The sequence below is a fragment of the Triticum urartu genome, chromosome 7A (genome assembly GCF_056163025.1).
Source record: "Triticum urartu cultivar PI428250 chromosome 7A, HENAU_Tu73, whole genome shotgun sequence".
NCBI lineage: Eukaryota > Viridiplantae > Streptophyta > Magnoliopsida > Poales > Poaceae > Triticum > Triticum urartu.
In genome coordinates, this window is record NC_141879.1 from 500,930,124 (window position 1) to 501,002,212 (window position 72,089).

Here is a 72,089-nt window from a genome sequence, read left to right on the forward strand (position 1 = left end):
TTCACATATAGTTATCAGAAATGCTGTAGTGCTCCCACTCACTTTCTTGTAAATATAGGCTTCACCGCAAGTCTGTATAAAACTATATGCTTTGATCAACTTATCAAAGCGTATATTCCAACTCCGAGATGCTTGCACCAGTCCATAGATGGATCGCTGGAGCTTGCATATTTTGTTAGCACCTTTAGGATTGACAAAACTTTCTTACTGCATCATATACAACTCTTCTTTAATAAATCCATTAAGGAATGTAGTTTTGTTTATCCATTTGCCATATTTCATAAAATTTGGCAATTGCTAACATGATTCAGACAGACTTAAGCATAGATACGAGTGAGAAACTCTCATCGTAGTCAACACCTTGAACTTGTCGAAAACCTTTTGTGACAATTCTAGCTTTGTAGATAGTAACACCACTATCAGCATTCGTCTTCCTCTTGAAGATCCATTTAATCTCAATGGCTCGCCGATCAATGGGCAAGTCAATCAAAGTCCATACTTTGTTCTCATACATGGATCTCATCTCAAATTTCATGGCCTCAAGCCATTTCGCGGAATCTGGGCTCATCATCGCTTCCTCATAGTTCGTAGGTTCGTCATGGTCAAGTAACATGACCTCCAGAACAGGATTACCGTACCACTCTGGTGTGGATCTCACTCTGGTTTACCTACGAGGTTTCGGTAGTAACTTGATCTGAAGTTACATGATCTTCATCATTAGCTTCCTCACTAATTGGTGTAGTAGTCACAGGAACAGATTTCTGTGATGAACTACTTTCCAATAAGGGAGCAGGTACAATTACCTCATTAAGTTCGACTTTCCTCCCACTCACTTCTTTCGAGAGAAACTCCTTCTCTGGAAAGACTCCGAATTTAGCAACAAAAGTCTTGCCTTCGGATCTGTGATAGAAGATGTACCCAACAGTCTCCTTTGGGTATCCTATGAAGACACATTTCTCCGATTTGGGTTTGAGCTTATCAGGATGAAACTTTTTCATATAAGCATCGCAGCCCCAAACTTTAAGAGACGACAGCTTAGGTTTCTTGCCAAACCATAGTCCATACGGTGTCATCTCAACGGATTTAGATGGTGCCCTATTTAACGTGAATGCCGTTGTCTCTAATGCATAACCCCGAAACGATAGTGGTAGATCGGTAAGAGACATCATAGATCGCACCATATCTAATAAAGTACAGTTATGACGTTCGGACACACCATTACACTGTGGTGTTCCAGGTGGCGTGAGTAGTGAAACTATTTCACATTGTTTTAACTGAAGGCCAAACTCGTAACTCAAATATTTTACTTCTGCGATCATATCGTAGAAACTTTTATTTTTGTTACGATGATTCTCCACTTTACTCTGAAATTCTTTGAACTTTTCAAATGTGTCAGACTTGTGTTTCATCGAGTAGATATACTCATATCTGCTCAAATCATCTGTGAAGATCAGAAAATAATGATACCTGCCGTGAGTCTCAATATTCATCGGACCACATACATCAGTATGTATGATTTCCAAAAAATCTTTTGCTCGCTCCATTGTTCCGGAGAACGGAGTCTTAGTCATCTTGCCCATGAGGCATGGTTCGCAAGCATCAATTGATTCATAATCAAGTGATTCCAAAAGTCCATCAGCATGGAGTTTCTTCATGCGCTTTAAACCAATATGACCTAAACGGCAATGCCACAAACAAGTTGCACTATCATTATTAACTTTGCATCTTTTGGCTTCAATTTTATGAATATGTGTATCATTACGATCGAGATCCAACAAACCATTTTCGTTGGTGTGTATGACCATAGAAGGTTTTATTCATGTAAACAGAACAACAATTGTTCTCTAACTTAAATGAATAACCGTATTGCAATAAACATGATCAAATCATATTCATGTTCAACGCAAACACCAAATAACACTTATTTAGGTTCAACACCAATCCCGAAAGTATAGGGAGTGTGCGATGATTATCATATCAATCTTGGAACCACTTCCAACACACATCGTCACTTCACCCTTAACTAGTCTCTGTTCATTCTGCAACTCCTGTTTCGAGTTACTACTCTTAGCAATTGAACTAGTATCAAATACCGAGGGGTTGCTACGAACACTAGTAAAATACACATCAATAATCTGTATATCAAATATACTTTTGTTCACTTTGCCATCCTTCTTATCCGCCAAATACTTGGGGCAGTTCCGCTTGCAATGACCAGTCCCTTTGCAGTAGAAGCACTTAGTCTCAGGCTTAGGACCAGACTTGGGCTTCTTCACTTGAGCAGCAACTTGCTTGCCGTTCTTCTTGAAGTTCCCTTTCTTTCCCTTTGCCCTTTTCTTGAAACTAGTGGTCTTGTTAATCATCAACACTTGATGTTCTTTCTTGATTTCTACCTTCATCGATTTCATCATCATGAAAAGCTCAGGAATCGTTTTCATCATCCCTTGCATACTATAGCTCATCACAAAGTTCTACTAACTTGGTGATGGTGACTAGAGAATTCTGTCAATCACTATTTTATCTGGAAGATTAACTCCCACTTGATTCAAGCGACTGTAGTACCCAGACAATCTGAACACATGCTCACTGCTTGAGCTATTCTCCTCCATCTTTTAGCTATAGAACTTGTTGGAGACTTCATATCTCTCAACTCAGGTATTTGCTTGAAATATTAACTTCAACTCCTAGAACATCCATATGATCCATGACGTTCAAAACGTCTTTGAAGTCCTGATTCTAAGCTGTTAAGCATGGTGCACTAAACTATCAAGTAGTCATCATATTGAGCTAGCCAAACGTTCATGACGTCTGCATCTGCTCCTGCAATAGGTCTGTCACTTTAGCGGTGCATTAAGGACATAATTCTTCTGTGCAGCAATGAGGATAAACCTCAGATCACGGATCCAATCCGCATCATTGCTACTAACATCTTTCAACTTAGTTTTCTCTAGGAACACATAAAAAAGAAAACAGGGGAGCTAAACGCTAGCTATTGATCTACAACATAGATATGCTAATGCTACTAGGACAAAGATCATGATAAACTAAAGTTCAATTAATCATATTACTTAAGAACTCCCACTTAGACAGACATCCCTCTAATCATCTAAGTGATCACGTGATCCAAATCAACTAAACCATAACCGATCATCACGTGAAATGGAATAGCTTTCAATGGTGAACATCATTATGTTGATCATATCTACTATATGATTCACGCTCGACCTTTCGGTCTCAGTGTTCCGAAGCCATATCTGCAAATGCTAGGCTCGTCAAGTTTAACCTGAGTATTCTGCGTGTGCAAAACTGGCTTGCACCCGTTGTATGTGAATGTAGAGCATATCACACCCAATCATCACGTGGTGTCTTGGCACGATGAACTGTAGCAACGGTGCATACTCAGGGAGAACACTTATACCTTGAAATTTAGTGAGAGATCATCTTATAATGCTACCGCCGTACTAAGCAATATAAGATGCATAAAAGATAAACATCACATGCAATCAATATAAGTGATATGATATGGCCATCATCATCTTGTGCCTTCGATCTCCATCTCCAAAGCACCATCATGATCACCATCGTCATCGGCTTGAGACCTTGATCTCCATCGTAGCATCGTTGTCGTCTTGCCAACTATTGCTTCCAGGACTATCGCTACCGCATAGTGATAAAGTAAAGAAATTACATGGCGATTGCATTTCATACAATAAAGCGACAACCATATGGCTCCTGCCAGTTACCGATAACTTTGTTACAAAACATGATCATCTCATACAACAATTTATATAATCATGTCTTGACCATATCACATCATAGCATGCCCTGCAAAAACAAGTTAGACGTCCTCTACTTTTTTGTTGCAAGTTTTACGTGGCTGCTACAGGCTTAGCAAGAACCGTTCTTACCTACGCATCAAAAACCACAACGATTTTTCGTCAAGTGTGTTGTTTTAACCTTCAACAAGGATCGGGCGTAGTCACACTCGATTCAACTAAAGTTGGAGAAACAGACACCCACTAGCCACCTGTGTGCGAAGCACGTCGGTAGAACCAGTCTCATGAATGCGATCATGTAATGTCAATCCGGGCCACTTCATCCAACAATACTGCCGAATCAAAGTATGACATGCTGGTAAGTAGTATGACTATTATGGCCCACAACTCTTTGTGTTCTAATCGTGCATATAACATCTAAGCATAGACCTCGCTCGGATACCAGTGTTGGGGAACGCAGTATTTCAAAAAATTCCAACGATCACACAAGATCTATCTAGGAGATGCATAGCAGCGAGAGGGGGAGAGTGTGTCTACATACCCTCGTAGACCGAAAGCGGAAGCGTTTAGTAATGCGGTTGATGTAGTCGAATGTCTTCGCGATCCAACCGATCAAGTACTGAACGCACTGCATCTCCACGATCTGCACACGTTCAGCTCAGTGACGTCCCTCGTACTCTTGATCCAGCTGAGGCCTAGGGTGAGTTCCGTCGAAGCATCGTTGTCATCTCGCCAACTATTGCCTCTATGACTATCGCTACCGCTTAGTGATAAAGTAAAGCAATTACATGGCGATTGCATTTCATACAATAAAGCGACAACCATATGGCTCCTGCCAGTTGCCGATAACTGTGTTACAAAACATGATCATCTCATACAATAAAATTTAGCATCATGTCTTGACCATATCACATCACAACATGCCCTGCAAAAACAAGTTAGACGTCCTCTACTTTGTTGTTGCAAGTTTTACGTGGCTGCTACGGGCTGAGCAAGAACCGTTCTTACCTACGCATCAAAACCACAATGATAGATTGTCAAGTTGGTGCTGTTTTAACCTTCGCAAGGACCGGGCGTAGCCAGACTCGGTTGAACTAAAGTTGGAGAAACTGACACCCGCCAGCCACCTGTGTGCAAAGCACGTCGGTAGAACCAGTCTCGCGTAAGCGTACGCGTAATGTCGGTCCGGGCCGCTTCATCCAACAATACCGCCGAACCAAAGTGTGACATGCTGGTAAGCATTATGACTTATATCGCCCACAACTCACTTGTGTTCTACTCGTGCACAACATCAACGCATAAAACCTAGGCTCGGATGCCACTGTTGGGGAACGTAGTAATTTCAAAAAAATTCCTACGCACATGCAAGATCATGGTGATGCATAACAACGAGAGGGGAGAGTGTTGTCTACGTACCCTCGTAGACTGTTCGCGGAAGCGTTATATCAATGTGGTTGATGTAGTCGTACGTCTTCACATCCGACCGATCCAAGTATCGAAAGCACGGCACCTCCGAGTTCTGCACACGTTCGGCTCGATGACGTCCTCGCCTTCTCGATCCAGCAAGAGGGGCGAAGTAGTAGATGAGTTCCGGCAGCACGACATCGTGGTGACGGTGTTGGTGAAGAACAATCTCTGCAGGGCTTCGCCTAAGCACTACGAAAACTATGACGGAGGATAAACTAGAGGGGACGGGGTTGCCGGCACATAGCTTGGTGTTTCTTGATGTGTCTTTGGTGCTAGCCCTACCCCTCTATTTATATGTTGAGCCCTGGGGTCGAAACTTGGAGTAAAAGCCTCCTCAAAGTCGGTTTCACCCGAAAGGCAAAGTCCTTCTCGGACTCCAGGGCTAGACGCCAGGGTTCCCGGCGTCTACCCACTAGACGCCAGGGTTCCCGGCGTCTAGCCTCTGGTCTCCGCAAAACTTCCTTTTGCACTTTCCAAAAGCCTCGTGGGCTTTCCCCTTTGGCCCAGATAAAGTGTTCTCGTGCCCAAACATTTCGGGAAACATCCGGAACCCCTTCCGGTGAATTCCGGAACCCTTCCGGAGATCAAACACTACTATCCACATATCAATCTTTACTTCCGGACCATTCCGGAGTTCCTCGTCATATCTGTGATCTCATCCAAAACTCCGAACAACATTCGGTCACCAACATACATAACTCATATAGTACTATATCGTCAACGAACATTAAGCGTGCGGACCCTACAGGTTGGAGAACTATGTAGACATGACCGAGACACCTCTCTGGTCAATAACCAATAGCGGGACCTGGATGCCCATATTGGCTCCTACATATTCTACGAAGATCTTTATTGGTCAGACCGCATAACAACATACGTTGTTCCCTTTGTCATCGGTATGTTACTTGCCCGAAATTCGATCGTCGGTATCTCAATACCTAGTTCAATCTCGTTACCGGCAAGTCTCTTTACTCGTTCCGTAATACATCATCCCGCAACTAACTCATTAGTTGCAATGCTTGCAAGGCTTATAATGATGTGCATTACCGAGTGGGCCCAGAGATACCTCTCCGACAATCGGAGTGACAAATCCTAATCTCGAAATACGCCAACCCAACAAGTACCTTTGGAGACACCTGTAGAGCACCTTTATAATCACCCAGTTACGTTGTGACGTTTGGTGGCACACAAAGTGTTCCTCCGGTAAACGGGAGTTGCATAATCTCATAGTCATAGGAACATGTATAAGTCATGAAGAAAGCAATAGCAACAAAACTAAACGATCAAGTGCTAAGATAATGGAATGGGTCAAGTCAATCACATCATTCTCCTAATGATGTGATCTCGTTAATCAAATGACAACTCATGTCTATGGTTAGGAAACTTAACCATCTTCGATCAACGAGCTAGTCAAGTAGAGGCATACTAGTGACACTCTGTTTGTCTATGTATTCACACATGTATTATGTTTCCGGTTAATACAATTCTAGCATGAATAATAAACATTTATCACGAAATAAGGAAATAAATAATAACTTTATTATTGCCTCTAGGGCATATTTCCTTCAAAAACGAGAGGCAAATGGCAAATAATGTAATGCGGAGGATAAGAGTTGTGATGGGTACTTGGTATGTCTTGACTTGGCGTAGATCTCCCTGGCAACGGTGCCAGAAATCCTTCTTGCTACCTCTTGAGCATTGCGTTGGTTTTCCCTTGAAGAGGAAAGGGTGATGCAGTAAAGCAGCGTAAGTATTTCCCTCAGTTTTTGAGAACCAAGGTATCAATCCAGTAGGAGACCACGCGCGAGTCACCTCGTACCTGCACAAACAAATAAGAAACCCGCAACCAACGCGATAAAGGGATTGTCAATCCCATCACGGCCACTTGCAAGAGTGAGATCTCTAATAAGATAAATATGTTAGGTATTTTTATGATATAGATTGAAAGTAAAGATTGCAAAATAAAATAGATTGGAAACTTGTATAATGGAAAATAGACCCGGGGGCCATATGTTTCACTAGTGTCTTCTCTCAAGATAGCATAAGTATTATGGTGGGTGAACAAATTATTGTCGAGCAATTGATAGAAAAGCGAATAATTATGAGAATATCTAGGCATGATCATTTATATAGGCATCATGTCCGTGACAGGTAGACCGACTCCTGCCTGCATCTACTACTATTACTCCACACATCGACCGCTATCCAGCATGCATCTAGAGTATTAAGTTCATAAGGACAGAGTAATGCCTTAAGAAAGATGACATGATGTAGAGGGATAAACTCATGCAATATGATATAAATCCCATCTTTTTATCCTCGATGGCAACAATACAACACGTGTCGTTTCCCCTACTGTCACTGGGATCGAGCACCGCAAGATTGAACCCAAAGCTAAGCACTTCTCCCATTGCAAGAAAGATCAATCTAGTAGGCCAAACCAAACTGATAATTCAAATAGACTTGCAAAGATTAACCAATCATACATAAAAGAATTCAGAGAAGATTCAAATATTGTTCATAGATAATCTTGATCATAAACCCACAATTCATCGTATCTCGACAAACACACCGCAAAAGAAGATTACATCGAATATATCTCTAAGAGAATCGAGGAGAACTTTGTATTGAGATCCAAAGAGAGATAAGAAGCCATCTAGCTACTAGCTATGGACCCGAAGGTCTGAAGTAAACTACTCACACATCACCGGAGAGGCCATGGAGTTGATGTAGAGGCCCTCCGTGATCAATTCCCCCTCTGGCGGAGCTCCGGAAAAGGCCCCAAGATGGGATCTCTTGGGTACAGAAGGTTGCGGCGGTGGAATTAGGTTTTCGTGGTGCTCCTGGATGTTTGCGGGGTACGTGGACTTATATAGGAGGAATAAGTAGGTCAGTGGAGCAACGAGGGGCCCACGAGGGCGGAGGGCGTGCCCCCTGCCTCGTGGCCTCCTCGATTGTTTCTTGACGCCCACTCCAAGTCTCCTGGATCACGTTTGTTGAGAAAATCACGTTCCCGAAGGTTTCATTCCATTTGGACTTCGTTTGATATTCCTTTTATGCGAAACACTGAAATAGGCAAAAAACAACAATTTGGGATGGGCCTCCGGTTAATAGGTTAGTCCCAAAAATGATATAAAAGTGTAAAATAAAGCCCATTAACATCCAAAATAGATAATATAATAGCATGGAGCAATCAAAAATTATAAATACATTGGAGACGTATCAAAGATCTTCGTAGAATATGTAGGAACCAATATGAGCATCCAGGTTCCGCTGTTGGTTATTGACTGGAGATGTGTCTCGGTCATGTCTACATAGTTCTCGAACCCGTAGGGTCTGCACGCTTAACATTCGATGACGATTTGTATTATGAGTTATATGTTTTGGTGTTTGAAGATTTTTTGGAGTCCCGAATAAGATCACGGACATGACAAGGAGTCTTGAAATGGTCGAGAGGTAAAGATTGATATATTGGACGATAGTATTCGGACACCGGAATGGTTCCGGAATGTTTCAGGTATTTTTCGGAGTACAGGGAGGTTACCGGACCCCCCGGGGAAGTAATGGGCCTACATGGGACATAGGGGGAGAGAGAGGGGAGCCCACAAGGGGTGGCGCGCGCCCCCCATGGGCTGTTCGAATTGGACAAGGGGAAGGGGGCGCGGCCCCCCTTTCCTCCCCCCTCTCCCTCTCCTTCCTCCTTCCCCCCATGGCGCGTCCCCTATGGTCGGACTCCTCCCTCTCCTCCTTTATATACGGGGGCAGGGGGCACCCCAAAGCACATCAATTGTTCTTAGCCGTGTGCGGTGCCCCCCTCCACAGTTTACTCCTCCGGTCATATTGTCGTTGTGCTTAGGCGAATCCCTGCACGGATCACATCACCATCACCGTCACTACGCTGTCGTGCTGATGGAACTCTCCCTCGACACTTTGCTGGATCAAGAGTTTGAGGGACGTCATCGAGCTGAACGTGTGCTGAACTCGGAGGTGTCGTACGTTCGGTACTTGATCGGTTGGATCGCGAAGACGTTCAACTACATCAACCGTGTTAACCTAATGCTTCCGCTTTCGGTCTACGAGGGTACGTGGACACACTCTCCCCCTCTCGTTGCTATGCATCTCCTAGATAGAACTTGCGTGTTCGTAGGAAATTTTTGGAAATTGCATGCTATGTTCCCCAACAGTGGCATCTGAGCCAGGTCCATGCGTAGATGATATGCACGAGTAGAACACAAAGAGTTGTGGGCGATAATAGTCATACTGCTTACCACCAATGTCTTATTTTGATTTGGCAGTATTGCTGGATGAAGTGGCCCGGACCAACCTTACATGACAACGTTCATGAGATCGGTTCCACCGACAGGCATGCAACTTGTTTTGCATAAGGGTGGTTGGCGGGTGTTTGTTTCTCCAACTTTAGTTGAATCAAATTTGACTACGGCCGGTCCTTGTTGAAGGTTAAAACAGCACACTTGATGAAAAACCATTGTGGTTTTGATGCATAGGTAAGAACGGTTCTTACTAGAAGCCCGTAGCAGCCACGTAAAACTTGCAACAACAAATTAGAGGACGTCTAACTTGTTTTTGCAGGGCATGTTGTGATGTGATATGGTCAAGACATGATGTGATATATTTTGATGTATGAGATGATCATGTTTTGTAAAAGTTGTCGGCAACTGGCAGGCGCCTTATGGTTGTCGCTTTATTGTATGAAATGCAATCGCCATGTAATTGCTTTACTTTATCATTATGCGTTAGCGATAGTCGTAGAAGCAATAGTTGGCAAGACGACAACGACACTACGATGGAGATCAAGGTGTCAAGCCGGTGACGATGGAGATCATGACAGTGCTTTGGAGACAGAGATCAAAGGCACAAGATGATGATGGCCATATCATGTCACATATTTTGATTGCATGTGATGTTTATATTTTATGCATCTTATTTTGCTTAGTACGGCGGTAGCATTATAAGATGACCCCTCACTAAATTTCAAGGTATAAGTGTTCTCCCTGAGTATGCACCATTGCGACAGTTCATTGTGCTAAGACACCACGTGATGGTCGGGTGTGATAAGCTCTACGTTCACATACAATGGGTGCAAGACAGTTTTGCACATGCAGAATACTCATGTTAAACTTGATGAGCCTAGCATGTACAGACATGGCCTCGGAACACGAAGACCGAAAGGTCGAACGTTAATCATATAGTAGATATGATCAACATAGAGATGTTCACCATTGAAAACTACTCCATCTCACGTGATGATCAGACATGGTTTAGTTGATATGGATCACGTGATCATTTAGATGACTCAAGGGATGTCTATCTAAGTGGGAGTCCTTTAGAAATATGATTAACTGAACTTAAAATTTATCATGAACTTAGTCCTGATAGTTTTTGCATATCTATGTTGTAGATCAATGGCCCGTGCTACCGTTCCCTTGAATTTTAATGCGTTCCTAGAGACAGCTAAGTTGAAATATGATGGTAGCAACTACACAGACTGGGTCCGTAACTTGAGGATTATCCTCATTGCTGCACAGAAGAATTATGTCCTTGATGCACCGCTAGGTGCAAGGCCTGCTGTAGGAGCAACTTCGGACGTTATGAATGTCTGGCAAGCTAAATCTGATGACTACTCGATAGTTCAGTGTGCCATGCTTTACGGCTTAGAATCGGGACTTCAAAGACGTTTTGAACATCATGGACCATATGAGATGTTCCGGGAGTTGAAGTTAATATTTCAAGCAAATGCTCGAGTTGAGAGATATGAAGTCTCCAACAAGTTCTATAGCTGCAAGATGGAGGAGAACAGTTATGTTAATGAACACATACTCAGAATGTCTGGATACCATAACCACTTGACTTAGCTGGGAGTTAATCTTCCGGATGATAGTGTTATTGACAGAGTTCTTCAATCACTGTCACCAAACTACAAAGTCTTCGTGATGAACTATAATATGCAAGGGATGGAAAATACTATTCCCGAGCTCTTCGCAATGCTTAAAGCTGCGGAGGTAGAAATCAAGAAGGAGCATCAAGTGTTGATGGTTAACAAGTCCACTAGTTTCAAGAAAAATGGCAAAGGAAAGAAGGGGAACTTCAAAAAGAATAGCAAGCAAGTTGCTGCTCCCCGGAAGAAACCCAAGTCTGGACCTAAGCCTGAAACTAAGTGCTTCTACTACAAAGGGACTGGTCACTGGAAGCGGAACTGCCCCAAGTATTTGGCGGATAAGAAGGATGGCAAAGTGAAAGGTATATTTGATATACATGTTACTGATGTGTACCTTACTAATGCTCGTAGTAGTGCCTGGGTATTTGATATTAGTTTTGTTGCTCATATTTGCAACTCGAAACAGGGGTTACAGATTAAACGAAGATTGGCTAAGGACGAGGTGATGATGCGCGTCGGAAATGGTTCCAAGGTCGATGTGATCGCCGTCGGCATGCTACCTCTACATCTACCTTTGGGATTAGTTTTAGACCTGAACAATTGTTATTTGGTGCCAGCGTTGAGTATGAACATTATATCTGGATCTTGTTTAATGCGAGATGGTTATTCATTTAAATTAGAGAATAATGGTTGGTCTATTTATATGAGTAATATCTTTTATGGTCATGCACCCTTGATGAGTGGTCTATTTTTGTTGAATCACGATCGTGGTGATACACATATTCATAATATTGATGCCAAAAGATGCAAAGTTAATAATGATAGTGCAACTTATTTGTGGCACTGCCGTTTAGGTCATATTGGTGTAAAGCGCATGAAGAAAACTCCATGCAGATGGGCTTTTGGAATCACTTGACTATGAAGCACTTGATTCTTGCAAACCATGCCTCATGGGCAAGATGACTAAGACTCCGTTGTCCGGAACAGTGGAGCGAGCCACTGACTTATTGAAAATAATACATACGGATGTATGCGGTCCGATGAGTGTTGAGGCTCGCGACAGGTATCGTTATTTTCCGACCTTCACAGATGATTTGAGCAGATATGGGTATATCTACTTAATGAAACACAAGTCTGAAACATTTGAAAAGTTCAAAGAATTTCAGAGTGAAGTGGAAAATCATCGTAACAAGAAAATAAAGTTTCTACGATCTGATCGCTGAGGCGAATATTTGAGTTACGAGTTTGGTCTTCATTTGAAACAATGTGGAATAGTTTTGCAACTCACGCCACCTGGAACACTACAGCGTAATGGTGTGTCCGAACGTTGTAACCGTACTTCATTAGATATGGTGCAATCTATGATGTCTCTTACCGATTTACCACTATCGTTTTGGGGTTATGCATTAGAGACAGTTGCATTCATGTTAAATAGGGCACCATCTAAATCCGTTGAGACGACACCATATGAATTTTGGTTTGGCAAGAAACCAAAACTATCGTTTCTTAAAATTTAGGGTTGCGATGCTTATGTGAAAAAGCTTTAGCTTGATAAGCTCGAACCCAAATCAGAGAAGTGCATCTTCATAGGATACCAAAATAAACTATTGGGTACACCTCCTATCACAGATCCTAAGGCAAGATATTTGTTGCTAAGAATGGATCCTTTCTAGAGAAGGAGTTTCTCTCGAAAGAAGTGAGTGGGAGGAAAGTAGAACTTGATGAGGTAGTTGTACCTTCTCTCGAATTAGTAAGTAGTTCATCACAAAAATCAGTTCCAGTGATGCCTACACCAATTAGTGAGGAAGCTAATGATGATGTGAAACTTCAGATCAAGTTACTACCGAACCTCTTAGGTCAACCATAGTACGTTCCGCACCAGAGTGGTACGGTAATCCTGTTCTAGAAGTCATGTTACTAGACCATGACGAACCTACGAACTATGAGGAAGCGATGATGAGCCCAGATTCCGCGAAATGGCTTGAGGCCATGAAATCTGAGATGGGATCCATGTATGAGAACAAAGTATGGACTTTGGTTGACTTTCCCGATGATTGACAAGCCATAGAGAATAAATGGATCTTCAAGAAGAAGACTTCCGCTGATGGTAATGTTACTATCTACAAAGCTTGACTTGTTGCGAAAGGTTTTCGACAAGTTCAAGGAGTTGACTACAATGAGACCTTCTCACCCGTAGCGATGCTTAAGTATGTTTGAATCATGTTAGCAATTGCCGCATTTTATGATTATGAAATTTGGCAAATGGATGTCAAAATTGCATTCCTTAATGGATTTCTTAAAGAAGAGTTGTATATGATGCAACCAGAAGGTTTTGTTGATCCTAAAGGTGCTAAAAAAGTGTGAAAGCTCCAGCAATCCATTTATGGACTGGTGCAAGCCTCTCGGAGTTGGAATATATGCTTTGATAGTGTGATCAAAGCATATGGTTTTATACAGACTTTTGTAGAAGCCTGTATTTACAAGAAAGTGAGTGGGAGCTCTATAGCATTTCTAATATTATGTGTGGATGACATATTGTTGATTGGAAATGATATTGAATTTCTGGATAGCATAAAAGTATACTTGAATAAGAATTTTTCAATGAAAGACCTCGGTGAAGCTGCTTATTGATACGTCTCCAACGTATCTATAATTTTTTATTGTTCCATGCTATTATATTATCATCCTTGGATGTTTTATATGCATTTATATGCTATTTTATATGATTTTTGGGACTAACCTATTAACCTAGAGCCCAGTGCCAGTTTCTGTTTTTTCCTTGTTTTTGAGTATCGCAGAAAAGGAAAATCAAACGGAGTCCAATTGACCTAAAACTTCACGGAACTTATTTTTGGACCAGAAAAAGGTCATGGAGTAAAAGATTTGGGCCAGAAGAGTCCCGGGCTGCCCACGAGGGTGGGGGCGCTGGGCGCGCCTCCCTACCTCGTGGACAGCCCGGAGACCCCCCTAACTTGTTCTCGACGCAAAAACCTCTTATATAACCCAAAACTTCTAGAAAGAAACCTAGATCGGGAGTTCCGCCGCTGCAAGCCTCTGTAGCCATCGAAAACCAATCTAGACCCGTTCCGGCACCCTGCCGGAGGGGGGGAATCCCTCTCCGGTGGCCATCTTCATCATCCCGACGCTCTTCATGACAAGGAGGGAGTAGTCCACCCTCGGGGCTGAGGGTATGTACCAGTAGCTATGTGTTTGATCTCTCTCTCTCTCTCTATTCTTGATTCGGCACGATCTTGATGTATCGCGAGCTTTGCTATTATAGTTGGATCTTATGATGTTTCTCCCCCTCCACTCTCTTGTGATGAATTGAGTTTTCCCTTTGAAGTTATCTTATCGGATTGAGTCTTTAAGGATTTGAGAACACTTGATGTATGTCTTGCATGTGCTTATCTGTGGTGACAATGGGATATCGGGTGATCCACTTGATGTATGTTTTGGTGATCAACTTGCGAGTTCCGTGACCTCGTGAACTTATGCATAGGGGTTGGCACATGTTTTCGTCTTGACTCTCCGGTAGAAACTTTGGGGCACTCTTTGAAGTTCTTTGTGTTGGTTGAATAGATGAATCTGAGATTGTGTGATGCATATCGTATAATCATACCCACGTATACTTGAGGTGACATTGGAGTACCTAGGTGACATTAGGGTTTTGGTTGATTTGTGTCTTAAGGTGTCATTCTAGTACGAACTCTAGGATAGATTGAACGGAAAGAATAACTTCATGTTATTTTACTACGGACTCTTGAATAGATCGATAAGAAAGGATAACTTTGAGGTGGTTTCGTACCCTACCATAATTTCTTCGTTTGTTCTCCGCTATTAGTGACTTTGGAGTGACTCTTTGTTGCATGTTGAGGGATAATTATATGATCCAATTATGTTATTGTTGTTGAGAGAACTTGCACTAGTGAAAGTATGAACCCTAGGCCTTGTTTCCTAGCATTGCAATACCGTTTACGCTCACTTTTACCACTTGCTACCTTACTATTTTTATATTTTCAGATTACAAAAACCTTTATCTACCATCCATATTGCACTTGTATCACCATCTCTTCGCCAAACTAGTGCACCTATACAATTTACCATTGTATTGGGTGTGTTGGGGACACAAGAGACTCTTTGTTATTTGGTTGCAGGGTTGTTTGAGAGAGACCATCTTCATCCTATGCCTCCCACGGATTGATAAACCTTAGGTCATCCACTTGAGGGAAATTTGCTACTGTCCTACAAACCTCTGCACTTGGAGGCCCAACAACGTCTATAAGAAGAAGGTTGTGTAGTAGACATCAAGCTCTTTTCTGGCACCGTTGCTAGGGAGGTTAGCGCTTGAAGGTATATCTTTAGATCTTGCAATCGAATCTTTTTGTTTCTTATTTTATCACTAGTTTAGTCTATAAGAGAAAATTACAAAAAATGTAATTAAGGTTACCTCATATGCTTCATCTTTTTAATATCTTTCATGAAAAATAAGGATTCCGATAATTGTGCCAAAGTGTTAGAAGAAGAATGCATTAGAGTGTTTGGCACTAAATCTTTGTATGATGAGCATGATTGCAATGTTGTTAGTACGAACTCTTTGAATATCCATGATACTAATAATGATTGCACTAGTCATGATGAAAATGTCTCTTATAAGCATGTCAATTTTTGTGGAGTGCATAGAGTTTGCAAGTACACACCAAATAGGGAAGATAGATTTTGCAAGAGGCATAAGTATTTAGAAACTAAATGGTTGCAAGAAATGCTAGATGTTTGTGCTGAAAATTTAAATTTTCTTAGCCATCCTTGTGAACTTTGCAATGAACGTGGTCATTTAAATATCCAATGCAAATTGTTTCATGATCGAATCGTGTCCAAAAATTGTGATGACTTGATTTCCCTTGCACATCATAATGAACTTAGTTTGCTTTTGAGTTATGAAGAAATGAAACGTATAACTAAGGATATTCTAGAATTTGCCCTTGATAAATTTCTTGATTTTGATCTAGAGGAAATTTATATGTATTGTGCGGTGAATTGCATTGAAAATCCTTATATTGCCAATTATATAAAGACAAGAAAACAAATAGAAGATGAAGAGAATACTAATGAAAGGGAAGAGACCTCCCAATATCCTCCTATTATTTCTTATGATGAATTAGGTAACGAGGAGGAGCCTTCTATTCAACCAATCTCATTAATAAGGAGCTCCAAAAAGAGGATTAAACCCAAATATGATGTGGAGAAGAAAAAGAAAAGACGGAGAAGCAAAGGTAAAAAGGCATCCTTCCCAAATGATGTTGCTCCGATTACTCATTGTGATGATGATAATTGCTATACTATTGGTGCTATCCATACTATCAACGATGAGAATGATTATGCTTATGATATTAAAAGGCCCAAGCTTGGGGATGCTATATTTGATGAGAATGACATGTTTGAGAATGTATTTGCTGCAATTAATGTTTGTCCAAAACTTGAGGATGCTATGATTAATGAAGATGATATTTTTAGTCTCCCAAGTGTTGACGAGTAAATTTATTATGATGATAGCATGCCTCCTATTTATGATGATTATATTGATGGAAGTGGGTTTGGAAGAATGTCAACTTTAGGAAGTAATGATCCCACTATTTTGGAGGGTGTTGAATCTTATTATGACAATTATGAAAGTGGATTTAGAGAGGTCATGACTTTATTTAGTAATGATTCCACTATCTTGGAAGAGGTCTCAATCGATTATGATGAGAACAAAGTTGCTACTTATGATAATTATTGTGATGATACTTATGCTATAAAAAGTAGTGATGATTATATTTATAAAACTTGTCATGATTATGATTACCGTTTTTCTGAATTTTACTCTTTCAATGTGAATTTTATTCTTTCAAGTAGAGCGTCGTGACGGGATCTACGTGTGAAGCGGAGTACATAGCTGCTTCGGAAGCAGCAAATGAAGGAGACTGAATGAAGGAGTGCATATCCGATCTAGGTGTAATACCTAGTGCATCGGGTCCAATAAAAATCTTTTGTGACAATACTGGAGCAATTTTCTTAGTGAAGGAATCCAGATTTCACAAGAGAACCAAACACATCAAGAGACGCTTCAACTCCATCCGCGACCAAGTTAAGGAGGAATACATAGAGATTTGCAAAATACATACGGATCTGAATATTGCAGACCCGTTGACTAAGCCTCTTCCATGAGCAAAACATGTTCAACACCAAGACTTCATGGGTGTTAGAATCATTACAATGTAATTTAGATTATTGACTCTAGTGCAAGTTGTTATTTATATTTTCTTATATCATGATAAATTTTTATTATTCATGCTAAAATTGTATTAACCGAAAACTTGTTACATGTATGAATACATAGACAAAACAAAGTGTCCCTAGTATGCCTCTACTTGACTATCTGTGTGCGGTGCGGTGCCCCCTCCACAGTTTACTCCTCCGGTCATATTGTCGTAGTGCTTAGGCGAAGGCCTGCGCGAATCACATCGCCATCACCGTCATCACGCCGTCATGCTGACGAAATTCTCCCTCGACACTTTGCTGGATCAAAAGTTCGAGGGACGTCATCGAGCTGAGCGTGTGCTGAACTCGAAGGCGCCGTACGTTCGGTACTTGGTCGGTTGGATCGCGCAGACGTTCGACTACATCAACCGCGTTAACCTAACGCTTTCGCTTTCGGTCTACGAGGGTACGTGGACACACTCTCCCCCTCTTGTTGCTATGCATCTTCTAGATAGATCTTACGTGTTCGTAGAATTTTTTTTGAAATTACATGCTACGTTCCCCAACACCACGTTTGGAAAAAACCCGTTACTTGGCCAAGCCATGAACATCTGTAAATTATTGTATGAACAGGTTAACCTGAAGATTGATTGGACAGACTAGTGTGAAGAAAAATTGTTGAAGTATGGCCCCATGAATGGTTAAGTGTGCTAAAAAGAAAATCTTGAATTGTATTGTTGATGTACCCTGGACGATGGTCTCAGGCAGTAATTAGCATCCATACCGGATGCCCAGTCACTTGAAAATGGACGACTCAGTGAGGCTCACCACAACTCTCAAGTTTCAAGGCCAAGCCGGCTCCCCCTGTCCAAAACAACAAGAAAACAATTTCTTCATGAATCTTGGCAGGCACCAGGCCAGACACGCTGTGACGAGGACATGAACCAAACAAACCATTCGTGCCGAACGATCTCATGCCAAGTGAGGGGAAGAAACTGAGGGTGCAAACCAAACAAGGTCTAGGCTAGCTTTAGGTTTCACTCTAGCCAGAGAAATATCTATCAGGATGGCAAGCAAACAACCGAATGGTTCCAGCAAATCCATCGAAATATGATATGGGAGCAAACATTCAGAAATAGCCAATGGGTCTCGGGTCCCGTTCGCATCCAAATTGAAAAAATAAAAAAAATATCAAAAAGACTAATATTTTTAAACTTTTTTGTAACAAACATGATTTAATATTGTCGTGATATCCATTCGAGGGGAGTAGATTGGTTTAGTAACCACATCTCTCAATCACGCACTGAATTCAGTCTTCATTACACTTTGTTTGTTGTTCTGTTATTTTTGGTTTGCCCCATGTATTTATTTGCCTTGTGTTAATATCGAGTGAAAAGTCTCCCGATGGCCTTTTTAGATATACATTTTTTTGAGAATACCACGAGAGTCATTCCTCGGCGATTTTTTTCACATGAGTATTTCATAGGTTGCAAAAAAGTTTCATAATTTTTGACTTCTTTTTTGTTTTTTCTAAATTTGTTTTTCCATTTTGGGGGCATCGGCCTCCATCTTTCAAAGATCGGCGTCCAGCAAACATTTGGCTAATACTTCCTTCGACCGGGTTTATTAGACCCCTTTTATTTAAGCCAAAGTTTGACCATGAATTCAACTAATAAAATGTAAACTATATGTCACAAAAATTATACCTTTGAAAACCGTTTTCAAATACAAATCATACAATATACTTTTTATACGATGTACTTTATGTATTTTCTGTTACATGGTCAAAATTAGACTCAAAGTACAAAGTGGCCTAATAAACCCGGACGGAGATACCACGGTCGGTCTTGTTGGTTAAATTTATGATTAAACTTAAATCTTAAAAAGCGCGGGCGCACTATATTATGGAATGAATGGGAGTAGTACTTACTACCTCCATTCTGATTTATTAGCCCCCTTCGTAATTTGTGTCAAATTTTGACCATAAATTTAATTAATAAAATGTTAATACATGTCATTAAAAAAATTATATCATTAGATTCCTATTTGAACATAGTTTTTATTGATATAATTTGCGATGACATGCATTGATATTTTATTAGTTAAATCTATGATCAAAATTTAACACTGAATATGAAGGAACCAATATACCAGGAGGGAGTTAGTAACAGTTTGTAATTTACAAACACACGCAATCAGCGTAACACATTCAACGACTTGTCTCGCCGACGTAGCTTTGTCCTGCGCCGTCAGTCCGCCCCAATGCCCAGATGCACTTCTGAATTCTGACTTCTCTACGATGCATGTTGTTCACACCAACTCCCTAGGGTTTTAGTTCAACCAGGCCAAAACCTCCACGCCGCCGCCGCCGAAAATTCCTAGGCGGCGATGGCCATGGCCCGGCGTTCCGCCTCCCACCTCCTATCCTCCTTCCGCCCATTCTCCCTCCTCCTCCAGCCCCTCGCCGACGCCCCCTCGCCCGCGGCCGCGGCCGCAGCGGCGTCGGCCCGCCGGGCGATGTCCTCGGCGTCGGCTCTGCGGGCGCGGGGAGACGACAAGGAGTTGGCGCGGTGGCGCGAGTCCATGGATCGGATGCGGAACATCGGTATCTCCGCGCACATCGACTCCGGGAAGACGACGCTGACGGAGCGGGTCCTGTACTACACCGGCCGGATCCACGAGATCCACGAGGTGCGTGGCCGCGACGGCGTCGGCGCAAAGATGGACTCCATGGACCTCGAGCGCGAGAAGGGCATCACCATCCAGTCGGCAGCTACCTACTGTACCTGGAACGGATACCAGGTCCATTTCTCTCCTCTTCTCGCTCATTCTTGTAGCTGATCCATTTCCCTCTTCTGATCACTATTGTTTTATTCCTGGTTAAAGAAAATTGCATTGGGGTTTGAGTTAATGTCCAATCATATGACAAATCAACTGTGAAATAATAATGCTGTTACCTAACGCCATTCCAACATTTGGGGCTAACTGTAACTGTTTTTTGTTAATCAGTACGAGGCAGATAGCACATGTAACCTTGTTTCCTTTAAGCACTAACATATATGGTTGAAAAGCTTAATTGGCTTGTGTGCAAGGTCATACACCAAACGCTACGATATTTGGTAACTGATTAGCAAAGCTTATTCTCTCCTGGATATATCAATTTTTAGTTTTAACTAACATGTGGTATGTGTACGAACTCAAGTATTAACCTGTCACATGGAATTTAAATATTTAAACCAAGCTGACCAATATTTATGCTTCACACTAATATTTATGTTTTATTTATCATAAGTGGACAATAATTAGTTGCCGTACTACTATTCATTAGTTGCAATTGAACCTATGCAATTTCGTGTTTTCACTCTGTCCTTGTAATCATTTTGATATTCCATCGAGCTCTTGAACCAGATCTTTCCTCTTTGAGTACCGCAGAAGTATATTGCTGCCGTAGCTTTGGTGTCTCTAGAATGCGCATCATGTTAAAGTGGTCTAGTCAACAATTTTGAGGCTGTAGATTTGTGCCAGCAAGGTGTTCCCTACAATTTATTGCTGCTTCTCAGGAGTTAGGTATATAAAGATGGGGGCTAATTTAACTAGGTTGGCTGTTGGCTTTTGCTTTCTCCACAGCATGTCCAGGCAATATGAAATGTGAGAAGAAAATTTTAAAAACCATCAATCAAGAATACTATGTGATGTCATTCATGCAATTGCAAAAGAAAAAGATGCAAGGAGAATGTGATTGGTGGTTTCATTCTTAAACACGTCAGCATTGTTGATGCCACAAATGAAGTAGCCCCATTAACTATACCAAAACCGTGGTCAGGCGAGGAATGGAGCAAATGGCAAATATCCACATGATATAGATGTAAATTGCCGAACATGGATGAGTTGCCAGCCACTACCAAATAGCCATTATTCTTGTTCAAGTGGAGTACCACATGTGAATTCTCCCGAGCCATTATTAGTGGAGACGTAATTGCTTCATGACAGTAGACCATTTGAAAGAATCAAAGGAGTGGTTTTGATAGACATCTATTTCATGGCAAGTGGCAACTATCGATGTGGGTTGAATGAGCTACCCGAGTCAACTCGTGCTAGTCCCACCCGCTTCTTTAATAGCTGTTTCCCGGAACACAGCTCCCCCTGCCACTGGGCTTCAAACTAGGATCTGTGGGTTGGGGTCAGTATGATTGGTTGAAGCAGATACACCAAAACCATGCATGAATCTAGTACCAGTAGAACTTTAGAATTGCCCCCCCAGAAGCAACCTTTTTTGTTGTCATGTATACAACCATTGATCACTATCCCTTGTATTGTCTTGTCTGAATGCTTTTGTTTTGACCCATCTTACACTGTTCTTGTGTTCCATCGTTGCAGATTAATATCATCGATACCCCAGGTCACGTGGATTTCACTGTTGAGGTTGAAAGGGCCCTCCGTGTTCTTGATGGTGCTATACTTGTGCTATGTAGTGTTGGTGGTGTACAAAGTCAATCGATTACTGTTGATCGACAAATGAAAAGATATGAAATTCCAAGGGTTGCATTTATTAACAAGTTGGACCGCATGGGAGCTGATCCATGGAAAGTTCTCAACCAGGTGAGCATGAGTCTGACTTCTGTGGTCTATATGCACTGATGCTCTCTCATGATACTAAGAGGGGTGAGAGGCTTATGCAAAATGTCCCTTCTCTCTTTTCATGCTGGATTTTTCCCTCGTGGTGGAAGTGGGTAAAAGTCTGTGTTATGATTTCATTCCATGTCTTTATGTTGTATTTTCTGTGAGGACACACTTCTGTATGCCATGTTAGTATTGTACTGCTAGCTTAGTATTCTTATCGTGTTTAACACAGGGAAGGTGAAGGCAATAAATACTCTTCCTATTGCATTTGAATTCTGATGAATTAGCAGTCAAGTATTTGCTACTTTGCTTTGCACTGAAGTGCTATCTGAAATGCACTGACGTCCTGGGTTCATTTCGAATATTTTATGCCCTTCATTGCTAAATCAGCTCATCTTTTATCTTGCATCCAGTTTAAAAATTCTTTTTGGAAGTACAAGGTATGGGTTAGGCGGTTCAAAGTAAAAGGGGAAAACAAGGACTTCACAAGTGCAAGGGCTGGCTTTGCATTCTTTTTTAGTATCTGCAATGTGGACCAAGCTTACATCTTAATGCTAGAGTTGCTGCATTTTGATATTACTGGAAATCATCATTCTTGTGCTTATTTTAAGGCTAACCATTTTTTTCTGATAATTTTCAGTTTTTATAGTTCCGTGAGGTGACTTGCACTTGTCTGTTGTTGCTATCAGTTTCTATAGCTGAATTTTGCTTTTGTGTTCTATTGAAGGCTCGGGCCAAACTACGACACCAGAGTGCAGCTGTACAAGTGCCGATAGGATTGGAAGAGGAGTTTGAGGGCCTTGTTGATCTTGTGGAGTTGAAGGCTTTGAAGTTCGAGGGTGGAAGTGGGTGTGTCCCTGTTCTTACAAGCATTTAGTTGTGAGGGTTATTGGTATCTGGAATCTCGGATGACACATTGTTTGTAATGTGCAGACAGGAGGTTGTTACATCTGATGTCCCATCCAACATGCAAGATTTTGTAATGGACAAGAGACGTGAACTTATTGAAGTTGTTTCAGAAGTCGATGACCAGCTTGCAGAAGCTTTTCTTAATGATGAGCCAATAACAGCTAATGAGCTTAAGGTTCATCCAACTTCCATTATTATTTTCTGTTGTTTCTATATGTGTATATACCATTTCATGAAATGACTATATAAGCATACAATCCATCTGAAAATTATTCCAGATTGTAGCTACATCTTTTACAACGGATGTAGCTGTAGCTGCTAAAAGCAACCTTTTTGAAGGAATAGAACGATTTTACCCCCTTGAATATTGCAGTTTGTGTGATTAAATATTGCCTTTGGTGTCTTATTTTCTTTTCGACCAGGCTGCTATCAGAAGGGCAACAGTAGCGCGCAAGTTCATACCAGTTTACATGGGAAGTGCATTCAAAAATAAGGTCCATGACTGCATTTTCCGTTCTTTATCTGGTTCTTTTTCATTTACTAGCTAAATTCTCGGACGTTGTTTTTTGTTATAGATTATTACTAGTTGTTTAAAAGCTTGTCCCACCATAGTCCCTGAGTTTTCGTAAAATAAAGTTTTTATCTCAAAATATACATTAATCGAATCAACTATATATGTCCTCGATAGAATGGATGACAACTGTGGCAATTCCTAGTAACTTGGGTGGATGGAACGCCACGAACTTAGATCGTTATAAGAGGTAAAGATTTACAGTTTCATGTGTCTGTAATACTGAAAAGGACACAACCTTATTTAATTTGTATTAATAATATAAGAAGTAAACTTATAGTCTCTCTCTTTGCAAATAGACACTGTTATGGACATGGGGCACGGGTCTACAGTTTCCAACATGCAACTTACTCTTACTACTATTATGAATATGCTAGTAAAAATAGAAAATAACACTGCTTTCAAAATATTTTTCATAAAAAACTACTGATGCCATTTTCACTTCACTCTAAACTATTTTCCCATATGCACGAGTTGAAGTCAGAGAAGTTCAATCACACACTTTCTAGGAGGATGTCATCTATTTACAATGCAAGAATGGTTACAATTTAAGACTAAGCGCCCAAGAAATGTTACTTTGAGTTTGAGAAAGTGAAATCTTGTTGGAAGATCCGAAGATGTGCTAGGAAGCTAGGGTTTTTCACACGGGCCTTTATCGACCAGATCTGAGTCACCATTTTCCCTGTGCCATCACCTGGACCTGCGATGGCTGTTCTCGATCTTCACCGAGGCAACCTTGCTCTCGATCTCAAAATTCCCAATGCCTCTGTGTTCCAGCCTTGGTGTCGAGCTCATCTGCTGCTGTGGCCTCTTCTTGAAGTGCCACCCTTGCGGCCTCGCCTTCAAGCCCCAACCAAAGCTCTACTCTGTCCCCTTGCAGTGCAGTTCCTAGGTGGCTGGCGCAAAACTAAATACCGCTCGATCAAAACTAAAGAAAAAGATTCAAGAATAACATTTGACAAAATGATCAGCATAAAATGTTCAATTAAAGAGAAGATTTGATACAACAGTTTGATTACTTAATCAGTCAGCAGTATTTCTGGAGTAAGGCACATTGTTGCAAACAATCAAAGGCATACAACCTTGCTGCTATTTTAAGTGTTACAAAACTAGGCATTTGTTTTATGTCTTCTTTTATGATGTCGTCTATCATGTATGAATGTCTGAGATCTTTGTAGCCACCAATCCTCATCGTGTAATCTTGCCTGGAGTATAACTGTTCTTAGGGCCTTGTCAATTCCAGGGGACCGTCCTTAAGCACTAAATGGAGCACAATACTGTGATTAAGCAAACAGCAAACATGAAATACTGACGTTTAAGAACTAGGACTGTGATAGTCAGATCCATTTTACTATTTGTAATTACCTTATACTGGGTCGTTGGAGTACTGTAGATTAAACACTGCTCTCATGCATGCACTTCATGCAAGTCATTAGAGCCTGACTTTAAAGAATTGTAGAAAGATAGTAACATAATTGAGCCTTTGCTTTGCGTTTGTTCTCTCCCTTTGCCAGCACAGTTATAGAACAGATAGCCATATTGCATGTCAACAACATAGAGGTGTACGGTACCTATTCACATCGAGAATGATCACATTAAGATTGTGTATTGTACTGATTGTCATACTTTGGTGGTTTAGGTGTAGATAAGATTGTTCACAGTCATGAGCACTCTTGCACTAGTACTTGTGTAAGAACCTGCAGTTAGCATCTGTATTGTACTATTGTTAATGCTAGGTTGCTATACAACAAATTTCCTGTTGGTGTTCCATTGCTTACAGTTTTGATCTTTTTGACTGGTTTTATAGGGTGTTCAACCTCTTCTTAATGGTGTGCTTGACTATCTACCCTGCCCACTGGAAGTTGAGAACTTTGCTCTTGACCAAAACAAGTCAGAAGAGAAGGTAGAACACGGTCTCCACAATACATTTAATATAGTAGATATGGAACATAGGTTTCCCTTTATGCGCTTCCATCTTCCACCACTCATCCTAAAAAGCCAGAAGTGAGGAGAGATGGAAAGCATGTAAAGTACTCCCTCCGTCCCATAATGTAAGATGTTTTTTGACTCTACACTAGAGTCAAAAAACGTCTTAAATTATGGGACGGAGGGAATAATAAAATGTGTGAAGTTTTATGTGAGTAAATAGCGTTTGTACCGTATCTGCCTGTTATGTTGATGAAGCTGTTATTTTCTTTTATTAGCTTTCATAACGAATTGCCACCTGGCTTGATGGTTAGGTCTCATTATCTGGAACTCCAGCTGGTCCACTTGTGGCATTGGCCTTTAAGCTTGAGGAAGGCCGTTTTGGTCAGTTGACATATCTAAGGTGATTGTGGATCTTCTACGAACTGATTTTGTTGCATTATCATGCATTGTTATTCTTATTGGACACGGGTATTATTATTTTGCTTCTCAACTAATTATTTCTTACTGCACGTCTAGAATCTACGAAGGTGTGATTCGGAAGGGTGACTTCATACAGAATGTGAATACAGGAAAAAAGATCAAAGTAAGACCCAGACTTAATCCCAAGTCCCAGCAAGGACGTTGAAGCTGTAGTTGCCGAATTACCATACTGTTCTTTCAGCACACTTGTTTAACAATTGGCAATGCCAATATTTTATATTTTGAGGGGCATACTATATATTGATCTATGAGGAAATGAGAGGGATTTACTTTAATCAAAGAGAAAAAAGGTTAAATAGTACTCTCTCTGTCCCAAAATAAGTGTCGCACAAAAGTTGACTACTAAATCAGCGACACTTATTTTGGGACGGAGGGAGTAATATTCAAAATAGTGTACTACAGTGCTCTTGGCTTTTAACAATGTATCCTATAGAGCTGTTACGGTTGTGAGTCTGACCAGTCTGGTGAACATACTGCCATGCTACAGCAGAAGAAGAAAAAGTTGACTTTATGTAACATATTTGTTTTTTGTAATTATATTTAGTATGGTAGTTGCAATATTGCATATTTGTGTTGGTAAACTAAGCGTAGATGCTTTGGCATGACATTTCATAACTGCACATCATTTGCCTGGTTTCAAATCTAAATCTGAATATGTTACAGAACATTGGTTCCAACTAATAAAGCCTAAATATTACAGAACATTGATTCCTACTATTTAAGCCTAAAATTTCCATAGAAAATAGTAATCATATCAGGAGAGCAATAGATGCCTTCAATTTGATATATCTTAATTTTGCCTTTACTTCTTATTGTTGGTTGCGGGAATTTCAAAAGGTTTGCCTTCTCTGATCTAAGTGCTGTTAACTGTGTCTAGGTTCCACGATTAGTAAGGATGCACTCCAATGAGATGGAGGTAAGTTGCATGTTATGTTGAAGTTAACGCTTGAAAAATCAACTGTTCGGATCAAAATCGATGGCCATTCTTTACTATAAAATCAATTTGTTGGCTAGTATCTTAATTCTTTGCGGTCAATATAGGATATTCAAGAAGCACATGCTGGCCAAATTGTTGCTGTGTTTGGTGTTGATTGCTCGTCAGGTAAATTATTAGCAACGTAATATTCAGAATCTTTTCTGTGCAGTACCTTTTCCAGGTTATGCTACCATCTTTTGGATTTCTTCAGTGCCTGATTCCCTGCTTTTTGCATCAACAGGTGATACATTTACAGATGGGTCGGTCAAATATACTATGACTTCAATGCATGTCGCTGAACCTGTGATGTCCTTGGCTGTTAACCCGATATCTAAAGATTCTGGAGGACAAGTAACTCATCTGTTGTTTTAAAGATCCATGTGTCATATTTTATATCTTAACTTTGTTGAATAATTAATTACTGTAACATTTTAGTTTTCAAAAGCACTGAATCGATTCCAGAGAGAAGATCCTACTTTCCGTGTAGGTCTGGATCCAGAGAGTGGACAGGTTTGTTCTTCCATCCATTATGTTTGCTTTATTCTATTATTATCGTGTATTTTCTAAAGTGTACTTTGTACTTGCAGACAATTATTTCTGGTATGGGTGAGTTGCATTTGGATATCTATGTTGAACGCATCAGGAGAGAGTACAAGGTACACAAACAATTAGTTCAAGGACATACTTGGTTTCCCCTCTTCACTCAAAGTTTGCTATATGAGCTGCACTGTTAACTGTTGAGTAAATCCTTGTCTCGTTTGCTTTATGAGCTAGTTCAGACATTGCAGCCTATTTTATTTTTTCTTTGTTTCAAGGTGTGTTTGGTTTGGGAACGAAGTGGAATATAATGTCATGGTTCTATTCCACTGGAATGGGTTGGTTCTGTTCCCATGTTTGGTTGGGGATATTTGGTAGAATAAAATCATTATGTTTCAGTGTTTCGTTTGAGAGATAGAACGGAATGAATTCAGCACCTCTTGCATAAAAACGGTGAGGTTGCCTCTCACGTGCATATATACAATATGAACAAGTATCGAGTATTTTGCCCAAACATGGCATAGTTTTGCTCAAACAGACAGAGGACCCATTATATTTTACTTTGAATTGTACTTCACATTGAATACTTACATTGAGTTGTTTCTCAATCGAGAAAAATTGCTCATAGATAGGAGGTCCATCCTGCCGACGGAGACCTGATCTGTTAGGGGACGGCGTGCAGGAAGCATTGGTTGCCGCTGTTGCACCCGGCGGTGAGGCAGTGGTCGCGTGGGAGAGGTGGCCGTTACAGCCCCCGGAAGGTTAGGCCACCGTCCTCCCCGGCAGATCAGGTCGCCGCCCTCCCGGCAAATCAGGTTTCCGCCTGCCCTAGCAGATCAAGTCGCCACCGCCTGGTCCCTAGCAGATCAGGTCTAGTCACTGGGGAGAGGAGCAGCCGGCGGCATGGATCGATGGAGAGGAGCAGCTGGCGGCAGAGTACGAGAGAAGGGAGAAGCGATAGGGTCTCGTGTGAGAGAGGGAGAGGCGATAGGTGAGTGCGAGGCGAGGCAGCGTTCCGTGTTGTTCCATCGATTTGGAGGAATGACTCGGTTACGGATCTGGGCCGAATATTCCCTTAGAGGGAACGAGTCGGTTCTGGTTCTAGCTATTTACCAAACACAAGAATGAGGCCCAAGTATGGGTCGGACCCATTCCATTCCACTTGGTGACTCATACCAAACACACTTGATCTGTTCTATTCTTGACAGCGTGGAAAGCTCATTTGCAGTTTTGGCTTGGCTTGGGCATGGGCTGCAAACAGCTACACAACCTAATTTTTGCATTCCCATATTGCTTAAATTAACTCCTCAAGATACTGTTATACTCCCTCCGTCCCAAAATTCTTGTCTTAGATTTGTCTAAATACGGATGTATCAAGTCACGTTTTAGTATTACATACATCCGTATCTAGACAAATCTAAGACAAGAATTTTGGGACTGAGGGAGTATTAGTGTAGGTTTAGTTTTATTCTCATATATCGTCTTATCCTTGAACATATGTCATATACTCTGTCTGTTCTAGGTCAACACTCTTCAAGGTGGTACTTTGATCATTAATTTCTATAGCATACATTAGTAAATATTCACTGTTGGGAATTAGCAAAAAATCAAGCATAGTTTTCAGTTATCATGTTATGGGTCAAGATAATTTTGTATATGCTGATGGTCAAAACTTGCTCTGTTTAACTACACTGATTATAAAATATCATTTAGAAAAGAACAAAGTAGTACTCCCTCCGCTCCATATTGATTAGGTATTGTAAATGTTGATATTTTTCTAAAAAAATGGCAAACTTTGTACTTGGCCAAATCTATATATCGGTTCAGTAATGTGTATGTTGATATTTTTTCTCTAGATAAGCTTGGTCAAACTTTACATAGTTTGACTTGGACAAAATCTATATGCACTATATTTGGTAATGGAGGGAGTAGTAATGGATAAATTGTTCCACCTCTAGGAAACACATTCCATCCATTTAACCGCAGTGTTCTAACTAGTGCAAGACACCAGGTTGGCAGCAGCAAGGAGCCAAGGCGGCTGTACAACAACAATTACAGACGGTTAAAACGTTATGCTTCATCAAAACAGATATACGAACTAGAAGTTCTACAATCAGAGTTGAAACAAACCTTATTTTCCAAGTGAATAGGCATCCAAGTTTTTTGGTCCTTTATCTCTAATTCTTCTTAACACCAATGTAAGTACTTGGCGGCGCTATGGAAATTTAAAAGCGGCAACCTAGGCTGTTCGTCAAGAAGACTGAAAGTCACCTCCTTTAGATAGCACTTCTTACGAATCTTGCTCATCAAGAGAGGCTAGCAAGCTCAAAACACCCACGCCAAATGTGGCTGCATTTTGCACACCACTAGGTCTATTCCCATTTTCAAAGTACTAAAGGGAAAACATGGTCGGGAGGGGAAGCTTAAAAGTTAGATCTAGAAGTATGAAAGATGGGACTGCATATACGGCTCTTCACTACCACTCCCATAAAAAATGAAAGAAATGAAGAGAAAGCAAGGCTGATGGATGCGATAGGAAGAATGGCAGTTCGGTATCTGCTGGAGCTTCATAGCCGAAGTGCCACTGTGGCCACATGTGAGACCCCATTGCCGTCACATCTTCTCTCTGTCCGTGAAGTGTCCAGTCTGGAGCCAGAGTCCTGAAAGGAATTAGGGTTGGGTGCTTCTATGTGTTGCTACTGGGCTGGGCCATATTGATGACATGTCCTTGTTATAACCCGCTAAGAGCAGACATCCCATATGTTCATGTATTGTGTTCCTAGTGAACACTACATTTCAGAGTTCAGAAATATTGCTGCGTGCCTGCTTTATTGAGCTTCTTTGATATGCTTCTGTGTTGACAATCATTAAGCGCATGATATTCTTACGATGAATGTTTATGTCTGACTCACTGTACACTTGTATATGTTGAAATTGAATAGATGTAACATGTTTTAACTCATGTAGGTTGATGCAAAGGTTGGGAAACCTCGTGTGAACTTCCGGGAATCGATCACCCAGCGTGCTGAATTTGATTACTTGCACAAAAAGCAATCTGGTGGTCAAGGTCAATATGGGCGAGTTTGTGGGTGAGTTCATTCAAATTAGATAATTATCTGCAAATTAATGTCCATCACTTGCTTTTATCTCATTTTTTCCGGTTCCGGAAAGTTATTATTTTGTGATGCATATATATGGGACACCTGCTGTTAATACATGTTTTAGCTGCGTCGTTACTGGATATATTCCTACTCCCTATTCCCACTTGTAAGACGAGTATTGGATGGTGTGGAAAGTGTTGCTGGAGTAGAACAAGGTTGGAGCCGTACCCTGGCGCTGTAAGTTGCCTCAAGGGAGGCTGGATACCTAGGGCCAGCAAATATCAATGAACGTAGTAATCCAGCCACTTCATATAATGTCATGGAAGATACTTCACCCACATGGAGAATGTAAGAACACTTATAATAATGTTTTCACCAGTGTGGAAAGCTTGCACCATTATAGAATACTTACCCTTACCTTTTAAAATTTTCAGTTTGGTGATGACATGTTCTCTTTAGTCGTTAATTAGTATTCGAAATTTGTAACTTCCAAACGTTCGTATTTTGTGATTAGATCCGAACGATCCGATCCCGTCCGATCTGGATTCCCTACCCGCGCGATAATTACTCTCGTGATTCGGATTTCCCGCGCATAGCCAGGAGATCTTCTTGTTAATCCCAGTGCACTTGTGCAAAAATAAAGCATGAAGTGGGATTTGAGCCCACGACCTCCCTCTTGAATCGCATGGTCTCAACCACCTTAGCTAACTCTTTTCTACGTTAGGATGTAGATTAGTCTTGCCCTTATACTTTAGTATATGCGAGTAAAATAAACAACAACGAATCAAGACCACTGCATTGAAATTTTGGCGCAATAACCAAGTTACGTTTGCCTTAGTTTTTGTCACAAACTATTTTTTAATCTTATTTAACTACTTTAGTATTAGTAAACAGCAAATGTTTCATAACTAATCTTTTATCTGCGTGAACTTTTGTCCTAAGAAAAAAATTTGTTGAAAACATATCCCTCGGTAACTTATGTGTGAATAGTATGGTAATATGCACACGCCGACCTGATAACTAACGTACAAACATCACAATAACTTTTTGAGGGGGAGAGGGGGTTGTTGAAAACATACCCTGGTAAATTATGTGATACTACCATGGTAATTTACGCATCGTAAAGCTGATAACTCATGTACAAACACCATGATAAGTTTTGACCCGAAAAAGTAGTTGTTGAGAAAATACCCCATGATAACTTATGTCTAAATCGCATGGTAATACATGCAACGCACACCTGATAAATTATGCATAAACACAACGATAACCTTTGAAGGGTGCAATTGTTGAAAACATATCCCTGGTAAATTCTGTGTAACTAGCATGATAATTTATGCATCGCAGAGTTGATAACTCACACACAAACACTGTGGTAAGTTTTGACCCAGAAAAATAGTTGTTGAAACCAATAGTCCACGGTAACTTTTGTGTAAATTGCATGCTAACATACTCGCATACCTAATAACTTAGGCACATACATGACGGTAACTTATAGCCGGTCAAAAAGTTGTTGAAATACACACACCGATAAGTTGTATATAAATAGGATGATAATATACATACAACAAACATGATAACTCATGCACAAACACTGCAATAGCTTTTTTGAACGGAAAAAAGGTTGCTGAGAAATATATTCTGACAACTTGTGTGTAAGTAGCATGGTAATATATACACAATGAAGGTGATAACTCACATACAAGGCACGGTAACTTTTTGACTCGATGAACACACCTGATAACTTCATAACTTCTGTGTAAATAACATGGTAATATATGTACAACATAGATGATAACTCATGTAGAAACACCACGGCCCGACACACGCCTAAATGAGCCTGGCATGGCACGACCCGCAATGTTCCGTTTATAAGCGGGCCATGCCACGTCAGCATGTCAACCTCACCCGGCCCAGGCACGACGTCGATGGTAGATGGTGGTATTGCATACATAATAAATTTACTTACAAATCATGTGGCATCTTTCGACTCAGGCAGAAAATGTAGTTGAAACATACCCAGATAACTTCCTGTAAACAACATGATAAGTTATATATTGTAGGTATGATAGTTTACGTAGTCCGGACGTGATAACTTTCAACCTGAAAAAAAAAGTCATCGGAACATACCAACATGGGATCTAGTTTCAAAGGTCCCGTCGCGGCGAATCTTTTATGTGAAAATAATTTTTCAATCCGGCCGACGGTTTGACCTATAAAACATTTTAAGTTTCTCAGTTTTTGAAAAGAATCGATTGACATCGTCTGTTTTGTTTTTTCCTGCATGCATCTAATTAGGAGCTTCTAACCCTCGCGTGCATGCAAACTGGTCAGTGTTTAATTTTGTTAGCCGGGTGAGAGATGCGGGGCTGCATGCAATGGGATTAGCGATATGAGGAATCGCGCGCATGGAGGAATGGAGCGATTCGTTCGGATCTATTCCTATAGTCAGAACGTTTGGAATATATAACAGTCCGTCCATTAGTATTATATCATGGTTTCTTAATCTAGGAGCATAGGTTCCACTAAATATGTTTATGATTTGTCGTTAGGGGCGCTTCATGCCTATAAATAGAGGCCAGATCCTTAGTTTTGTAACACACTCCTGTACATTTTACCTATGAACTGAATTCTCCTTGTTGTGGATATTATATTGCACTCCTATCTGAAAGTTTTGGATTACACAGCTTACGCTCCTGTGACCACATGTGTATTACAACAGTTGAAGTTATCCCGTATGTTGTGTTGTCTATTTTTGTGGCAACAGTGCACACAGTTCACTGATATGGGTGTCATGAATGTGCTGTCAATCTGATATTTCTTCTCTGATCTGGTGTTGAGATTGAGTAGGATCACTTTAGTTACCCAACTTTTGGAGCTCATAAGCGAAGATATTTCCCTTTGATATCAGTTATCCAAGACCTGTCCTGCAGCACCTCCAGCATGGTCTGCCTCCTCCTGGTCCACCTAAGAACAAGACTGTAGAGTTCAGGAGTGTTCTCGATAGCCGCTTTGACCGTCTAGCCATCGATCTTCCCAAAAAACTCTGCTCGTCCTGTCGCCAACCCCTAACTTGGTCTATGCAGCTCGCACCGCTCATGTTTGGAGAATTGAATGTCAAGCTCTCACGAGCGGCGGAAAGGGTCTGTACCATCCTTGAAACCCAACACACCCTCAGACTGATCATGGTCTTGGACAGCTCATGGATGCTGAGGCCTCCAGACTTCATCGGGTGATGATCCTTGTTCCAGTTGACGTGGCAGTGATCGCCGTGTGCAGCTGCTCTGCCTATCCAAAGGAGAACCCCTAATAATCTTATCCATCTGCTTCTGCACCTCCTTGTAGACGCCCATCACCTTGATATATTTGGGAAAAGTATTTACTAATAAGGAAAATAAGGTAATGATTGGGGAGAGTTACAAAGTGTGTTTTATTTGAAACCTTAGTTGCTATTCATCACTTGCTCCTGATTGCTGATTTGTATTGCCTAGCGCTATATCATTGGCTGTCCCTAGCACAGTAGCACTCATCACTGCCGCTGTTCTGTTTCCACAACCACCGTGATGCCATTTCCTTATTGCTCCTGGTCTTTGCTGCCGTTGTGTTTTAGCGGAATTCATGTGAGAGGAAACTCGATGATGACTGGACAGTTGGCGCTTTCCTGATCTTCTACTTATCCACAGTTTGTAAATGTGCTCAGAGCATGAATATACCTGCGCACCAAAGTGGAGTTAACACCTGCCAAATTTAACTAGAAAAGTGATGCTCCCAGTTTACCTTACCTTAGATTGGTTATGCGAATAAATATTTAGGATATTTCATTTGGAGCTTCATGATAAGCAAGAATATATGCAGGTACATTGAGCCTCTTCCATCAGATGCTGAAGGTAAATTTGAATTTGACAACATGATTATTGGACAAGCAATTCCATCCAACTTTATACCAGCGATTGAAAAGGGTTTCAAGGAGGCTTGCAATTCGTGAGTCTATCTCTTCCACACTAGTTCAGCTATTCCGCATTTTGTTTGTGGTGTTAATTTTTGTTTGCATGTTGGCTATTGCAGGGGTTCATTAATAGGGCATCCTGTCGAGAATATTAGGATTACACTGACTGATGGGGCTTCACATCAAGTCGATTCCAGTGAGCTTGCGTTTAAGCTAGCTGCTATCTATGCTTTTAGACAGGTGAGCGCAGTCGCTTTCCTGTGGGGGCAAATGTCATTTCTAGTGATTGTTGCACTACTACAATGCAAATGCAAGCGTTATTCATAAACTTGTTTTTTTTTCAGTGTTATACTGCTGCTAAACCTGTTATATTAGAGCCTGTGATGAAGGTGGAACTAAAATTTCCAACAGAGTTTCAGGGCACAGTAACTGGTGACATAAACAAGTGAGTTTTTTTATGCCAGCTTGTACTGAGATGTATGGTTAGTGGATGATTCATGATGTCACGCTAAATTTTCCTATTCTACTCAAGAAATGCAGATACTTGCATGCAATTCACTTTAAAAGGATAATTGCCTCCTTAGCACCTGAAAAGGCACAATTTGCTGGAATACCATAGGCCATGGTAGTGATAAATTGGTTCTGGAATCAGAACATATTGTCACCTTGTGATATTCTGGCAAACTGACTAACATGGGTGCTATTGGATTTTATTTTTGTACACTCATCAATTCAATCCTTCAAACCATACTAAGTATATCTCTTTTGTTTGGTGTGGTAAACAGGAGAAAAGGTATTATTGTTGGAAATGACCAGGAAGGCGATGACACAGTTGTAGTATGCCATGTACGTAAGCCTTGTTCCTTTTGGTTTCTTGCCTCATGTAGCACAGATAATAGTACAGTATTGTCTTGTGATAAACTGACAGATTTAATAGTTGTATTAGTCATGAGTGGTTGTAGTAATCGATGTTGGTATCTTTGGCTTTTCTGTAGTTTGTAGCGGTAAGTGTCTAATAGAACAACTGAAGCGTTACGAAATCAATTGCAGTATTACCCTCGTAACATTAAAAATATGCTTTCTATTGGGTGAGTCGGTGACGGGTTACGGGTTGGAGGTTCCACTAATCTACACGAACAACAGCCAGGACAACATTTTTCAACTAATAAACCTCACTTTAGAACCTTTACCATTTGTCCTACTCGGCACCACAATAAACATGTCAGATCAGTAGACTATAAGAGGAACAGGTATATTGTGAAATTCATAATGTAGATGTCCATGTTAAGGCCAATTACCTTGTGCATTGTTATTGGACTTAGCCTCTCGTCCTGCTCTCTTTCAGGTTCCACTAAACAATATGTTTGGATATTCGACAGCGCTTCGCTCAATGACACAGGTAATATTTTGTTCTTCTTCACGACTCCTGATGTTCATTCTAGAACTTTTGTTTTGGCAATAAGCATGACCATTCATATGCTTTTTATCCTTATTCTTCACCCGACGCATTCTTTGCAAAGAAGTTACCGTTCAAGATGCTCTCCATCCTTATTGTTTACTTGGCACGTTCTTCACTGTGTAGTCTGCGGCAGCAATGTTCTGCTACAGAAGTATTGATATTCTGCTACACGCATGGGTGATACCTGCCATATGGGAGGAAATAAGAACTTGTATTTCCTGGAGGCTAAGGGCCAGTATCAATATACAAAGCTTTATAACAATGGGGAATATCACATCCTATACACGGAACTAGTATATTATCTCTAACATCAAAAGTGTATGGTGAAAGTATCAAAAATTGTGGAGAAAACCAAGAGATGTCCTGGATGTGATGTAGCGCACATGTCCAAACCTAACATCAAATTCAGTCTTGGTTGCAAGAGCTATAGAAGACAATTGATGCCTCTACTTCATAGTCGACAGTTTCTCTTCCCACAGTTCAATTACGTGTGATCGTGCAGTCAACGCAGGGTGTTGTGGACCTATGTGGCAGTTGAGGCACCAAATTAATCCAGCAATTCCAAAACTAATGGAAGTACAAATAATTATTTTCTGTTCGTATAAACTTCCTTATTTATTTGCCCACAAGTGAACATGGATACATCTTTCGATGAACTTCTCTTTTTTCGGTTCCAGTTTTGTGTTCATTTGATATGATAGTCAATCCCAGTAGAATACATCATATCACCCAAGTTAGCCCTTTTTTCTGATACGTCCTTGCAATTAGTTCATTGCGCTCTGCATGCACTTTTTACATACACATCACGAAAATTACATCAGTGTGCCTCCAGTTGTTGGAGATAGACATCATTGTACATTTTATTTATGTTTTATCAGTATTTTGTTATGCTGGAATGGAAATATTTGAAATCTACCTTAAAATAGAACCAATGCTATCACTTATCAGTCATTGCCTGGTCATCAATCTGACCAGCTGTCTGAGGTCTCGGCACACTGGGTCACTGGTTGTACTTGGGTCATCGGTTGGACCATGGTTGTACTTTAAATATTTTTCATTATATATAGGTTAAAAGTGGTTTGTGTGTCTGGTTATCCCTGTTTGATCTGGTTCGAGGGCAGTCTGGGTTTGAATAGAGAAGATTTCACTGTGTTCTTTCACAATACCTCTTTTGTGCACAATAAATTTTCTGGCACAAACTATTTCTATTTAGGTTCGCTACTTGAAATGCTCAATTATTGAATAGTTTATATTGGGAAGTCATCTATAGAACATGTTCTCCGAGAGCATATATGCATTTGTTTACTTACCGTAATAGCATAGCTTAATGTACAGCAATATTGCTATAGGACAAGTCCGAGGCCCCACCAGTGAGCTGTGAGAACTGTTTGGTCCTGGTGTTTCTGTGAATGTCATTTAGGTAGGTATTAGTGTTGTGGTGAAGGTGCCATATTGCTATAAAAAAAGTTCGAAGCCTCATCAGGGAGCTGTGAGAGCTGCTTGATTTCTTATGGTCTACTCTCTTCTCTCGTCCACATGTTTATTCAACCTTTCATGGTACTACAATGCAGTTTCATACATAGTCATTAAATACCCACCTGTTTTATAAACCCATGACACCCCTATCTTTCAAGTCTTTGGTTTGGCATTAAAAGGAAAGGTTGTCAAAAAAATAGAAAGTAAAAACAAACTAGCATGGCGGTGTTCCTAATTAATTCCTTGCTTAACTTTTGGTTCATGTACTGCAGGGAAAAGGCGAGTTTACAATGGAGTACATGGAGCATAATACTGTCTCACAGGATGTACAGATGCAGCTTGTGAATGCACATAAGGCCACTAAGAGCACAGACTGATTCTTCTGAAGCACAGAGAAAACAAATTTTGATTCCATTATATTCGTTAACTTTTGTTTTCACTGTCCCTCAAGTGATGAGCTAGGACATCACTAATAGGCTATATTTGTAGAATTACATGCGATGGTCAGCACAGGAATAGGTGTGTTGTAATAATCTCGAAACCCTTGGTACAAGCTCACATGAATATTGTAGGCCAGGATTGTTATGGAGAAACAGCAAAGTTATAGCATCCTTGAAAGTTTTTATCTTTCCAAATGTATGGACTGACCATGAAGAAAGATTTCTTCCCATTTTTTGACCAGTCTTGTAACCAGCCACCAGATCTGACCGAGAGATACAGGAAACACCATTAAACACAATGCTATTTCTGTGTTTCTGCAGGGTCCAAAGAATAGCAGCACAAAAAGTATTTAGAGTGGCCTACCAAAAAATTCACCAACTTTACTCCAAACCTGTCAAGCTACAATGCAATCAAAGAACAAATGCTGGATAGTTTCATCGCAAGAAAAAAAGACACTCTTCAGGTCTTGGCTTCCCGAGTATTCTCTTATACCACTATTGAACAGGCCCCTTAGAAGCGCCCCCCTTGGAAGATGAACAACTAGATGCACCATTATATCGAAGAAAATAGGTGGGAAGATCTCAAGATTGCAAAGAATTTCAGAAATTTCACGCTCCAATCGTTTCACAACTTCTATTTTTAATGTCTTGCACACAACTCCTTAAAAGGTCTACCTAGTTCAGCGATAGTCGCATACATCCCCTTTGGGGGCAATGCCTCTAAGACCAACTAGTAAGATACTTCATAGAAGTATGTGGTAATCATGCGTCTTCAAACCATGTATTTTACCAGTCTCGGCATCCACATGTGTTGCTAGGTTTGCAACATGACCATTTGAGAATTTGATGTTAGCCAAAACTTGCACAACCTTTTCTTACCTTCCTTACTAAGCGTCCAGGGTGCAGGGAATGTCTTGTAAGAATTCTTCTTTTTCGGTATTCTTTCGACCAATAGGCCTCCCTGCTTTTGAAACAATGTAAATCAACTCTTGTGTTGATGGTATCCTTATTCATACCACCAAGTTCAGGAAGTGTATCAATGATATTCTCACATATATTCTTCTCAATGTGCATCACATCTAGGTTGTAAGGTAACATGAGATTCTTCCAGTATGGCAATTCATACAAGCTCACTTTTAGGCGCCATCAAGGATTGAAAGCACATTTGCTCCCTTGGTGGTTTTGGTAATTCATGCCAACATACATATTGTTGGACTAGCATTTTCATCTAGTATATTTCAGAAAAGTTCAACATTGGCATGGCAAGGACATGAGATTGTGGACCCATTCAAAATACTAAGGACATGGATTGGCAAAGCTTCAAGACTTTACATTTTTTTGGTTAAGTGATCCAAGATCACATTGAGTCAATAGGAAAGCCAATACTATTAAAAGGGGATGAGGTTTTGATCATGATTCAATTGCTCAAGTGCTCGACGATATTGCTCCAAAAACCCTCAACCACTTTCTCCAAATCACTATTATCCAAACCCTTAAAAGCCAACTCGGTCCCACCGAAAAGATACCATATGGACTCACCAGTTGATCCTATACATTGCCACAGTCAAACCCTAGAGTTTCGATCCCACCGAGATGACGATCGGTCCCATCGATTTGCACTGACCAAGTTTTTGTAACCTTGTCGCTTCGCTTTGAAATTACCGAGTTGAAATGATCGGATTAACGAAACGCGGTCTCGCTTAGGTCATCACATATCGGTCCCACTGAGATTCTCACTTCGGTCCTACTGAAAAAGCCCAAAGTTCAAATCCTTTACACGGGTCGGTCTCAGTGAGATTTTGGATTGGTGTCACCGAGTTGAGTCAAAAGACTTGTAATGGTTGGATTTTTGGGTCAAGGCTATTTATACCCCTCCACCCCACCTACTCTCTAAGAGAGCCATTACAACGAAACTACACTTTCACCATTCATTTTCTGGGAGAGAACCACCTGCTAATATGTTGAGATCAAGGCATTCCAACCCATCCATTTGAACCTTGATTTCTAGCCTCCTCAAGTTACTTTCCACTCCAAGCCTTCTCCTACCAAAGCCAAATCTGTGAGAGAGTGATTGAGTGTTGAGGAGACTATCATTTGAAGCACAAGAGTAAGGAGTTCATCATCAACTACACCATCTATTACCTTTTGGAGAGTGTTGTCTCCTAGATTGGTTAGGTGCCACTTGGGAGCTATAACACCCCGGATGTAACTTGCCATATTTGTAACTTCGACTCTTGCCATTTTTGACTTTATGTTATGAGATTCTCTTCATGGTTGGGTTTTTATCTTTCATTTTGCATTTTGTTCTTGTCATGCATTTCATATCATGTCATCATGTGCATCGCATTTGCATTCGTGTTCGTCTCATGCATCCGAGCATTTTCCCCATTGCCCGTTTTGCAATCCGACACTCCCACATGCACCCGGCGCACCCCTTTTGTCTCTTTTCATGAGCGGGAGAAAAACGTTCTCGGAATGGGCTGAGATTTGTCAAGTGGCCTTGGTACATCACCGGTAGACCGCCTGTCAAATTTCGTTCCATTTGGAGGTCGTTTGATGCCCCAACGGTTAACCGGGTAACCGCAAAAGCCTCTTTTGTGTTCCAGCCCAACACCCCTACAAAACAACCCAATAACCCATCTAAACCACCTCCATGTTCTCCGTCATTGGATCACGATCGTGTGGGCGAAAACCGCACCTCATTTGGTGTTGGGGAACGCAGTAATTTCAAAAAAAATCCTACGCACACGCAAGATCATGGTGATGCATAGCAACGAGAGGGAAGAGTGCCGTCCACGTACCCTCATAGACCGTAAGCGGAAGCGTTATGACAACGCGGTTGATGCAGTCGTACGTCTTCACGATCGACCGATCCCTAGTACCGAACATACGACACCTCCGCGATCTGCACACGTTCAGCTTGGTGACGTCCCGCGAACTCACGATCCAGTAGAGCTTCGAGGGAGAGTTTCGTCAGCACGACGGCGTGATGACGGTGACAATGATGCTACCGGAACAGGGCTTCGCCTAAGCACCGCTACGATATAACTGAGGTGGATTATGGTGGAGGGGGGCACCGCACATGGCTAAAAGATCAATGATCAACTTGTGTGTCCATGGGGTGCCCCCCTCCCCCGTATATAAAGGAGTGGAGGAGGGGGAGGGCCGGTCCTCTCTATGGCACGCCCTGGGGGAGTCCTACTCCCTCCGGGAGTAGGATTCCCCCCTTTCCTAGTAGAATTAGGAACCCTTCCAACTAGGAGTAGGAGAGGAAGGAAGGAAGGAGGAGAGAGGGAGGAAGGAAAGGGGGGTCGTCCCCCCTCCCAATTCGGATTGGGCTTGGGGGGCGTGCCTCCCTCTTTTCCCTTCCCTCTCCTCTATTCCACCAAGGCCCAATAAGGCCCATATACCCCCCGAGGGGTTCCGGTAACCTCCTGGTACTCCGGAAAAATGCCCGAACCACTCGGAACCATTCCGATGTCCAAATATAGGCTTCCAATATATCGATCTTTACATCTCGACCATTTCGAGACTCCTCGTCATGTCCGTCATCAAATCTGGGACTCCGAACTACCTTCGGTACATCAAAACACATAAACTCGTAATATCGATCGTCACCGAACGTTAAGCGTGCGGACCCTACGGGTTCGAGAACTATGTAGACATGACTGAGACTCATCTCTGATCAATAACCAATAGCGGAACCTGGATGCTCATATTGGTTCCTACATATTTTACGAATATCTTTATCGGTCAAACCGCATAACGGTATACGTTGTTCCCTTTGTCATCGGTATGTTACTTGCCCGAGATTCGATCGTTGGTATCTCAATACCTAGTTCAATCTCGTTACCGACAAGTCTCTTTACTCGTTCTGTAATGCTACATCCTGTAACTAACTCATTAGCTACATTGCTTGCAAGGCTTATAGTGATGTGCATTACCGAGAGGGCCTAGAGATACCTCTCCGATAATCGGAGTGACAAATCCTAATCTTGATCCATGCCAACTCAACAAACACCATCGGAGACACCTGTAGAGCACCTTTATAATCACCCAGTTACGTTGTGACGTTTGGTAGCACACAAAGTGTTCCTCCGGTATTCGGGAGTTGCATGATCTCATAGTCATAGGAACATGTATAGTTATGGAAAAAGCAATAGCAACAAAACAAAACCGATCATCGTGCTAAGCTAACGGATGGGTCAAGTCAATCACATCATTCTCTAATGATGTGATCCCGTTAATCAAATGACAACTCATGTCTATGGTTAGGAAACATAACCATCATTGATTCAACGAGCTAGTCAAGTAGAGGCAAACTAGTGACACTCTGTTTGTCTATGTATTCACACATGTACTAAGTTTCCGGTTAATACAATTCTAGCATGAATAATAAACATTTATCATGATATAAGGAAATATAAATAACAACTTATTAGTGCCTCTAGGGCATATTTCCTTCAGTCTCCCACTTGCACTAGAGTCAATAATCTAGATTACATTGTAATGATTCTAACACCCGTGGAGTCTTGGTGCTGATCATGTTTTGCTCGTGAGAGAGGCTTAGTCAACGGGTCTGCAACATTCAGATCCGTATGTATCTTGCAAATCTCTATGTCTCCCTACTTGACTTGATCGCGGATGGAATTGAAGCGTCTCTTGATGTGCTTGGTTCTCTTGTGAAATCTGGATTCCTTTGCCAAGGCAATTGCACCAGCATTGTCACAAAAGATTTTCATTGGACCTGATGCACTAGGTATGACACCTAGATCGGATATGAACTCCTTCATCTGCTGCTTGTGAAGCAGCTATGTATTCCGCTTCACACGTAGATCCCGCCACGACGCTCTGCTTGGAACCGCACCAACTAACAGCTCCACCATTTAATAAAAATGCGTATCCGGTTTGTGACTTAGAGTCATCCGGATCAGTATCAAAGCTTGCATCGACATAACCGTTTACGACGAGCTCTTTGTCACCTCCATATACGAGAAACATATCCTTAGTCCTTTTTCAGGTATTTCAGGATGTTCTTGACCGTTGTCCAGTGATCCACTCCTGTATTACTTTGGTACCTCCCTGCTAAACTTATAGCAAGGCACACATCAGGTCTGGTACACAACATTGCATACATGATAGAGCCTACGGCTGAAGCATAGGGAACACCTTTCATTTTCTCTCTATCTTCTGCAGTGGTCGGGCATTAAGTCTGACTCAACTTCACACCTTGTAATACAGGCAAGAACCCTTTCTTTGCCTGATCCATTTTGAACTTCTTCAAAACTTTATCAAGGTATGAGCTTTGTGAAAGTCCAATTAAGCGTCTTGATCTATCTCTATAGATCTTGATGCCCAATATATAAGCAGCTTCACCGAAGTCTTTCATTGAAAAATTCTTATTCAAGTATCCTTTTATGCTATTTAGAAATTCAGTATCATTTCCGATTAACAATATGTCATCTACATATAATATCAGAAATGCTATGAAGCTCCCACTCACTTTCTTGTAAATACAGGATTCTCCAAAAGTCTGTATAAAACCATATGCTTTGATGACACTATCAAAGCGTATATTCCAACTCCGAGAGGCTTGCACCAGTCCATATATGGATCGCTGGAGCTTGCACACTTTGTTAGCACCTTTTGGATCGACAAAACCTTCTGGTTGCATCATATACAACTCTTCTTTAAGATATCCATTAAGGAATGCAGTTTTGACATCCATTTGCCAAATTTCATAATCATAAAATGCGGCAATTGCTAACATGATTCAGACAGACTTAAGCATCGCTACGGGTGAGAAGGTCTCATCGTAGTCAACTCCTTGAACTTGTCGAAAACCTTTCGCAACAAGTCGAGCTTTGTAGACAGTGACATTACCGTCAGCGTCAGTCTTCTTCTTGAAGATCCATTTATTCTCTATGGCCTGCCGATCATCAGGCAAGTCAACCAAAGTCCACACTTTGTTCTCATACATGGATCCCATCTCAAATTTCATGGCTTCAAGCCATTTCGCGGAATCTTGGCTCATCATCGCTTCCTCATAGTTCGTAGGTTCTTCATGGTCAAGTAACATGACTTCCAGAACAGGATCACCGTACCACTCTGGTGCGAATCTTACTCTAGTTGACCTACGAGGTTTGGTAGTAACTTGATCAGAAGTTTCATGATCATCATCATTAGCTTCCTCACTTACTAGTGTAGGAATCACTGGAACTGATTTCAGTGATGAACTACTTTCCAATAAGGGAGAAGGTACAATTACCTCATCAAGTTCTACTTTCCTCTCACTCACTTCTTTCGAGAGAAACTCCTTCTCTAGAAAGGATCCATTCTTAGCAACGAATATCTTGCCTTCGGATCTGTGATAGAAGGTGTACCCAACAATTTCCTTTGGGTATCCTATGAAGACACATTTCTCCGATTTGGGTTCGAGCTTATCAGGTTGAAGCTTTTTCACATAGGCATCGCAGCCCCAAACTTTAAGAAACGACAATTTGGGTTTCTTGCCAAACCACAGTTCATAAGGTGTCGTCTCGACGGATTTAGATGGTGTCCTATTTAACGTGAATGCAGCTGTCTCTAAAGCGTAACCCCAAAACGATAGCGATAAATCAGTGAGAGACATCATAGATCGTACCATATCTAGTAAAGTACGATTACGATGTTCAGACACACCATTACGCTATGGTGTTCCAGGTGGCGTGAGTTGTGAAACTATTCCGCATTGTTTCAAATGAAGTCCAAACTCATAACTCAAATATTCGCCTCCACGATCAGATCGTAGAAACTTGATTGTCTTGTTACGATGATTTTCCACTTCACTCTGAAATTCTTTGAGCTTTTCAAATGTTTCAGACTTATGTTTAATTAAGTAGATATACCCATATCTGCTCAAATCATTTGTGAAGGTGAGAAAATAACGATACCTGCCGTGAGCCTCAATATTCATCGGACCACATACATCAGTATGTATGATTTCCAACAAAACTGTTGCTCGCTCCATTGTTCCGGAGAACGACGTTTTAGTCATCTTGCCCATGAGTCATGGTTCGCAAGTACCAAGTGATTCATAATCAAGTGATTCCAGAAGTCCATCAGAATGGAGTTTCTTCATGCGCTTTACACCAATATGACCTAAATGACAGTGCCATAAATAAGTTGCACTATCATTATCAACTCTGCATCTTTTGGCTTCAATACTATGAACATGTGTATCACTACTATCAAGATTTAGTAAAAATAGACCACTCATCAGGGGTGCATGACCATAAAAGATATTACTCATATAAATAGAACAACCATTATTCTCCGATTTAAATGAATAACCATCTCGCATCAAACAAGATCCAGATATAATGTTCATGCTCAACGCTGGCACCAAATAACAATTATTCAGGTCTAATACTAATCCCGAAGGTGGATGTAGAGGTAGCGTGCCGACGGTGATCACATCGACTTTGGAACCATTTTCCACGCGCATCGTCACCTCGTCCTTAGCCAATCTTCGCTTAATCCGTAGCCCCTGTTTTGAGTTGCAAATGTTAGCAACTGAACCAGTATCAAATACCCAGGCACTACTGCGAGGATTAGTAAGGTACACATCAATAACATGTATATCAAATATACCTTTCACTTTGCCATCCTTCTTCTCCGCCAAATACTTGGGGCAGTTCCGCTTCCAGTGACCAGTTCCTTTGCGGTAGAAGCACTCAGTCTCAGGCTTAGGTCCAGACTTGGGTTTCTTCACTTGAGCAGCAACTGGCTTGTTGTTGTTCTTGGAGTTCCCCTTCTTTCCTTTACCCTTTTTCTTGAAACTGGTGGTCTTGTTGACCATCAACACTTGATGCTCCTTCTTGATTTCTACCTCTGCAGCCTTTAGCATTGCGAAGAGCTCGGGAATCGTCTTATCCATCCCTTGCATATTATAGTTCATCACGAAGCTCTTGTAGCTTGGTGGTAGTGATTGAAGAACTCTGTCAATGACACTATCATCGGGAAGATTAACTCCCAGTTGAGTCAAGTGGTTGTGGTACCCAGACATTCTGAGTATATGTTCACTGACAGAACTATTCTCCTCCATCTTGCAACTATAGAACTTATTGGAGACTTCATATCTCTCAATCCAGGCATTTGCTTGAAATATTAACTTCAACTCCTGGAACATCTCATATGCTCCATGACGTTCAAAACATCGTTGAAGTCCCAGTTCTAAGTCGTAAAGCATGGCACACTGAACTATGGAGTAGTCATCAGCTCTGCTAGGTGTTCATAACATCTGGCGTTGCTCCTGCAGCGAGTTTTTCACCTAGCGGTGCTTCCAGAATGTAATTCTTCTGTTCAGCAATGAGGATAATCCTCAAGTTACAGACCCAGTCCATGTAGTTGCTACCATCATATTTCAACTTAGCTTTCTCTAGGAACGCATTAAAATTCAATGGAACAACAGCACGGGCCATCTATCTACAACAACACAAACATGCAAAATACCATTAGGTACTAAGTTCATGATAAATTAAAGTTCAATTAATCAAATTACTTAAGAACTCCCACTTAGATAGACATCTCTCTAATCATCTAAGTGATCACGTGATTCATATCAACTAAACCATGTCCGGTCATCACGTGAGATGGAGTAGTTTTCAATGGTGAACATCACTATGTTGATCATATCTACTATATGTTTCACGCTCGACCTTTCGGTCTCAGTGTTCCGAGGCCATATCTACATATGCTAGGCTCGTCAAGTTTAACCCGAGTATTCTACGTGTGCAAAACTGGCTTGCACCCGTTGTATGTGAACGTAGAGCTTATCACACCCGATCATCACGTGGTGTCTCGGCTCGACGAACTGTAGGAACGGTGCATACTCAGGGAGAACACTTATACCTTGAAATTAGTGAGAGATCATCTTATAATGCTACCGCTGAACTAAGCAAAATAAGATGCATAAAGGATAAACATCACATGCAACCAATATAAGTGATATGATATGGCCATCATCATCTTGTGCCTTTTATCTCCATCTCCAAAGCACCGTCATGATCACCATCGTCACCGGCTTGACACCTTGATCTCCATCGAAGCATCGTTGTCGTCTCACCAACTATTGCCTCTACGACTATCGCTACCGCTTAGTGATAAAGTAAAGCAATTACATGGCGATTGCATTTCATACAATAAAGTGACAACCATATGGCTCCTGCCAGTTGCCGATAACTGTGTTACAAAACATGATCATCTCATACAATAAAATTTAGCATCATGTCTTGACCATATCACATCACAACATGCCCTGCAAAAACAAGTTAGACGTCCTCTACTTTGTTGTTGCAAGTTTTACGTGGCTGCTACGGGCTGAGCAAGAACTGTTCTTACCTACGCATCAAAAACCACAACGCGTTATAGTGATTGCTTTTTGATCTTCAGAAAGAACCCTGTTCATTGAATCCGATTCAACTAAAGCTGGAGAAATAGACACCCACTAGCCACCTGTGTGTGAAGCACTTCTGTAGAACCAGTCTCGCGTAAGCGTGCACATAATGTCGGTCTGGGCCGCTTCATCCAACAATGCCGCTGAACCAAGAATCAACTAGTAACGGCAAGCAATATGTATATACCCACGCCCACAACTCCTTTGTGTTCTACTCGTGCATATAACATCTACGCATAAACCTGGCTCAGATGCCACTGTTGGGGAACACAGTAATTTCAAAAAATTTCCTACGCACATGCAAGATCATGGTGATGCATAGCAATGAGAGGGAGGAGTGTCTTCCACGTACCCTCGTAGACCATAAGTGGAAGCGTTATGACAACGCGGTTGATGTAGTCGTACGTCTTCACATCGACCGATCCATAGTACCGAACGTACGGCACCTCCGCGATCTGCACACATTCAGCTCGGTGACGTCCCGCGAACTCACGATCTAGTAGAGCTTCGAGGGAGAGTTTCGTCAGCACGACGACGTGATGACGGTGATGATGATGCTACCGGAACAGGGCTTCGCCTAAGCACCACTACGATATAACTGAGGTGGATTATGGTGGAGGGGGGCACCGCACACAGCTAAAAGATCAATGATCAACTTGTGTGTCCATGGGGTGCCCCCCTCCCCCGTATATAAAGGAGTGGAGGAAGGGGGAGGGCCGTCCCTCTCTATGGCGCGCCCTGGGGGAGTCCTACTCCCTCCGAGAGTAGGATTCCCCCCTTTCCTATTAGAATTAGGAATCCTTCCAAGTAGGAGTAGGAGAGGAAGGAAGGAGGAGAGAGGGAGGAAGGAAAGGGCCCCCCCTCCCAATTCGGATTGGGCTTGGGGGGGGGGGTGCCACCCTCTTTTCCCTTCCCTCTCCTCTATTCCACTAAGGCCCAATAAGGCCCATATACTCCCCGGGGGGTTCCGGTAACCTCCCGGTACTCCGAAAAAAATGCTCGAACCACTGGGAACCATTCCGATGTCCAAATATAGGCTTCCAATATATCAATCTTTATGTCTCGACCATTTCAAGACTCCTCGTCATGTCCGTGATCAAATCTGGGACTCCGAACTACCTTCGGTACATCAAAACACATAAACTCGTAATACCGATCGTCACCGAACGTTAAGCGTGCGGACTCTACGGGTTTGAGAACTATGTAGACATGACTGATACTCATCTCCGATCAATAACCAATAGCAGAACCTGGATGCTCATATTGGTTCCTACATATTTTACGAAGATCTTTATCGGTCAAACCGCATAACGGTATACGTTGTTCCCTTTGTCATCGGTATGTTACTTGCCCGAGATTCGATCGTCGGTATCTCAATACCTAGTTCAATCTCGTTACCGGCAAGTCTCTTTACTCATTCCATAATGCTACATCCTGTAACTTCATTAGCTATATTGCTTGCAAGGCTTATAGTGATGTGCATTACCGAGAGGGCCCAGAGATACCTCTCCAACAATCGGAGTGACAAATCCTAATCTTGATCCATGCCAACTCAACAAACACCATCGGAGACACCTGTAGAGCACCTTTATAATCACCCAGTTACGCTGTGACGTTTGGTAGCACACAAAGTGTTCCTCCGGTATTCGGGAGTTGCATGATCTCATAGTCATAGGAACATGTATAGTTATGGAAAAAGCAATAGCAACAAAACAAAACCGATCATCGTGCTAAGCTAACGGATGGGTCAAGTCAATCACATCATTCTCTAATGATGTGATCCCGTTAATCAAATGACAACTCATGTCTATGGTTAGGAAACATAACCATCATTGATTCAACGAGCTAGTCAAGTAGAGGCAAACTAGTGACACTCTGTTTGTCTATGTATTCACACATGTACTAAGTTTCCGGTCAATACAATTCTAGCATGAATAATAAACATTTATCATGATATAAGGAAATATAAATAACAACTTATTATTGCCTCTAGGGCATATTTCCTTCATTTGGACACTCCTACCTCCCTCTACCTATATAAAAGGCCCCTTCCCCTCCAAATTCGGGTCCCGAAACCCTAAAAATCCTCCCTCTCGCCCGACAGACATGTTCGCGCACCGCCGGACAGATCCGCGCCGCCGCCCGCACCAGTGAGCACGCACCACGTGGCATGCCGCCACCCACCACCGCCGCGGCCCACGCAGCCCGCGGCCGGCCCGCTCTCTGCCGCTCCGGGCCCGGCCTCCCCGCGCCCTAGCGCTGCCCGACCCCGCCGCCTGCGCAACCGCGCCGCCTTCTCGCCAGTGCCGTGCCCCGAGCCACTCTGGCTGCCGACGGGAGCCGCCTCCGCTGCGGGACTGCGCCTCCCCGCGCCATCGTCTCCAACCTCGCCGAGCTCTAGATCGGGCTCCCACTCCTCTATGGAGATCTCCTCGCTCGACGCCGGCCGGCTCCTTCCACTCCGTCCAGTACTCCGGCAAAGCTCCGACGAACCTCGATCTGCGTGCCCTGAAACCCTAGATCTGTTTTCGGGAGGTGAAATTTCTTCTAAGTCCTTTCCTCTGTTATTTTGATGCCTCCTTCATCATGCTATATCTCGGTGACCGTGGCTCCAAATCGTGCGTATGATATGTCAAAATGTTCGTCTCGTTGAGCTCTTCATGTTAGTAGCATTTGTATGTGTGTTACTGTCCATTATGATGCCATTTTCATTGTTGCAAGAGTGCTATAAAATGTTAACTGCTGGTGCTTAACAGAACATGGTGATTTGTCATTTTTGTTGCATTTGATGTGTGCATCCTATGAGAATGAGGTCTAAAAGGATCGATATGGTTGACTAGAGGGGGGGTGAATAGGCAACTAACAAATTTTAGCTTTTTTTAGCAATTTAAATTTTGCATCAAAGTAGGTTGTCTAGATATGCAACTAGATGAGCAACCTATATGATGCAACACGAATAGGAACACAAGCAAGCAAGATATATGAAACAAATAAGCTACAAAAGTAAAGGCACGAGATAACCAAGAGTGGAGACGGTGGAGACGAGGATGTGTTGCCGAAGTTCCTTCCCTTTGAGAGTAAGTACGTCTCCGTTGGAGCGGTGTGGAGGCACAATGCTCCCCAAGAAGCCACTAGGGCCACCGTAATCTCCTCACGCCCTCACACAATGCGAGATGCCGTGATTCCACTATTGGTGCCCTTGGAGGCGGCGACCGAACCTTTACAAACGAGGTTGGGGCAATCTCCACAACTCAATTGGAGGCTCCCAACGACACCACGAAGCTTCACCACAATGGACTATGGCTTCGCGGTGACCTCAACCGTCTAGGATGCTCAAACACCCAAGAGTAACAAGATCCGCAAGGGATTAGTAGGGGGGAATCAAATATCTCTTGGTGGAAGTGTAGATCGGGGCCTTCTCAACCACTCCCGAGCAAATCAACAAGTTTGGTTGGCTAGGGAGTGAGATCGGGTGAAAATGGAGCTTGGAGCAATAATGGAGCTTTAATGGTGGAAGAGGTGAGTCAACAGGGAAGAAGGAGACCCCTTATATAGTGTGTGGAAAAGATCCAACCGTTACCCACCAACCAGCCCGCGGCCAGCGGTACTACCGCAAGGCCGCGCTGAAAGTGCGTTATATCGACTAGAGGGGGGGGGGTGAATAGGCGATTTTTATGAAAGTCTTCAGAACATGGGAGTTTTGAAGACAAACGATAGAATTAAATCTATTACCATGCAGCGGAAGGTAGGCTACACTAGGCAAACCATAGTCAAGTATTCAATGAAGTGAAAGCACAAAGACTAATAGCAGCTAGGTAGTAAGGATCAGGTAGGAAGATATTGTGAAGCCAAACAGAACACGTAGTCACTCAGTGAAGACAAATGATAGAGCAAACATACAATGACTTCACAAGGAGTAACAGTAAGTAAAGTGAAGTGAAGATGAAACCAGTGACTCGTTGAAGACAATGATGTGTTGGACCAGTTCCAGTTGCTGTGACAACTGTACGTCTGGTTGGAGCGGATAGGTATTTAAACCTTAGGACACACTGTCCCTGACACCCAGTCCTGAACACGCAGCTCAGGACACTCAGTCCTCACCGTATTCTCCTTGAGCTAAGGTCACATAGACCTCGCCCAATCACTCTGGTAAGTCTTCAAGGTAGACTCCCAAACCTTCACAAACTTCGTTCACCGGCAATCCACAATGTCTCTTGGATGCTCAGAACGCGACGCCTAACCGGCTGGTGGATGCACAGTCCTCAAGTGTAATAAGTTTTCAGATCACACAGACAAGAAGACTTAAGTGATGCCCAATTCTCTCTGGCTCTGGTGGTTAGGGCTTTTATCCTCGCAGGGAATTCTCTCTCAAAGGCTTCGAGGTGGGTTGCTCTCAAACGACAAAAGCCGTAATTTCAATCTTAGCAGCCAACCGTTTATGGTTGTAGGGGGTGGGCTATTTATAGCCACTTGGCAACCCGACCTAATTTGTCCGAAATGACCCTGGGTCACTAAGGAACTGACACGTGTTCCAACGGTCAGATTTCAAACTCACACGGCAACTTTACTTGGGCTACGAGCAAAGCTGACTTGTCCGACTCTGGACAAGATTCGCTCTCATTGTCTTCACTCGAAGACATATTTTTTTTTTGGTTTAGGCATCACTTCAGTCATTCTGACTGGTTCTCTTGGACCCCACTTAACAGTACGGTGGTTCCTATGACTCAACACAAAAGAAAAAGAACTACGAAAGATCTAAGTCTTCGAGCTCCATAGGCTTCATATCGTGTCTTCTCTTGTCATAGTCTTCAATGTGAATATCTTCATATACCACCTTTGACTTCAATGTCTTCATAGAGTTTTAGGGGTCATCTCTGGTAGTAAAACCGAATCAATGAGGGACTTCTACCTATGTTATCCTGCAATTCTCACAAACACATTAGTCCCTCAACTAGGTTTGTCGTCAATACTCCAAAACCAACTAGGGGTGGCACTAGATGCACTTACAATCTTCCCCTTTTTGGTGATTGATGACAAACTAGTTGAAGTTTTCAATGGGGAATATAATCTGTGAAATTGTAAAGAATAAGGAATTGTCTCCATAAGTTGCATGGGCTCCCCCTGAATATGTGCATATGAGTTAATTTGCTTTTGGAATGCAAATGCACATGGCAGGTGGTACTTGTGGAGATCCACTTCAACTTATGATGACAATCCACTATGCATGTGAAAGTATATGAAGATAATGCCATGCATAATGGAAAATGGACGACTGCAGAATGAGCTAAGTGCGGAATTTATCGTCGCACATGCGGAATTTATCTCGCAAAACAAGTAGCAGACGACCATCTAGTTTAAGTGTTACAACTCATAAGAACCAAATGTAGCAAAAAAAAACGAGAGTTGTAAGCACGAAGCAAAATATAAGGCACCCGCCCATATGAACCCGCTTGAAGACTATCAATCTCATATGCTTCTCCCCCTTTTGTCAGTAATGACCAAAAAGGTTTGAAGACATAGAGCCTTGTAAGTGCATCTAGTGCCACCCCTAGTTGGTTTTGGAGTATTGACGACAAACCTAGTTGAGGGACTAATGTGTTTGTGAGAATTGCAGGACAACACAGGTAGAAGTCCCTCATTGATTCGGTTTTACTACCAGAGATGACCCCTAAAACTTTATGAAGACATTGAAGTCAAAGGTGGTATATGAAGATATTCACATTGAAGACTATGACAAGAGAAGACACGATATGAAGCCTATGGAGCTCGAAGACTTAGATCTTTCGTAGTCCTTTTTTTCTTTTGTGTTGAGTCATAGGAACCACCGTACTGTTAAGTGGGGTCCAAGAGAACCAGTCAGAATGACTGAAGTGATGCCTAAACCAAAAACCTATGTCTTCGAGTGAAGACTATGAGAGCGAATCTTGTCCAGAGTCGGACAAGTCAGCTTTGCTTGTAGCCCAAGTAAAGTTGCCGTGTGAGTTTGAAATCTGACCGTTGGGACACGTGTCAGTTCCTCAGTGACCCAGGGTCATTTCAGACAAATCAGGTCGGGTTGCCAAGTGGCTATAAATAGCCCACCCCCTACAACCATAAACGGTTGGCTGCTCAGATTGAGAGTATGGCTTTTGTCGTTGAGAGCAACCCACCTCGAAGCCTTTGAGAGAGAATTCCTTGCGAGGATAAAAGCCCTAACCACCAGAGCCAGAGAGAATTGGGCATCACTTAAGTCTTCTTGTCTGTGTGATATGAAGACTTATTACACTTGAGGACTGTGCATCCTCCAGCCGGTTAGGCGTCGCGTTCTGAGCATCCAAGAGACATTGTGGATTGCCAGTGAACGAAGTCTGTGAAGGTTTGGGAGTCTACCTTGAAGACTTACCAGAGTGATTGGGCGAGGTCTATGTGACCTTAGCTCAAGGAGATTACGGTGAGGACTGGGTGTCCTGAGCTGCGTGTTCAGGACTGGGTGTCCGGGACTGTGTGTCCTAAGGTTTAAATACCTAGCCGCTCCAACCAGACGTACAGTTGTCACAGCAACTGGAACTGGTCCAACAAATCATTGTCTTCAACGAGTCACTGGTTTCATCTTCACTTCACTTTACTTACTGTTACTCATTGTGAAGTCATTGTATGTTTGCACTATCATTTGTCTTCACTGAGTGACTGCGTGTTCTGTTTGGCTTCACAATAACTTCCTACCTGATCCTTGCTACCTAGCTGCTATTAGTCTTTGTGTTTTCACTTCATTGAATACTTGACTATGGTTTGCCTAGTGTAGCCTACCTTCCGCTGCATGGTAATAGGTTTAATTCTATCGTTTGTCTTCAAAACTCCCATGTTCTGAAGACTTTCATAAAAATCGCCTATTCACCCCCCTCTAGTCGATATAACGCACTTTCAATTGGTATCAGAGCAAGGTGCTCCCTTGTTCTGTGTGATTCGGTTTAAGCACCTGGAGTTTTAGCTATGTCGACTGCAGGGATAATCAAAGTCTCCGCTGCGTGCCCCGTCTTCGATGGAACTGAATATCCCTACTGGAAGAATAAGATGCGTATGCATCTTGAAGCCATTGACGTCGACCTATGGTATGTCGTCGAGAACGGCGTTCCCAGGGCTGGAGAAGGTGTCACTACTGCTGATGTCAAGAAATTCGTTCAACTGGACTCTACTGCCAAGAATATCATCTGTGGTCATTTGACCAAAGGACAGTATGGCCGTGTGAGTGCTTTGAAGACATCCAAGCTGGTCTGGGACTGGCTCTCCAAGGTCAATGAAGGCATCTCAACCCAGAGAGATCAGAGAATCAGTGTCCTTCGCAACCTCTTCAACCGCTTCAAGCGAAATGACAATGAGAATGTCCAGCACACATTTGACCGACTCACTGACATCACAAATGAGCTTCAAGCCCTCGGCGCCACTGAGATTACCAAACACGAAGTCGTCAAGACGCTGCTGAGATCACTTGATAGTTCGTTTGACATCCTGGCCCTGTGATTCAAGAATGTCCTGATTTCAAGACACTCGATCCGTCTGACATACTTGAGAGGCTCAACACACATGAGTTTCAGCTTTCGGAGAAAAGAGAGATCTACGGTCCAAACTATGGGCGAACTCGTGCCTTGAAGGCAAAAGCTGTCTCCTCATCTGAAGAAGAATCTGAAAGCAGTTCTGATGACCCTGAAGACATTGGAAGGGAACTTGCTATGCTTTTCAAGAAGTTCCAAAAATTCACCAAGAAGAAAGGCTTCAGAAAGTCTTCCCGATCAAGTTCAAGGAATGATGAAGCTCCTGCTCATGACTACAAGAAGAAAACATGTCACAAGTGCAAAAAACTTGGCCACTTCATCTCTGAGTGTCCACAGTGGGACAATGAGAACAAAAAGAAGAAGAAGAGCAAGGAATATGACTCTGACGACAAGAAGAAGAAGAAGAAATACTTACAGTCTTCTTCCAAGTATTCCTCAAAGTCTTCATCACACAAGAAGAGCTCATCTGGCAAGGCACGTGCGTTTGTTGGCAAGGAAATGGATTCGGAGGAGGAGTCTACTTCTGAGGAGGCGGAGGTGGAGTCTGAGGAGGAATCTGACTCAGGCGTCGCAAGTCTAGCTACAGCATACGTTGCCAAGTCTATCTTCAACACTGAAGACAATGACTTCATCACCGACACCGATGCAAATGACAAGGACTACTCCGCTTCTACCTACTGCTTCATGGCACGCGGTGCCAAGGTAAACATACGCACTACTCACTATCAAACATCTAGTGACGATGACTCTGATTGTGGTTCAAAACCTAGCTACAAAACACTTGCTAAAATTGCAACTGAACAACAGAAAGCTATGGAACATATTCAAAAACTGTTACACAGAAGCGATGATCTGTTAGGTGCTGAAATGACTCGATCTGAATCCTTAATTGAAGACATAAAAAATCTTCACGTTAAGTATCAGGAACTTGAAAGTCGTCATGAAACTCTCTCAACAACTCATGAAAAGCTTTCCTATGATTATCTTCAAAGGAAGCAAGATCTTGAGAAATTGAGAACGGTTCATGAAGATCTTCAAACGAAAAACGAGTCACTTCGCGCCAAACAGATCAGTCCCGCTCAGGAAGGATTTGAACCACTATGTCTTAAATGCATTGAGCGTGATAATGCTACTTCTGTTACTGAATGTTCTACTGCTACCGCTGTTGCAATATCTTCAACTATAGATGCGGTAACTAACCCCTCTGCTGAGGATACCACCGCTATTGCTGATGAGAATGCTAGGTTGAAGACATTGCTTGAAACAGGGATGTACAAAAGTCTTAAAGGGCATCAGACGCTATGTGATGTCCTGAAAAAGCAGATTCTGAACCGAAACCCTAGGAAAGAGGGTGTAGGGTTCGTAAGGAAAATGAATGCAGATGGCTCTTACTGGAAACCTGAGCAGTACCCCAAAACCATGTGGGTTGCTGCAAAGGAACCTTCAGCAGATCCATCCAATCTATCTGGCTTCACTTGTGCTAACCTCATTATCATTGATGAATCCTTTGATGCAAACTATATACTGTTTAAGAATCAGAATGGTGAAGTGTTTACCAGGTACATTGGTACTAACTGCAGGAATGGACCGCCTATGAAGAAGATCTGGGTTCCAAAAAAGTGTCTAGAGAGTCTTCCTGTGAATGTCATCATGACACCTCATGTGAAGAAGACAAACCTCAGACCAAAGGCTTCATACGGTCCAAAGGCTTCATACAGACAGAGAACTCACCTGAGTCGCACTAATGCAAATGTTTTGCAGGAAAATCATACTCAGGCATATGAATATGAGAGCGGTTCATCAAACCGCCATGTTCATAAGACCAAGAACTATTCTGCTTATTCTTATGAGTACTATTGTCCGCCTGCAAGACTGTTTGCTAAGGCTTCAAAGCCAAAATTCTCAGATGCTGCACTTAGACTTATTGCTTCTAAGCCACCCTTGAAAATGTGGGTGGTTAAGAAGGCTTAACTCTCTTTTGCAGGGAAAGGTCTCCAGCAGAAAACCAAAATCGTCTGACGCTATTGCTGGGGACCTTAAACATTTTGTAGGGCGCAAGATCAAATGCCCAAATGGTCTTACTATGTACTTCGTACCTGAATCGCTTGCTACTCTCCCTATTAGTCCTAACCTGGATCTAAGCTTTCATAACCCACTGGTTCGTCAAATGTTTTTGCTTCACAATGCTCTTGGTGAAGCCTATCCCCCTAACTACACTGTAGGGTACGACACCAGCGTCTTCAGAATGGATTATTGACAGTGGGTGTACAAATCACATGACTGGCAAAAGAAATCTTCTTATGGACTCAACCTTACGTCCATCCGACAAGAGCCACATCACATTTGCTGACACTGGTAAAAGTAAGGTATTGGGTCTAGGTAGAGTTGCAATCTCAAGGGATCAACACATGGATAAAGTCATGCTTGTTGAATCCCTTGGCTTCAACTTAATGTCTGTCTCAATGCTTTACGATTTGAACATGATCGTAATGTTTGGAAAATATCGTTGCCTTGTACTAATGGAATCTGACAAGTCTCTAGTGTTTGAAGGGTATCAAAAAGATGATTTGTACGTGGTAGATTTCTCAGCAGGGCCACAGCTTGCAGTATGTCTTCTAGCAAAGGCTTCAGAATGCTGGCATCGGAGGCTTGGACATGCTGGCATGAGGAACCTCCACACCCTTGCGAAGAAGAAGCATGTCATAGGCATCGAGGGCGTCAAGTTCAAGAAAGACCACTTATGCGGTGCCTGTGAAGCAGGGAAGATGACAAGGGCCAAACATCCCTCGAAGACAATCATGACTACTACTCAACCCTTCGAACTGCTTCACATGGATCTTTTCGGTCCTACTCATTACTCAACTCTAACTACTACTGCTTGCCTCTATGGCTTCATTATTGTTGATGATTATTCTAGATATACTTGGGTGCACATAATCCTTTACAAGACTGAAGTGCAGGATGTCTTCAGACGCTTCGCCAATCGAGCTATGAACAATTTTGGCGCCAAGATAAAGCACATCAGAAGTGACAATGGCACTGAATTCAAGAACACTGGCCTTGATACATATCTTGATACCTTGGGCATCACACATGAATTCTCAGCCCCGTACACGCCACAGCAGAATGGCGTCGTCGAACGCAAGAACAGAACACTAATTGAGATGGCCAGAACGATGCTAGATGAATACAAGACCCCAAGAAAATTCTGGCCCGAAGCCATTGATACTGCATGCCATACAATCAATCGTGTTTATCTTCACAAGCTACTGAACAAGACATCTTATGAACTCCTTACTGGCAAGAAGCCAAATTTCAGTTACTTCAGAGTATTTGGCGCAAGGTGCTGGATCAAGGACCCACATCACACCTCAAAATTTGCACCAAAAGCACATGAGGGTTTTATGCTTGGATATGGAAAGGATTCGCACTCCTACAGAGTCTTCAATCTCTTTCATTACAAAGTGGTTGAAACAGTGGATGTGCGGTTCGATGAGACCAACGGTTCACAAAGAGAGCAGCTGCCAAGTGTGCTAGATGAAGTTCCATCCAGTGAATCAATCAAGCTAATGGGAACTGGAGAAATTATACCTTCTGAAGCTCATCCTGAAGAAGAACTTATGATTTCAGCACCTGATCAACATGAAGACAATGCTCAGCCTGAAGACATTCCTTCCAACAACGACAATGAACAGCAAGAGCAAAGTCTTCGCCCTGTACATCCTCGCGTTGCCAATGAAGTGCAGATTGAAAGAATAATTGATAGCATCAATGCACCTGGTCCACTCACTCGTTCAAGGGCAACTCAGCTAGCAAATTTCTGTGGGCACTTTGCATTCGTCTCAATATCAGAACCCAAGAAAGTTGAAGAAGCCTTCATGGAACCTGAATGGATTCAAGCTATGCAAGAAGAGCTTCAACAGTTTGAGCTGAATAATGTATGGGAACTGGTTAAGCGTCCTGATCCACGGAAGCACAATATAATAGGCACCAAATGGATATACCGCAACAAGCAAGATGAGCATGGTCAAGTTGTCAGAAACAAAGCTCGTCTCGTTGGTCAAGGATATACTCAAGTGGAAGGCATTGATTTCGATGAAACATTTGCTCCTGTGTCTAGACTTGAAGCCATACGCATACTGCTGGCCTATGCAAATCATCATAACATACTTCTATATCAAATGGATGTGAAGAGTGCCTTTCTCAATGGCAAGATTGAAGAAGAAGTCTATGTTGCACAACCGCCTGGCTTTGAAAATCCAAAACATCCTGACATGGTATACAAGCTCAACAAGGTACTGTATGGCCTCAAACAAGCCCCTAGGGCCTAGTATGACACACTCAAATACTTCCTGAAGAGCAAAGGCTTCATACCTGGTTCCCTAGATCCCACTCTTTTCACGAAGACATATGATGGTGAACTGTTTGTGTGCCAAATATATGTGGATGACATTATCTTCGGCTGCACCAATCAGAAGTACAGTGAAGAGTTTGGATATATGATGCAAGAGCAATATCAGATGTCCATGATGGGGGAGCTGAAGTTCTTCCTTGGTCTTCAAATACGACTACAACGCAATGGCATCTTCATATCTCAAGAGAAGTATCTCAAAGATTGCCTGAAGAAGTTCGGTATGCAAGACTGCAAAGGCTTCACAACACCAATGCCAGCCAAACATCATCTGGGTCCTGACGACAATGGTAAAGAGTTCGATCAAAAGGTATACCGCTCCATGATTGGTTCTTTACTTTATCTATGTGCATCTAGGCCAGATATTATGCTTAGTGTTTGCATGTGTGCTCGATTTCAAGCGGCACCAAAGGAGTCACATCACTTAGCTGTGAAGCGAATTCTTCGATATTTGGCTCAAACCCCAACTCTAGGATTATGGTATCCAAAGGGCTCAGAGTTTAATCTGGTTGGATTCTCGGATGCTGATTATGCTGGTGACAAAGTTGATCGCAAGTCTACATCAGGCACATGTCACTTTCTGGGACGATCACTTGTATGTTGGTCTTCAAAGAAGCAGAACTGTGTATCTCTCTCCACTGCTGAATCTGAATACATTGCTGCTGGATCTTGCTGTGCTCAGCTTCTGTGGATGAAGCAAACACTCAAGGACTATGGCATTCATCTGAAGCAAGTGCCACTTTACTACGACAACGAAAGCGCCATCAAGATTGCTAACAACCCAGTTCAGCACTCGAAGACAAAGCACATTGAAATTCGTCATCACTTTCTCAGAGATCATGTTGTGAAGGAAGACATTGATATCATACACGTCAACACTGAAGAGCAATTGGCAGATATCTTCACCAAGCCCTTGGATGAGAAGAGGTTTTGCAAGTTACGGTGTGAGCTAAATATCCTAGAATCCTCAAATGTCCTGTGATCAGGCACACATCCTAACCCATATGCATATTGATGACTTAGATGTGCAACACACGAAGTGAAGTATATCTTCAATCAATGAAGACATACATTCTAAGTGTGAATACATTAATGTGGAATTTGACTTTGGAGCGCCACGATAATTGTGCGCCGTGTCTGGGTCTAATACTTCCTATACGGTGGGTAACGCCACCACCAAACGTTCTATTTTGAAGTGTTTCACTCATGGAATTACCTTGCAATGTCTTCACATTTGGTTTGGCTTCGAACTCAACATATTTTCATGATTATCTTCACTATGTTGATTATATATATATATATATATATATATATATATATGCTAGTGTTCTGTCCTCTACAACATTCACTTATAGCTATGTCTTCGTGTTGAATCTTTTGAACTAAGTGAATGTGATCGGACCCCAACTTCTCTATGCTTTCTATCTCAAACTCTATCTCTCCAAGTCATATGCATTCTATTGAAACTGTCGAATGTCTTCTCTGCGTCCTTGTCAGCAGAAGATACAGAGACAACCATTAAGTCCGTTTTCAATGCTCATTCCTCCACATGAAATCCGGAGAAGTAGGAACGACCACCCGACAATCCAGGCGTGCGTGGGACGTGGAACAAACCCCAAAATTCCGCATACTGGCCACGTGTTCTTCAGATGCGAATCGCCAGGGGCACCTGTGTAATAGCACAGTGCCGCCCCTGTGCCTATAAATACACACTCACAGCGGTAATTATCTCTTCTTCCACCCTCGCACGAACCCTAGCGCCACCGCTAGCTCTCGACGACGCTGGCGACGAAGCGCTTCGCTGCCGCAACCTCTCCGACGCCGTCTTCACGCCGACCGCGGACATCGTCATCTCCGCCGTCGCTGTAGGTGTCCTCAGTCGCCAAGTTAGGGCACGGAAGATTGAACTGCTCGGCCTCATCTCCCACTTCGTCTAGCAGTTCCTAGTGTGGTAAATAAAACTCATTTTTACAGCACCGTTGATCCTATTGATCTGTCACTTTCTACCACAAGCAGTTTCTGTTCACACAAGCTAGATCTCTCTCATACTGCATCTCATAACATGCCTAGTATATTCACTTGTGCTTCACAAAGTAGTTAGATTCCTCACCTGTACTGATCTGTGGATTCGTACAAATCTGGAACCAACTTCTTATCCATGAGTGAATGTCTTCGCACGATGAGGTCAATGTCTTCTAAACTGATTTATCTTCAAAATCTTCTGAGAATGCATATGAACTCTTCCCCTTCCCTCGCACCTTAATGCTGTCACAGGTACATGTCAGTGGGAGAATCCTTTGGTTCTCATAGTTTGCATTCATTTGCAGAATTCTTACAGCATCACATAAATTCTCCTGAAGCCAGTTCCTGTTGGTCCAGCAAGAGAAAGCCTTTGAAGCCGTTGAACGTCTTGAAGCCTTTCAAGTTAAAGTTTATGGCTTCAGAGAAAGCAGCAAGGAAGGGGGGCAGACAACGTCGTGGCGGAACATCCAGAGATCTGCCTGATGAACTCGCAGAAATGTATAAGACAGATCCTGAAGAGGATTATGGTCAGCGCAAGACCCGAATCCAATGGATTCGACGCTATTGGGCAGAACAATGGTTCAAATACCGCTTCACAACCCAAGAGTATGCTGAGAAAAGTGCCATCAAAAGACCGTGGGGAGACATCCTATACAAGAATCTTGTACCCAGGTCCAGAGATGAAGCTATTGCCCAAAGCTTCTATCCATGCATGGTTCGTGGGCCACAGCCTGATGATGCACATCCGTCGTCACTACTCTGGTGTCGTGACGACAATCTGTTCAAGCGCAACTTCCAGTTTGCCCAAAACTCAGCGAAGTAGAACAAGAAGAAATTTGGGTTAGACTTCAACCCTGGTCCCTCAGCACCAAGGGCAGATGGCACACGAGAAGCAGAACCCAATGTCATCGGTCCATATGCCAACCTTGAAGGCCTCATCACCCGCATCTTAGTTCAAGGGACCGCAGTGAATGAGCCTCCAGCTGACACTGAATCAGAAGAAGCTCCTGCAGTGCTGAAGCCAAAGAAGATGAAGAAGCCTAAAGCTTCAAAGCCTGCCTCTTCACCAAAAATCTCAAGGGCGAAGCCATTGGCAACTGCACCTCTTGAAGACAATGTGCAGTCTGAAGATTTATCACGCGTCTCCAAGCCCCAGAAGGCCAAGATGCCTCTGTCTCACACTGGCAAAGAGCTAACAGCTGCTGCCATCCTGCGCAATGACGACATTGATCTGTCAAGCGATGAAGATCTTGCAGATGACGCTCTTGAGCAACTCATCAAGAGCAAAGAAGAAGCAGAAATCTTCAATGATCTGCCTCTCTTTGATGTCACCATCATCCACAACTTCATTGACGAGTGGTTTGACACGCCAAACATCAGCTTTGAAGATCTGCAGCTACCCATTGGCCTCAGTGTCGCCTTCCAAGGCGCCATTGCTTCAAAACTTGCAATTGCCCAGCGCATTGTTGAACTGAAGCAGAAGATTGACTATGAAAAGGCTCAGTTCAAGAAGCATATGGCCAAGCTCAGCGTGCAAGAAGTGAAGAACTTCAAGACAATGATGCACGAGCTCAAGGAAGCCTTTGTGAAGAAGCGTGCAGAAGCTCAGGGTTCGCGTGAGCGCATGAAGACTCTGGCTGACAGATGTGTGCAAGCCTATAATGAGGCTGAGAAGCGCAAGGCACTTGGGCGTCCTGGCATTGACCCCAGGATGGCCGCAAAGAAGAAGAAGAAGCCTGCTACGGCTGAAACTGATGCACCAAGGCCAGAAGCAGTTCCGATTGTCTTCCCAACAAGAATGACTGGCTCGAAGCCAAAGAGCCGGTCAACAGCTTCAGAGCTCAAGAAGACAAGAACTGCTGAGGCTGAAGCCAGGAAGAGGAAACACTCTGAAGACTCTCCTGCTGCCCCTTCCAAGAAAAAGCGCAAGACCAAGAAAGCTCGGGCTGCTCCCACAGAGCCCCTGATAGTTGAACCAATTTCTATGGTTCATCCTGACACAGAACGTCAACTGACAGTTCATGAGCCTGCTTCCACAGAGGCTCCTGAAACTGAAGACATTCCAGCAGCTGATCCCATCGTTGCTGAAGACATTGGTCATCATGACAATGTAGAAGATGATGCAGTCCTTCCTCAGTTAGAAAACAGCGAACTCATCAGCATTGGTCGTCCAATGAAGCCAATTGCACAGGATGCTTCATGGGTGGATCGCCCACAAGAGGAAGAAGACTATGAGGCCCAGCCCACTCCAACTCCACAGGCGTCGTCTGTGTTCCGCAGGCTTCGCAGAGGTCCAAGGCCTCAAGTCTCTGCTGAAGACATTCCGGCTGCACCAGCCGCAGAAGAAGAAGGAGTCCCACAAGATCCCACTCCCCTGTCCCACCAGGAAGCAGTTCTCCAGGAGAATGTGCTTGTGACCGACTCTCCAGCTAGTCAAGTGGAGGATGAAAATCTTGAGGCTGCCACAACCAATAACGAAGCTAATGTGGAGCCCTCCCCAGCAAAAGCTTCAGAAGACAGCGAAGCCACTGAACCTGCCACTTCTGTTTCTGAGTCTGCTGCCGGTCCCTAATTCAACTATCATGTTGAGCACAGACCTCAGGTCCAGAAGCCAATCCCAAGACTGCCAAGGTTTCCAAGTCCTGCATCAGCACCTGGCTCCTTCAACATCAATGGCTTCAGGGCAGACAACACGTTCTTCAATAGCTCCAGGAACCCCTACTCAAGGGAAAATATATCATCTGATTGGTTCTGGAGCTATCCTCAGCGAAGCTATTACTCTTGCATACTTTACAACCAAGGTCGCATCTTCCCACACATGCGCCTTGATGTTGAAGCTATAGCTGGTCTGCCCTGTCTAGAAGAAGCGTTGGATTGCTTCAAGCAAGTGGGTCTGCTGCAGTTTGTCACTGATGAAGAGCATTGGAATGAAGAGCTGCTGCTACAATTCTATGCCACACTCCACATCAAAGGGTACAGCAGAGATCCGAAGACTTGGGTACTGGAGTGGATGACTGGCAACGTTCATCACGAAGCCAATGCATTTGACATCATTGAGCTCACTGGCTTGCCCACTCCTGGCGATCTCTTCGAGCAAGGATGTCAGCTGCATGCTGAAGCTATTGAGAGCATCTTTCAGCGGCCAGAACCTAATATGAGTCAAATGCTCAGCATGATGAAGCCATTGCCCCCAGATGCTGCGTATCCCACAGAGTTCCCCGTTGAAGACCTTGAGTACCTGCCCAAAACCATCTATCACATCATCAGGCGGACTCTCTGGCCTATCAAAGGGCACTCTCCAAATGCTAAGCTTCAGGGTGCAATGAAGACTTTAGTCTTCTATATACTTAATGGCAAATGCTTCAATGCACAGGACTTCTTCATATGCCAACTTGCTGCATCAGGCATGGATCTGTTTGGTTTGAAGTTCTACGCCCCTTGGGTCATGCGGCTGATCAAGCTACACTCCGCCATCTCGTATCAGCCCTCAGCCCGCAACCATCAGATCTTCTTGCCTGACGTGGACATATCTACTGAAGCCATATATTCTGAGCCTGCCAAGCAACCTCTAAGTCTTCAGAATGCAGAACATCAGAGTTTTGCTCAGAACGTTGAAGGCGTCGAAGCAGTTTCTCGGGTGTATCCTTTGGCTGGCACTACACGTGCACCACACCCTGCTTCAACTGAAGCCACTGATAGTGCCACTGCTCCAAGACCCAAGAAGCGCACTCGTGTTCTCAACGACCGAGAGCTTCTTGTGGCTCTACATCAGAAACAAGATAGGCATCATGACTGGCTGAAGCGTCAGATGAAAAGCCTCTTGGTGGATGTTAATCGCACTTGAAATCTTGCCACCAAGAATGCGTTCGTTGCCCATGAAACCTGTCGCCGCACATGGAAAGGGCTAACGATGATGCTTTCTGAAGCTGAACTTCAAGAGGATGGCTTCAATGAGAGATTCAAGTTTGACTCCACACCTCCTCGAAGGGCTGTGCTGCTAGGAACTCCATCCCTCAAAGACTCTGAGTTCTCTTCCTCTGCTGCCACAGTGACTGCCAAAATTATTGAGGAAGAAGACGATGCTACTTCACCGCCATATCCTTCAGCACCTCCAAGCTCTTCTGCACCGCCAAACAACACCAACAACCCTGCTACTTCATCTACTCCTCATGGGAACGAGTAGAGGCTCTATGTCTTCAAACCTTTTTGGTCATTACTGACAAAAGGGGGAGAAGCATATGAGAGTGATAGTCTTCAAGCGGGTTCATATGGGCGGGTGCCTTATATTCTTGCTTCATGCTTACAACTCTTGTTTTTTTGCTACATTTGGTTCTTATGAGTTGTAACACTTAAACTAGATGGTCGTCTGCTACTTATTTGCCACCTTGTTTTGCGAAGATAAATTCCGCATGTGCGAAGATAAATTCCGCACTTAGCTCATTCTGCAGACGTCCATTTTCCATTATGCATGTCATTATCTTCATATACTTTCGCATGCATAGTGGATTGTCATCATAAGCTGAAGTGGATCTCCACAAGTACAACCTGCCATGTGCATTTGCATTCCAAAAGCAAATTAACTTATATGCAAATCTTCAGGGGGAGCCCTTGCAACTTATGAAGACAATTCCTTATCCTTTACAATTTCACAGATTATATTTCCCGTTGAAAACTTCAACTAGTTTGTCATCAATCACCAAAAAGGGGGAGATTGTAAGTGCATCTAGTGCCACCCCTAGTTGGTTTTGGAGTATTGACGACAAACCTAGTTGAGGGACTAATGTGTTTGTGAGAATTGCAGGACAACACAGGTAGAAGTCCCTCATTGATTCGGTTTTACTACCAGAGATGACCCCTAAAACTTTATGAAGACATTGAAGTCAAAGGTGGTATATGAAGATATTCACATTGAAGACTATGACAAGAGAAGACACGATATGAAGCCTATGGAGCTCGAAGACTTAGATCTTTCGTAGTCCTTTTTTCTTTTGTGTTGAGTCATAGGAACCACCGTACTGTTAAGTGGGGTCCAAGAGAACCAGTCAGAATGACTGAAGTGATGCCTAAACCAAAAACCTATGTCTTCGAGTGAAGACTATGAGAGCGAATCTTGTCCAGAGTCGGACAAGTCAGCTTTGCTTGTAGCCCAAGTAAAGTTGCCGTGTGAGTTTGAAATCTGACCGTTGGGACACGTGTCAGTTCCTCAGTGACCCAGGGTCATTTCGGACAAATCAGGTCGGGTTGCCAAGTGGCTATAAATAGCCCACCCCCTACAACCATAAACGGTTGGCTGCTCAGATTGAGAGTATGGCTTTTGTCGTTGAGAGAACCCACCTCGAAGCCTTTGAGAGAGAATTCCTTGCGAGGATAAAAGCCCTAACCACCAGAGCCAGAGAGAATTGGGCATCACTTAAGTCTTCTTGTCTGTGTGATCTGAAGACTTATTACACTTGAGGACTGTGCATCCTCCAGCCGGTTAGGCGTCGCGTTCTGAGCATCCAAGAGACATTGTGGATTGCCAGTGAACGAAGTCTGTGAAGGTTTGGGAGTCTACCTTGAAGACTTACCAGAGTGATTGGGCGAGGTCTATGTGACCTTAGCTCAAGGAGATTACGGTGAGGACTGGGTGTCCTGAGCTGCGTGTTCAGGACTGGGTGTCCGGGACTGTGTGTCCTAAGGTTTAAATACCTAGCCGCTCCAACCAGACGTACAGTTGTCACAGCAACTGGAACTGGTCCAACAAATCATTGTCTTCAACGAGTCACTGGTTTCATCTTCACTTAACTTTACTTACTGTTACTCATTGTGAAGTCATTGTATGTTTGCACTATCATTTGTCTTCACTGAGTGACTGCGTGTTCTGTTTGGCTTCACAATAACTTCCTACCTGATCCTTGCTACCTAGCTGCTATTAGTCTTTGTGCTTTCACTTCATTGAATACTTGACTATGGTTTGCCTAGTGTAGCCTACCTTCCGCTGCATGGTAATAGGTTTAATTCTATCGTTTGTCTTCAAAACTCCCATGTTCTAAAGACTTTCATAAAAATCGCCTATTCATCCCCCCTCTAGTCGATATAACGCACTTTCAAGCCTCTACTCATTCCCATGAGTAGTAGCTGAAGTAGCAGGGTTGTTGGTGTTGTTTGGCGGTGCAGAAGAGCTTGGAGGTGCTGAAGGATATGGCGGTGAAGTAGCATCGTCTTCTTCCTCAATAATTCTGGCAGTGACTGTGGCAGCAAAGGAAGAGAACTCAGAGTCTTCAAGGGATGGAGTTCCTAACAGCACAGCCCTTCGAGGAGGTGTGGAGTCAAACTTGAATCTCTCAGTGAAGCCATCCTCTTGAAGATCTGCTTCAGAAAGCATCATCGTTAGCCCTTTCCATGTGCGGCGACAGGTTTCATGGGCAACGAACGCATTCTTGGTGGCAAGGTTTCGAGTGCGATTAACATCCACCAAGAGGCTTTTCATCTGACGCTTCAGCCAATCATGATGCCTATCTTGTTTTTGATGTAGAGCCACAAGAAGCTCTCGGTCGTTGAGAACACGAGTGCGCTTCTTGGGTCTTGGAGCAGTGGCACTGTCAGTGGCTTCAGTTGATGCAGGGTGTGGTGCACGTGTAGTGCCAGCCAAAGGATACACCCGAGAAACTGCTTCAACGCCTTCAATGTTTTGAGTAAAACTCTGATGTTCTGCATTCTGAAGACTTTGAGGTTGCTTGGCAGGCTCAGAATATATGGCTTCAGTAGACATGTCCACGTCAGGCAAGAAGATCCGATGGTTGCGGGCTGAGGGCTGATAAGAGATGGCGGAGTGTAGCTTGATCAGCCGCATGACCCAAGGGGCGTAGAACTTCAAACCAAGCAGATCCATGCCTGATGCAGCAAGTTGGCGTATGAAGAAGTCCTGTGCATTGAAGCATTTGCCATTAAGTATATAGAAGACCAAAGTCTTCATTGCACCCTGAAGCTTGGCATTTGGAGAGTGCCCTTTGATAGGCCAGAGAGTCCGCCTGATAATGTGATAGATGGTTCTGGGCAGGTACTCAAGGTCTTCAACGAAGAACTCTGTGGGATACGCAACATCTTGAGGCAATGGCTTCATCATGCTGAGCATTTGACTCATATTAGGTTCTGGCCGCTGAAAGATGCTCTCAATAGCTTTAGCATGCAGTTGACAGCCTTGCTCGAAAAGATCGCCAGGAGTGGGCAAGCCAGTGAGCTCAATGATGTCAAATGCATTGGCTTCATGATGGACGTTGCCAGTCATCCACTCCAGGACCCAAGTCTTCGGATCTCTGCTGTACCCTTTGATGTGAAGTGTGGCATAGAATTGTAGCAGCAACTCTTCATTCCAATGCTCTTCATCAGTAACAAACTGCAGCAGACCCACTTGCTTGAAGCAATCCAACGCTTCTTCTAGACAGGGCAGACCAGCTATAGCTTCAACATCAAGGCGCTTGTGTGGGAATATGCGACCTTGGTTGTAAAGAATGCAAGAGTAATAGCTTCGCTGAGGATAGCTCCAGAACCGATCAGATGATATCCTTTCCCTTGAGTAGGGGTTCCTGGAGCTATTGAAGAACGTGTTGTCTGCCCTGATGCCATTGATGTTGAAGGAGCCAGGTGCTGATGCAGGACCTGGAAACCTTGGCAGTCTTGGGATTGGCTTCTGGACCTGAGGCCTATGCTCAACATGATAGTTGAATTGGGGACCGACAGCAGACTCAGGAACAGAAGTGGCGGGATCAGTGGCTTCACTGTCTTCTGAAGCTTTTGCTGGGGAGGGCTCCACATTAGCTTCGTTGTTGGTTGTGGCAGCCTCAAGATTTTCATCCTCCACTTGACTAGCTGGAGGGTCGGTCACAGGCACGTTCTCCTGGAGAACTGCTTCTTGGTGGAGCAGGGGAGTGGGATCTTGTGGTACTTCTTCTTCTGCGGCTGATGCAGCCGGAATGTCTTCAGCAGAGACTTGAGGCCTTGGACCTTTGCGAAGCCTGCGGAACGCAGACGACGCCTGTGGAGTTGGAGTGGGCTGGGCCTCATAGTCTTCTTCCTCTTGAGGGCGATCCGCCCATGAAGCATCCTGTGTAATTGGCGTCAGTGGACGACCAATGCTGATGAGTTTGCTGTTTTCTAACTGAGGAAGGGCTGCATCATCTTCTACATTGTCAAGATGACCAATGTCTTCAGCAGCGATGGGATCAGCTGCTGGAATGTCTTCAGCTTCAGGAGTCTCTGTGGAAGCAGGCTCATGAACCGTCAGTTGACGTTCTGCGTCAGGATGAACCATAGAAATGGGTTCAACTATCAAGGGCTCTGTGGGAGCAGCCCGAGCTTTCTTGGTCTTTCTCTTTTTCTTGGTGGGGGCAGTAGGAGAGGCTTCAGAGTGTTTCCTCTTCCTGGCTTCAGCCTCAGCAGTTCTTGTCTTCTTGAGCTCTGAAGCTGTTGACCGGCTCTTTGGCTTCGAGCCAGTCTTTCTTGTTGTGAAGACAATCGGAGCTGCTTCTTGCATTGGTGCATCAGATTCAGCCGTAGCAGGCTTCTTCTTCTACTTTGCGGCCATCCTGGGGTCGATGCCAGGACGCCCAAGTGCTTTGCGCTTCTCAGCCTCATTATAGGCTTGCACACATCTGTCAGCCAGAGTCTTCATGCGCTCACACGAACCCTGAGCTTCTGCACGCTTCTTCACAAAGGCTTCCTTGAGCTTGTGCATCATTGTCTTGAAGTTCTTCACTTCTTGCATGCTGAGCTTGGCCATATGCTTCTTGAACTGAGCCTTTTCATAGTCAATCTTCTGCTTCAGTTCAACAATGCGCTGGGCAATAGCAAGTTCTGAAGCAATGGCGCCTTGGAAGGCGACACTGAGGCCAATAGGTAGCTGCAGATCTTCAAAGCTGATGTTTGGTGTGTCAAACCACTCGTCAATGAAGTTGTGGATGGTGTTGACATCAAAGAGAGGCAGATCATTGAAGATTTCTGCTTCTTCTTTGCTCTTGATGAGTTGCTCAAGAGCGTCATCTGCAAGATCTTCATCACTTGACAGATCAATGTTGTCATTGCGCAGGATGGTAGCAGCTGTGAGCTCTTTGCCAGTGTGAGACAGAGGCATCTTGGCCTTCTGGGGCTTGGAGACGTGTGATAAATCTTCAGACTGCACACTGTCTTCAGGAGGTGCAGTTTCCAATGGCTTCGCCCTTGAGATTTTTGGTGAAGTGGCTGGCTTTGAAGCTTTAGGCTTCTTCATCTTCTTTGGCTTCAGCACTGCAGGAGCTTCTTCTGATTCAGAGTCAGCTGGAGGCTCATTCACTGCGGTCCCTTGAACTAAGATGCGGGTGATGAGGCCTTCAAGGTTGGCATAAGGACCGATGACATTGGGTTCTGCTTCTCGTGTGCCATCTGCCCTTGGTGCTGAGGGACCAGGGTTGAAGTCTAACCCAAATTTCTTCTTGTTCTGCTTCGCTGAGTTTTGGGCAAACTGGAAGTTGCGCTTGAACAGATTGTCGTCACGACACCAGAGTAGTGACGACGGATGTGCATCATCAGGCTGTGGCCCACGAACCATGCATGGATAGAAGCTTTGGGCAATAGCTTCATCTCTGGACCTGGGTAGAAGATTCTTGTATAAGATGTCTCCCCACGGTCTTTTGATGGCACTTTTCTCAACATACTCTTGGGTTGTGAAGCGGTATTTGAACCATTGTTCTGCCCAATAGCGTCGAATCCATTGGATTCGGGTCTTGCGCTGACTATAATCCTCTTCAGGATCTGTCTTATACATTTCTGCGAGTTCATCAGGCAGATCTCTGGATGTTCCGCCACGACGTTGTCTGACACCCTTCCTTGCTGCCTTTTCTGAAGCCATAAACTTTAACTTGAAAGGCTTCAAGACGTTCAAAGGCTTCAAAGGTTTTCGTTTGCTGGACCAACAGGAACTGGCTTCGGGAGAATTTATGTGATGCTGTAAGAATTCTGCAAATGAATGCAGACTATGAGAACCAAAGGATTCTCCCATTGACATGTACCTGTGACAGCATTAAGGTGCGAGGGAAGGGGAAGAGGTCATATGCATTCTCAGAAGATTTTGAAGATAAATCAGTTTAGAAGACATTGACCTCATCGTGCAAAGACATTCACTCATAGATAAGAAGTTGGTTCCAGATTTGTACGAATCCACAGATCAGTACAAGTGAGGAATCTAACTACTTTGTGAAGCACAAGTGAATATACTAGGCATGTTATGAGATGCAGTATGAGAGAGATCTAGCTTGTGTGAACAGAAACTGCTTGTGGTAGAAAGTGACAGATCAATAGGATCAACGGTGCTGTAAAAAGAGAGTTTTATTTACCACACTGAGAACTGCTAGACGGAGTGGGAGATGAGGCCGAGCAGTTCACTCTTCCGTGCCCTAACTTGGCGACGGAGGACACCTACGGCGACGGCGGAGAGGACAATGTCCGCGGTCGGCGTGAAGACGGCACCGGAGAGGTTGCGGCAGTGAAGCGCTTCGTCGCCGGCGTCGTCGAGAGCTAGCGGTGGCGCTAGGGTTCGTGCGAGGGTGGAAGAAGAGATAATGACCGCTGTGAGTGTTTATTTATAGGCACAGGGGCGGCACTATGCTATTACACAGGTGCCCCTGGCGATTCGCATCTGAAGAACACGTGGCCAGTATGCGGAATTTTGGGGTTTGTTCCACGTCCCACGCACGCTTGGATTGTCGGGTGGTCGTTCCTACTTCTCCGGATTTCATGTGGAGGAATGAGCATTGAAAACGGACTTAATGGTTGTCTCTGTATCTTCTGCTGACAAGGACGCAGAGAAGACATTCGACAGTTTCAATAGAATGCATATGACTTGGAGAGATAGAGTTTTA

General features: G+C 43.0%; 1 protein-coding gene across 1 annotated transcript; it reads left to right on the top strand.

Moving 5' to 3' along the window:
- The first annotated feature begins 19,634 nt into the window (after nt 1–19,634).
- LOC125525310 (elongation factor G, mitochondrial) lies at nt 19,635–38,015 on the top strand. Its single transcript, XM_048690307.2, has 20 exons — nt 19,635–20,178; nt 21,754–21,975; nt 22,724–22,845; nt 22,930–23,080; nt 23,328–23,399; nt 25,284–25,379; nt 25,717–25,805; nt 25,922–25,988; nt 26,763–26,801; nt 26,927–26,987; nt 27,103–27,212; nt 27,297–27,371; nt 27,449–27,517; nt 30,366–30,487; nt 34,355–34,480; nt 34,565–34,685; nt 34,790–34,890; nt 35,231–35,291; nt 35,791–35,844; nt 37,653–38,015. The coding sequence occupies exons 1-20, from the start codon at nt 19,765–19,767 to the stop codon at nt 37,755–37,757; spliced, it is 2,277 nt and encodes a 758-aa protein (XP_048546264.1). The 5' UTR covers nt 19,635–19,764; the 3' UTR covers nt 37,758–38,015.
- Nucleotides 38,016–72,089: the final 34,074 nt, after the last annotated feature.

Excerpts from the sequence above, each read along its gene's own strand:
- LOC125525310 (XM_048690307.2), top strand. The coding sequence starts at position 19,765 with ATGGCCATGGCCCGGCGTTCCGCCTCCCACCTCCTATCCTCCTTCCGC. Across the intron at positions 20,179-21,753 it reads GTACCTGGAACGGATACCAG|ATTAATATCATCGATACCCC; the intron begins GTCCATTTCTCT and ends CCATCGTTGCAG. Across the intron at positions 23,400-25,283 it reads GAAGTGCATTCAAAAATAAG|GGTGTTCAACCTCTTCTTAA; the intron begins GTCCATGACTGC and ends CTGGTTTTATAG.